Source organism: Pistacia vera, unplaced genomic scaffold (genome assembly GCF_008641045.1).
Source record: "Pistacia vera cultivar Batoury unplaced genomic scaffold, PisVer_v2 Contig160, whole genome shotgun sequence".
Classification (NCBI taxonomy): domain Eukaryota; kingdom Viridiplantae; phylum Streptophyta; class Magnoliopsida; order Sapindales; family Anacardiaceae; genus Pistacia; species Pistacia vera.
The window spans coordinates 832,386-893,333 of NW_022195685.1; the positions used below are offsets into that span (position 1 = coordinate 832,386).

Here is a 60,948-nt window from a genome sequence, read left to right on the forward strand (position 1 = left end):
ACTATTATAGATGGAGTTAAATAGGGAGATTATTCCAAGAAAGGGGGAGATCTATCTCTACTCTCTTTCTTCTTTTCTTTAGGAGTTCTTTTAATTATGAGTAGCTAAATACTTTTCTTCAACTGAAGGATAATTGAAGTTTTGATTCTTCAAGAATTGTGAGATCTAAATAATTTTCAGTGTTCTTTTATTCTTCATATTTATATATCTTCTATGTTTATTAACAATATTGTCTTGATTGATTGATGCAAAGGCCCGTGTTCAATTATCAGGTTGATAAATTGCCATTTAGAACTTTAAATGTAATTGTTTAAGTGTTCTAATATATGTGGTAAAATAACATAGTTGATTATAAAGGGATTTTCGATTTATTTTATGAAGATATATAATCTAGTCTAAATGAATCGAGCTGTGTATTTGTTGGCTAGAATTGGTAGTCTCTCTAATTATTAATGTTGTCGATAGATAGATCCTAAGAGTTTGTTTAGGGTTGTTTATTAACAGGGAAGTAATCAAAGAGCTTGTTTTGGTTATCGAGAAAGTAAGGAGAGATAGGTTGTTAGAGCTTATTATAACCATAACCAATTTAGTGAAGAATAGAAGATTTTATCCTTGTATCTGTGATCAATTCTCTGAACCAATTCCGAAATTATACCTTTGGTTGGATATTTGCTTGATATTGATTTCTCCTAATTTTTAGTTGATTATAATTGCTTTCTTTTATTCACTTCAAAATTTCAAAACCCCTCTTTTCTTTGCTTTAATTTTCATTAAATAAATCTACCCAATCTCTGTGGATATGACCTTACTCATCACTATTACCATTTATATTTTTTTGAGAGTGAGAATTTATTATTTGTGGATCGACACCCACCAGCAACATGGCTAAGTGATCTTGTAATTTTGTGTTGTACTTACTGCAATAAGTTTAATTTACAAATTCTATTGTAAATTACCATGGTTTTTGACATTCAACAATCTACAACTTGAAAAAAAATAAAGCAACTCTACAACACAAACATACAATCTAGAAAGCTATGAAAGATGTATAATAAAAACACCCATGTTATATGAAACTCTTGAGCATTGAGAGGATAGACAAATAATGCATTTGAAAGTTCGATACGTTCTCGCGATAATTTTTCAGGCGACCAAACTAGGATTGTGTAAAATATTGACTTCGTATGATGTCATGGAACCAACATGACAATGTCCTCTATATTGCATAAAAAAGGGCAGCAATTAGAAACTCCCTTTCTGTTAACAACTTGAATTTATGGACCCGTTATGTTCGTGGTCATGACATCGAATTTTCCTGGAAAATAAGCTCTACTTTATAGCTCGAAACCAACTTCATGCTCAAGATACTAGCAATCTTATCATCCTTGATTTGGATTTGCTGGAAATGTCCCTCGAACTCATCAATTCATAAGCTTTTGCTGTCATGTAGTATGTCTAAAGAAGGCTAGCACACTTAAACTTGTTTATGTTCTTGCCAAGGTGTCTCATATAGAATTTGTGATGTGTTAGGGGTAAATAGTGGCCATCCCTCTTTATAGAGTTGTGTCATTTAGATATTATGCACAACTCGTCACTGTTAGGCACATCGTAAGTAATTGCTTAAAAACCAAGTCACAACTTGGCGTTCTTAGAGTCAACCATATTGCATGTAACGGGATAATGATTTTTGCAGTCCTTCGCAATGGCCACCAACAATGTACCTCCAAACTTCCCATCAAAAAGCAACATCAATAGCCAACACCTTTCTCATATTCGAAAACCTCTTATAGTAGCTCTATAAGCAACAAAAATATATTTAAACCTATATTCTTGTCCACTTCAAAGTGTCTTGCTGCCTGGTTTGTCAACTCAAGCATATAATAATAGGCTTCTAGTATTGCGAACCCATGCTCTGGTATGCTTCTCACAAAATTTTGTGCATGTTCTCTCCCTTTGCAGCATTTCAGTAACTGACATCACTTCGAACTCTGTGCACACATATCTCTGAATGTCTAGTGAGATGGACCTTTCCTTTCAACAAACTAACTTTTCCAAATTGTCCAAACATTAGCAGAGGCTTGTCAATGTTGGCCTGAAATATGTCCCAACCCACATGTATACTCAGGGCATATGTGCTAAGAATAAATTTTTCAGATTCCATATACCTTTACAATAAACCCGCTAACATAATTTCAGTCACGATATGCAACTATCAATACAGATGAATTAGACTTTTTGGTGATGAACTCAAAATTACCTCTTACACAACAAGTTTTAGCTTCCTCATATGTTCCTCCTTGTTGTCAAATAAATACCACGTGCAAGTCTAATCCATCAGTAAAAACATGAGAGATTCACTACTAGTTACAATTGCCGCCTCTGAATCTACATAAAGGACTATAACGTTCTCTTCCTTGCAAACACACCTTATGCATCATCTGTATTTATAAGAATCTCTACAATGTAGGGAACATGCACGGTTGTAAGTTGCTAGTGGGGTTTACGCATCGGAAAACAAAATAAAAATCCCCAACAACAACATTGAACCCAAGAACCATACTCGATTTACGTTATTTACATATGAAATAATATTGAATATAAAATTTCGAATTTCATACCAACGTTTGGAGGCTTTTTCAATCGATGCGAATCGTCCCACTCTAAGATAAGAGTGAAATCTCGGTATCTGACAAAGACAAGATGTCAATCACCAAGCGATTTGATGTGCTAGCCAATCCCGCAAGGATCAAGAATGGGAATGCACTAGAATTTTTCTTTGAAAAATTCTCTTCTCCATAGAGAGAAAACGGGAGAGAGAGAGGAGGTGAGTGGCTAGGATTTAATTATGGTTTCATCATTATTTTAATTTAAGTTGCCTTTTATATGCAACAAAAATTAAAACTCTAATCTATATAGGAATAAATTTATTCCATGACTAGAATAGTAAATCCCCATTACCAAACAAGGTATAATCTACATGGCATCTTATTCAAATTCAAATATGAATTTCATATTATATATTATATTTATTATATCATCAAATATTAATATTGAGTAATATTTTATTCAAATATGAATTTCATATTTCATAATATTATCTTCACTAATATTAATATCATCAAATGTTATATCAAATAATATATATATATATATACATAATCCCACTAATTTAATTTCAATATAAAATTAAATATAGACAACGACCTCAACAAATTTAATTGCACTATGAGATACCAAAATGCTTTTCATCTCAAAAGACGAAAATCATTCCATCATAAATGACGAAATATCCTTTCCATCATAAATGATGAAAAACCCTTCTCACAAAGACGAAAATACCCTTTCTCACTAATTCATCCTTTAATCCGTCTTCTATGTGTATGACCCGAAGGCTCCTTATCATATCGACAATGAGTCGTCTCGCGATCGACACCAATCAATTGACTCACTAAACACAAACCAATATTGGCCTCTAGCAAGGCATCATGGCCACTCGATAGATTCGAATTTGGTGAAACAGCTTGCCAATCAACGATATGGTTACCTTGCAATTCGATCCTTTCATCATACATTATCTCATCAAGGCCGAGGTACAGTAGTAGTGTCAACTTCAGATATCCTTGATCTCTTGATATTCGATTATTGGACCAACAATCGGAAAAGATTGGATTGAGTGACAACACAATCCCACTATGACCACAGATTCAATGTCGTTGCCATTTACCAAATTACTCAGTGAGATAATTTCTCCCATACTCGAGAGTGATGAATCATTTGTCAGTCGACCATAGTCTTGATACACTCCTCGATGTAGCCAATCACTACCGTATTAATAGCTTTGAATAGAAATACGTTGGGCTAGTTTCAAACTACACCAATCAGTGCACAAGGCACTCCAGTGATCTCAAGTCTAAGAATCACATGTACCACCATTCGTTAGAGGATTTATTTCATAGACACTAGGGTTACCATCCATATAGAATCCTCTGGTGGGTCTTTCTAGTGAACTTGCCTCCAGTAAGCACCCATGCGTTACACCAGGTTGTCAGCAAACAACCTTGACAAGTGAGATCAGTCACTGTCTTTCAATAGGGTCGTTCAACACTATGATAGCCTTACCATATTATCTGTATCCTTGGTCAGAATAATACTAGGGCTACGGATATTTCTAGAATGACCATCATATATGATCATAGTGTTCTCACTATCAAGATTAGAAACACTTGATACCCTCGTCACGGTTCTACCATCCTAAGGACATATATCAATACATACAATTATGATTTACACAATATAGTAGAAATTGTCTTTTATTGATTAATAAACATTATTACAAAGAGTCAATTATACAATAATTGATTGGCTCTAGGGTACTTACTCTTACAACGGTATCCTTCTCATCCGCAGTTTCATTCTGCCCCCATGACCAACCTCTTCTACAATGTCCTCCTCACCACCCAAATCACCGCGTACTCTTGATTTTTCAACACAGAAATCAATGCCCTTGTAGTTAAAATTAAAACCAACATTCTCCACACCAATTTGCTTGTTCTCCCCATCCTTTGAACATTCCACAGGTTTATCCACAACAGAAACCCTTAAAATCAGCCTTAAACCATTATTGACCACATCAAGCATATATAACTTCACATCTTTATCCAACATTAATACAACAAGGGGTACTGTATAATGTTCAAGAACTCTGCTTAAAACATACACAACTATATCACTATATGAGTAACTCAACCCAACTCTTCTAATGACTTCATCAATCAACTCATCAAAACTAACTTTTGTACTCACAACAATTGCTATATCTTCTTTGCTCTTCCCAATCTACTTCCAACAACCTTCGTCCTCCACCCACTCACCAAAATATTCAACACCCAAACCAACTTGTCCAATGTCTAATAATAGTCAAGTACCTATAATGCAAGAAAAAAAATTACTAACCGATATATTAAGGGCTGATAGATTCTAAAGAGCATCTGCAAAGTTGCTTAAGTGATCTGGTGTATCGCATAAGCAATCTAGTATATCGCTTAAACGATCTAGTATAGATAAGTCTGATCGCTTAAGCGATTTGCTGCCACATACCTGATCACTTAAGTGATCTGCTACCATATACTAGATCGCTTAAGCAATCCATCAGCAATTGGTACCACCCCTAGCTACCCACAATGCAAGAAAATCATCAACAAATTTCACTCCTTTCAACTTGCATTACATTAAACACAACCCAAGAACCTAAATCACTTAATTGAAATCATAACCCAAACCCTATCAATTAAATTTTTGGGGATAGAAGTCTAAAATACAAAGAGGAGTAACACAAACCTAGACGAAATATCAGAAGGAGGAGGCGGATCTTCTAGCAAAAAATGCTAATGGCGGAGGAAGAAGAAGATGTAGAGGAAGAGCAGGAGGAGGAAGAGGAGGTGGGCTTCGGTTTTGCTAAGAAGAAACAACAATAGGTTGGGGAGTTCCGATGTTGATGGCGGGAGGGAGGGGATCAAATTCTTTGTTTTGGGTTTGGGTTTCTTTGCAACAATTTTGGGTTTTTAGGACAAAGTGAATTTTTTAAAAATTAGTCAATGCTTCATTAATCCTAATTAAAACATGATTAATGATTAATTGTCATTAATTTGTCTTAATAAAAAAAACAAGGCTATTTAGTAAAGACTGAAAAACTTGATGGTTTTTTAATTAAATCCAAGGCCAAAATGGCCTTTTAATCTTTTGCCCCCTTCCTATCTTTCCTTTGAAGAATTCTGTAACATCCAAAGAGATGTGGTTTGTGAACTTTGTTGATAATATTCTGCTTAAACATGACAAGTCAGGTATAATCAAACTTCGGCTCCGATATGCATATTCACATGACCATCACCGTACCAATAAATGGATCAGTATTGCAGCAAGAGCCGGAATTACAGAACCTTGATCTCTACATTATTGAACCTGCAAAATCTTTCTGTTCATTCTTCTTACCTTCCTCATCTCTTTGCAAGTCCTTGGTGACATTGAAACTGGAAATGGAATTAATATACCGGGTTCTGTTTCCTTCTTATTTTGCTTTCCCAAATCTGAAGAGAATTTTACTCCAGAGCTCTCCTGTTCTTGAATGGCCTGAGATAAAAATTTTGATCTATCACTTGGAACACTGGCTATATGAGAGAAAAGTGATGCAAGAACACTTTCATAATTTTTCTCTAGCGGAGCGTTTAAAACATATTAGAATGAATGATTTTCATGGAACCAATAGTCAAATTGAGCATCTGAGATTCTTCCTAGGAAATGCACAGGTGTTGGAAAAGTGATTGTCCAGCTGCGTAATTATGTAAAGGACCCAGATAATCTTTTGTCTCAAGAGTTATCTCAGCTTCCAAGACTATCAACCAATTGGGTCTTTGTATATAAAACTTCTAATAAAAATTATTCTTTCCTTTAAATTTTGAGCATTTCGTTAAGTTGATATTACCTCATTTCCCAATAAAGTTTCTCGTGCTAAGTGCCTTTTCGTATTGTAAGTCAAACAAATCCGACGCAATATCAGGTGCTACAGAGCCGATTCAGAATTGTGACAGGATAAGCTCTCTCCCCAGATCACTTCTTCAACATATCGTCGCTTTCCTCCCCACAAAATATGTTGCACAAACCAGCGTTCTGTCAAGTTATGGCTTCCTTTTGTACATATTGAGTTGAAAGAACGCTGGATGACTCACAAGGAAAGTTTCATGAATTGTGTAGACCATCTTCTTCTCCACCATGACAAGTCAAGTATAACCAAATTTCAGACTTTCGTGCCGAGATTCAAGTGATGATTCTCATATCAATGCATGGATTAAGGCTATAGTAAGGACTGGAGTTCAGGAGCTTGATATCCACACTCGACTCGTAATAAATTCTGCTTTATCCTCCTGATTTTTTGATTGCTATTCCCTAGTGACACTGAAACTGGATATTGGACCTTTACTGCGGTTCCCTGAATCATTTTGTTTCCCAAAGATGAAGAACATGCATCTAAAAATGGTTCTGTTGCTTGAGAACTTACTCATCAGCTCTCCGACAGCCCATATCTTGAAAATTTAATCTTAGAGTCTTGCCTAGTTTGCAAGATTTCTTATAGTATGTTGCATACTTTTCAAGATCGAATCGGAGATGATCATAGTTCAGGGAATCTCCCCAATTTGAATGATGTTCATATAGGCTTATCTTATTTTCGCCTTAGTGATTGTGCTTGTTGTCTTGGTAAATTCCTAAGGAAAAAGTATAATGTCAAGGCTTTGAACCTGCCTCAGACATCGGTTAAGGTATAATTTCTCTTTTATTTTCAGGTTGCATTGATTGATGCCGTAATTAACATATCACCTTTTTCATTTTTGCAGGTTTTGCAAGTTCAGAGGTGTTATATTGAATGACTTGCCTACCTTTTTCAATCTAAAGCTCCTGAAGATTACGATTAATACAGAGATGGACGAGGATGGAGTCGTGGCTTGTCTACTCCGGCATTAACTCATTCCCTTTAACATTTTGTAATTTATTCTGGAGCATTCAGGGAGAGCTGAAGCCAAATGAGTCTCCTCTTCGTGCCCCTGGAAGTTTAAAGAGGGTTTGGAAGTGCAAAATTCTTGGAGAAGTTTATCATTCAGGTGGATCACAAAGAAGTAAAAGTTACCAGAGTTTGCATTGATTTATTATTGTGGCTAAATAAGTTGCCCGATGGAGATGTAATAGATCCGAATTCCATCTGCCAAGAGTTATTGCATTTTCCAAGACTATCAACCAGTTGCTTTTTTTAAGTTCTGTAACAAAATCCTTCTACTTCAATACTATCAACAATCTTTTTTGGTTGGATGAATATTTAGAACTTAATCTAAACGGGGGTTGGGATGATCCACATTATTTTCTGCATTTGATATATTCTTCTTCTTGATCATTTTCTGATGATGGATTGAAATTTACAGAAAATATACCTGTAACTTTGGCTGCTTTTGATTTACACAAGAATGTCCATGGTTTAGCAAACCTGAATAAGGAAATGAAATTTTTTCAGAAATCACATCAGAGGCTAAACATAAATTTGCAAATTTCTGTGAATTCATTTTCGATTTTGTTCTCTGGACCCTTCTATATATTATCAACGATGTCTCCTTCGTTAACTCTTTCGCCTGGCTTGAATGATATAGCATGATGTTACTCCATATGAGACGCGAAGCTTTCATGCTTTGGTTTCCTGAAATTTCTGTTTATCAGCACTTTGCATCACAGTATTATTCTCTTGACAAATTGCATTAACATAAACAATTAAGTTGTTTGTTAAGTCTTCTGAACATAAAAACTTCAATCAAGGGTGTAAACTTTCAAGCTATTGTTTAATCTGTATCAGGCTCTTAGTCCATCTGCAATGGCAATCTCAGTGAGAAATTTAAAAGCACCTGAAAAGGTCTGATAAGTCTTCTGGACATAACAACCAATCAGGATCGAAAAGGTCTCTCAAGTCTTCTGTACATAACAGCCATTCGTGATCAACATCAGCAGGTGGAACATCAGGTCAGAAAAGAGAAGAATCAATAGTCAAGTCTTCATTCTCATCCCTGTGAGGGGGAGTGTTGAAGTCCCCATTCAATAAGACTTTATTAGGTAAGGAGTCAGGCTCACCTCAATTTCTATTAGTAACAAGTCAAAACTAGATACATTAAGAGTAAGTCAAATGTTCTGTCAATGACATAACCATTTGTGAGCTTTGCTCTTCTGGTTGATGCAGGAGGATCTGAGAACCTACGTCTAAAAGACGAATGCAATGTGCAAAGAGAAGGAAATTGAAGTGGAAAATGTTTTAAACTCAAGTGGATTCTCGATGGTCAAGCACTCAGCTCAACTGAACCTGAGCTCTGCTACCATGATAGAATTTGAGGTGAGTCTGACTCCTCATCCAATAAGGTCTTGTTGAATGGGAGGATACTCTCTCTTATAAACCAGAGGTTTGAGTGTGCTTAGTCAGTGTGGGACTTCAAGAGTTACCTCTTGGAAATACCCACTACTTAAGAAAATCTCCTTTATCATATTGGTCAGGATACATAAATGTGCAAACTGTGAGGAGGGCTGATGCTGCGATGACTAATGGCTTGAATTCGGTATAAGTGATGTCTGTGATAAACATGAGGAATACAATCAGATGTTTTAGGCTCCAATAAATTGCTCAGAAATGATGCAAAATATATATTTCTGTAGCTCAAACATTCACACAGATGTTATCAAAATCAACTAATGTTCTCTAAGCTATCTTACTGCCTTGTGTTTGAACTATGATCTCGTTTATCTTGCTGCGACTGAAGCCTTGTTTCAATGGAAGCTTGTCAGCTAGGTACTCCACAAAGCTGAAAGCCATGAGCGGACGTGTTCGTTTCTACTCCATCTTCCTTATATCATTTCTACTGCATTCCCTCAAATTCCTGCATTCTGACACGACAAGTAAGGCACAAAACTTACATCTCTTAACGTGAATATAAATACATTTACACTAGCTAGCTGATGGACAGGATTAACCAGAAAATCATTTAAATCAAAGGCCGGCATCTCTGTCTTACACCCAATAGTTAGACAAGGTAGAGCTAGAAGAACTATATCATTTCGCATTCGCCCTTTGAGAACCTGATTAACTAATTTCAAACTAATAAACGCAAGATTCTGAAAATCGAACTAGTATAACATTAGGGATTTGATCTTGTTGATGCGTGATTTTGACACCAACCAAACGCACATGTGAAATACTGAGCTGACCTAGAAAACACATGTGGATGAAAGAATGAGAGTAAAAGAAATGACTAGACAATGTTTAAAGTGGTTCAGATGCTTAAGGAAGCAAGTCCTACTTCCACTGATGTTGTATTAATGATAACGGTCAGGTCACATCCCGCAAGCTGATTTTACAAATGATTACAAGGAAGAGAGAGAGAGAGAGAGTATATGTTGTTTCTTAAAGAGATTAGCTAATCCCCTAAATTGAGAGAGGAACTCTCAATTTATAGTGGGATAGATTAAGGTTATGATTACTGAATCTGTGAGTTTGTAGGATTATCCGTACAAATCTTCATTTATGTCTCATTGCCCACCTTCCAGAGCGATTTACGTAATTTGGTGTAGGAATTGGACACGTGGAAGCTCTCCAGCTCCTGACTGGCCTGGCGCGCACCCACTGCACTGACAAAAGCGTGCTGCTCTTTTCATCACGTGACTCGGCTACGAGTGTACCCAAGTTCTGACTTTTTCATGCTGACCTGGGCTTACGTCAGCCCTGCTTTCTTCAGGCATAACAGATCTTATAGTATCGGGAGTTGATGCCTTGAAATGAAGCGATCCAAGTAATTCATAGCAAGATATGCAATGTACGGATCTATTTTCTACATCGATCATATTCTTGAGATTTTGAATTCTGCAGTAAGTTTCAGAAAGTTATCAAAGATTAAAACAGATAAGTATTTTGCAATACATGAAATAGCAATACATCAACTCAATCCAATTTTCTGTTTAAAACTTTTATCAATTTATCTATCAACAATCCTAAATTTATATGTAATAAACTGAACGACATTTTCTTAGCAACCAAACAGAATTTGGAAACTTCAGCTAAATTAAGCAATTGAACTCAAGAAACAACATCAATTCTTTTCTTCAACTCTGTTTTCTCAGCAACCAAACAAAATCATTTTCGGTTAATTGATTATTGAGCTAGAATTCATTTTCTTTGGAACTAAACAAGAACCAAAGTCTTCTCAGAATGGCTTCTTTGCTCTCTGAATAGCCCTCAGCGGCCATAAACTTCGTTTCCACAGTGAAGTACTTCTCAACCTCTAGTTTCTTAGCCTCCAGCATTCCACATTTTGGTAATAAATCCATTTTCAGAAACGATTTTCTAGCGCTTGTTTGTTAGCCGAGAAAGAAAAAGAAAAGAAAAGATTGAAAATTTCAGTTTAGGACTGAAAACGATTTTTGACAGTTAGATAGTTAGTTGATTAGTTCGTTAAGACTGTGCAGTGAATTTTTGGCGGTTCTCTTCAGAGTTGAGCTCAGTTTTCCCTGGTTCTTCCGATGCTTGCTGGTCAACTGAGTTATAAGTTTCGCCACGTCACTATTTACTATTGGGCCCCCGAACGCATCACGGATCTTTTACTGATGAACGAATAGATTCACATCCTGAAATGATGACATGGCTTGATAATTAAACGAGAGTCGATTTCAACTGAAACGCTGCGTTTCAATCCGTGAAAAACTGAAAATATACTATTTGATAAAGAAATGACAGTTGTCAAGCAAGCCGTCTTCCAATAGAAACCTGTAAGCCTCCCCCTCTCTTCGCTTTTTAGGGCTTTTTATTTTTCGTCTGAATTTAAAGTTTCAGTTCTTCTTAAAAGACCTAACAAATTCAATTAGAGCTTCAATATCAATATTTGAACAAGATTTGAATTTAATTTATTTTTTAGCCGTATTTGGCAGTATGAAATTAGAGCTTCAATATTAATATTTGAACAAGATTTGAATTACAGATTTATGGTGATAATGAACAGATTATGGAGAATAGAGCAAGAACTCAGTTAAAAGATACATGGAAGGAGATAGGAAACGAAGAGAGGGAAGCTGCAGTTCAAGAAGAATTGAAAAGAATGAATCAACTTCCCCCGAACAGCACTTATGTTACTCATCGCGTACGTGTTCTCAACAAGATTCTTCAACTGATATCGCTTCAGGTATGCAACAATGAGTAGGGTTATATTGTTTCATTAGCCTTGGATGCTTTTTGTTATTTGTTGTTTAAGTGAAAGAGAATTTGATGCATACTTGTCTTTATTTGTCAGAGAACTACTTCACAGGACAAGGAGTTGGAGTTGCTCTTTGCTGGGCTGTCTCTGTGAACTAGATTGGTAAAGTAAATTATAATCAAATTTATTCTGTGAAACTTGTATGTTATGTGAATGTTTGTCTCTGTGATCATTCCCATAATACGTGCAAAATCTTGCTAAATTATTTGACCCTGACTTCTTATTGTCATTGTCATGTTTTTGCCTATATCGAGTTTTATTGACATCATTTTAACAAGTAGAGTCTCTACTACATCATGCTGTTCTTCAGAATATCTATAATCGATCGATTTCATTGTTTTTTTTCCATGCGGCATTCCCACTTATTTGGTTTGTATCCTGTACTTGACTTGTAAACTTAGTAAACTTAGTAATCTTCCTATCTTGATTCAACCTTCTATATTGAACTATCTTTTTCATTAGTCTGAATTTGTGGTTGACTAGGTGACAATCTTTGCTCGTTGATTACTGCAATTAGCATTCATGTAGTTAAGAGGCAATGCTTGTTCATTCTACGCCTGGATGACTGCTCATTCTATATATAAAAATAAAAGTTCCAGCGGCAATGAGTTAAGTTTTATGCTGACTGAAAACTTATGGGGCTGCAACAGACAGGCAACTATGAAAGTGCTTTCTCAGAAGGCTTTAAATGCTTAATAAAGCATTTAAGCTCATCAAATTTTTGTATTAATGCCAACTCTTGCTATATGCGTCTTTAGTTAATTTCTTGATCTTAAGTCTGGTGAAAGTACTTCTTGATTTCTCTAAAGAAAATTGTGAACCACTGTGCTTGCAGGTCTATTAACATCAATGGAGAATGTCAAATTGTGAACTTGTGATTTCTCTGGACAAAGATGATCAAAAGTGACTTCAAACCTTGTGCACAATGTGAAATACGTTTCTAGCATGATCAAACATGATGCCGTATGAATATCTTTTTGCTGCTTAGCTTTTGTCTGCTCTTTATGTTTGGTTTCTGAGGGGCTATCTTCTGGTAGCTGTAATATAATCTTGCGGCAACAATATAATATAAGCAAATTATACTTTTGATCTTTGATCCTGAACTTTGATTCTGTTGTCATTTCCTTTTTGCCTTCTTTGTTGAGTATGAAAATGGCCTAGACTATCTTGAACTCTTCGTTATTCATCTAAGCTTAAATATTGTGTATGATCCGAAGTACTTTAGATGTTCACAATTTTATGATCATCCAATGTACAGTCTGTGTTGTACAATTGCTTACCATTATTTTGATAGATTGTACAGAATGTCTCATAGTTGTCTCTACAGAACAAGACAATGGGAACCGTACCAAAAGGACTAGAAACAACAGAAGAATAAAAACATGAAAAATATGGGAACTTGTAGAACTGATGTTAGATTCCAGCATTGATTATCTGAATACACAATTAATTTGCAAATACCCCAAGCGGAATTTGAGGATGCAATAACATTATAATAATAAATAATATAATTGACGAATGTTTGACCAAAGCGAATCTATGCTTCTCTTAAAACCATGTCAAATTGGCAAGTTTATGAGCATCCAAATCCTCAAGCATCCAATCGTAGTGAAAACTTGAGTGGAGTTTAAATTCAAAAGAAACTGGAAACAAGCATATCTTCTTCTATATACGCTCTCTGGCTTCCCATTGCACCCATTTCAGGTCGATTTCCGGTCCCCATCCCAGACCTGCCTGCTACCGCCCAATCTCTTCTCTTCCCCTCGGCAGGACCAAGAGAGATGGCAAGGCAGGATGCCAACCAAGCCTGTGGGATAATGCATACATAAATAATATACTTCGACATTCCTAGTAGACTTTGACAGGTGTCAGGACCGGGTTGTTAATACGTAATAGCCTTACAGATTTGACCTCCCTGGGCAACCCTTTCATCGCAGATAATAGATACCATCTCTAATAAGCGGGGGTGAACCTCTACTCCAAACGGCTGTAGATGCATTGATAGAAAGACAAGCAACCGAACCGAACACCCGAGAGAGGAATACAAGGGGGGACAAGTGATGGAACACTAGACCACTGCTCCACCTCCCTGGGAAGTCTATAGAGATCTTGACCCCTCTGTGCCTTTATCGCTCTCCTCAGAAATCATTCTTGAACTTCCAGGACTGTCCCAAGTTCAGAAAATTGTGCTTGACCAAAGACAGAGTATGTTGCCGACTTGAATATAACATAGAACATGATATTATCTTTCACCACGCACAAGGCAGGGTAATGCTATGTCTTTTCTCAGCAAAATACACATGCCATCCTCAGTTCAGCTGAGTTAAAGCATGAAAACAGGAGATTACATAGTTATTAGCATATAGCATCTGAAGCACAAGAAAACTTAATTATATAAGCATGGCATACAAGCAGTTGCGTAAAGACCATTTCAATGGTCATATTTCATATTTGGCTTCCTAGATCTAACCCCAGGAACTATTAGATTATCCAACAAATGCTTACTCAAATTCTGATCTCGTCTTCTGGTTTTTGATTCAAACCAAGGATGGTGTTCTTACAATTTTGACTTACGTATCTTGGTTTGCTCAAGTGATTTCCGACAATCACTGAGTTCTTTCTCCATTCTGCCTACCTTATCTTTCAGTTCCTGCACATCTTTTTTAAGTTCCTGCACATCTTTTTTATGTTCCTTGGACTTCTTGTCATCGCCGAGTGACCGATTGACAATTTTATATACTATCGGTCCACCTGAAATGCAGTAGAAATCCAATTTAGAAAATAAATTAAATGATAAGTAACACTTATCCTTATTGTTTGAAACTTCGTAATAGTCAAAAGACACTAGAACTTCGCAAAAAAAATCCTACTTATACAAACAGTACCCATATTCCATATAAGCTCTTCCTCAACATTAAGGGATTTCTTATTCTTCTTCAACATAAAGTGAATTTTTATTAAAACAAAAAGATGATAAAACAAATAACAAATAAAGTAGTAATACGAAAAGTACACCACACCAGGGACGAATTTAAGGCCCTCTTGAACAGCGGCGGCGGCAATCTTGGACCTGGTATCTTCATCTGGCAAGTGTTGATTGAGCTTTTCGATTGCAGCATTGTCGGTGAAAATATTATGGATCTTTGCAACGGCGGCACGGCAGTAATCGTAAGAGCTCCAATACAAGTGCTTCACTGAGCTTTGATTTGGTGCGTTCCGTTTTATTGAATCATATGTTGAAGATATGCAATCCAGAATCCCCATTTCCTTCTCGAGAAGAAAGTATGACCAGAGCACTGATCACTGTCTAGTTTCCACTACTGAAGCCAAACCTTTTGGAAAAGTCAAATAGTCAATGTTTTAATATTTAAAAACAATTTAAGGTAGCGTTTGGTTTTAATTTTTAAGATTCGAATAAAATAATGCATAATCTTTTATCGTAAATAATATTTATTGTTAGTAATATCAGGATAACTAAATTATCTTTTAAATGGGTGTTAATATAATATTATTGAGATAATTTTAGTTTTGTCTTTATTTTACCCATAATTTTTTATCATTTTGGATACATTTATCTTCATATGTCTATCAAATAACAATTATTCAAACCTCTTATATTTTAGAATTTAACAAAAACAGTCGTCACAAAAAAGTTTAAAAGTTAATAAAATATCTTTTAACTATCCAAGATCATCATCGGCCGCTAGCTACACCGCTGGCCAACGGAGAAAGTCAGTCATATCTTTTGGGAAAGTCAATGTTTCAATATTTAAAAACCATTTACAAGAGTAAACAACATACTACCACCCAAGGTTTGGTGAATCTACGGCTCCCTCCCCTAGTTTAATAAATTCTAGATTCCCACCCTTGGTCATTTACACTACATTAAAGTTGAAATAAAAATAAACATTTAAATAACCCTCCACATCTCAAATTTCTCTCACAAGCACCCTCCACAATCCACATCTCAAGTTTGAAATCTGATGATCGCACCCCTGCAACAGAAACACTACTTGATCTCAAGTCTGGTGAAAGTACTTGTTGATTTCTCTAAAAAAAAAAAAAAAAATTGTGAACCATTTTACTTGCAAGTCTACTAATATCAATGGAGAATGTCAAATTGTGAACTTGTGCTTCACTGGACAAAGATGATCCAAAGTGACCTCAAACCTTGTACACAATGTGAACTACGTCTCTAGCATGATGAAACATAATGCCCTATGAATATCTTTTTGCTGCTTAGCTTTTGTCTGCTCTTTATGTTTGGTTTCTGAGGGGCTCTTGTGTCCAGGTTTGTTTAAGTGACTGTCTTCTGGTGGTTGTAATATAATCTTGTGGCAACAATATAATATATGCAAATTATACTTTTAATCTTTGATTCTGTTGTCATTTCCTTTCTGCCTTCTTTGTTGAGTATGAAAATGGCCTTAGACTATCCTGAACTCTTCGTTATTCATCTAAGCTTAACTATTGAATATTGTGTATTATCCGAAGTACTTTAGATGCTCACAGTTTTATGATCATCCAATGTACAGTTTGTACTGTACAATTGCTTACCATTATTTTAATAGATCATTAGATCATACATAATGTCTCATAGTTGTATTTACAGAATAAGACAATGGGAACCGTACCAAAAGGACGAGAAGAATAAAAACATGAAAAATATGGAAATTTGTAGAACTGATGTTAGATTCCAGGATTGACTATCTGAATACACAATTAATTTGCAAATACTTCAAGTGGTATCAACAGTTGTGAGAGAATGTCGTGAAATTGAGTTATAAACCTACATTACTGTAAATAATACAAGGGACAAATGTTTGGCCAAAGAAAACCTATGCTTCTCTTAAAACCATGTCAAATTGGTTAGTTTATAAGCATCAAATCGTAGTGAAAACTTGAGTGGAGTTAAACTCGAAAGAAACTGGGAACAAGCAACAAAGATGAACCATATCTTCTTCTATATTCGCTGTGGCTCTGTTGAGCTCATTCTTCTGCCCTGATCAGAATGATAACAGAAACCATTCTTGAACTTCCAGGACTCTCCTAAGTTCAGAAAATTGTGCTTGACCAAACATAGAATATGTTGTTGACTTGAATATAACATAGAACATGATATGATCATTTACAACACACAAGGTAGGGTATTACTATGTCTTTTCTCAACAAAATACATACCATCCTTAGTTCAGCTGAGTTAAAGCATGAACACGGGAGATTACAAATTATTAGCATATAGCATCTGAAGCACAAGAAAACTTAATTACATAAGCATGGCATCCAAACACTTGCTTAGAGACCATTTCATTGGTCGTATTTCATATTTGGCTTCCAAGATTTAACCCCAGGAACTATTAGATTATCCAACAAATGCTTACCCACAAATTCTGTCATCATGAAAATTCTGATCACGTCTTCTGGTTTTTGATTCAAACCAAGGGTGGTGTTCCTACAATCCAGTTCCCTGATTGGCTTACGTATCTCGGTTTGCTCAAGTAATTTTCGATAATCACTGAGTTCTTTGTCCATTCTGCCTAGCTTATCTTCCAGTTCCTGCAGAATTTTTGTATCGTCGTTGGACTTCTTGTCATACCTAAGTGATCGATTGACAATGTCATATAATATTGGTCCACCTGAAATGCAGTAGAAATCCAATTTAGAATATAAATTAAATGATAAGTAACACTTATCCTTGTTTGAAACTTCCCACAGATAACTTTTGACATTATGGCATTTTGCACTTATCATTATGACATTATGGCATTCACCTAACAAAATTGCCTTGAGCCCTCATCGCGTACAAGTTTTCTTATGATATCTTATAAATTTCATAATATCCTTCCTTGAAGAATCATACCACCGATATATCTATTAATAATCAAGCACCAACAGAACTTCGTAACAGCCAAAAGACACTAGAACTTCGTAACAGCCAAAAGACACTAGAACTTCGTGAAAAAAATCCTTACTTATAAAAACAGTACCCATATTCCATAAAAGCTCTTCTTCAACATCAAGTGATTTCTTATTCTTCTTCAACATAAACTGAATTTTTATTAAAACAAAAAGATAATAAAACAAATAACAAATAAAGTAGTAATACGAAAAGTACACCATACCAGGGACGAATTTAAGGCCCCCTAGAACAGCGGCGGCGGCGGAGTTTTTGGCCAAATTTTCGGCGATCTTGTACCTGGTATCTTCATCTGGCAAGTGCTGGTTGAGCTTTTCGATTACAGCTTTGCTGGGGAAAACATTATGGATCTTTGTAACGGCGGCACGGCTGTAATCGTAAGAGCTCCAATACAAGTGCTTCACTGAGCTTGGATTTGGTGCGTTCCTTTTTATTGAATCACATGTCGAAGATATGTAATCCAGAATCCCCATTTCCTTCTCGAGAAGAAAGTATGACCAGAGCACTGATCAGTGATCACTGTCTAGTGTCTACTACTGAAGCCAAACCCTTTGGGAAAGTCAATGTTTTAATATTTAAAAACAATTTAAGGTAGCGTTTGGTTTAATTTGTTAAGATTCCTCGTTACATAATCTTTTATTATAATAGTATTTACTATTAAAGTGTGATTGGATTATATAATATTTTTTTATCTTAATAATAAAGTTATTGGAAAGAAAGATTATATTGTAGATTATCGGATTTAAATTATTATTGTACTTGGTTCAATTGGGATGTATTAATAATTAATATGTTTGGTTAATAGTAATAATAAATGTCCTGAAATACTCTTTTACTATAATGCCCTTTAGATGATTACTAGATATAAATAATTAAGGGCTTGTTTGTTTTATTATTTCAAGCCCTATTCTTTATCCTATTCCCAAAATACTTGTTTGTTTAATTATTTGGGAAATACTATTCTATTTTTTTAATTACTTTAGACCCCTTAAGTTTATTAACTTAAAAAACACCCCCAAAAAAGTTTAAAATTAAACAAAAACAACCCCACCCACCTATAGTTGCCAGATTCCGGCAACCACCATCTGTGGTGCCCGGAATCTGTCACAACAGCCTAAAAACGATAGGAAATGGCCATTTATTCACCGATCTGGCCTTTTGCAGCCGTTGATGGCCAAATCTGGCTGTAGATCGGAAAAGGCCAGATCGACATACCATCGGCCAGATTCAACCAGTCTTAGTCGTAACGGCAGATTCCGACCAGATTCCAGTGGTGGTGGTCGGAATCTGGCATTGTGGTGATGGGGGTGTTTTTGTCATTTTACAAATTGGGTGTTTTGTAATTATTAACAAAGCCAAGGATATTTTGGTCCACATTGTCCACTGTTTTGGGGCAAAATTGGACCGAAATTTGGATTACCGAAGTAATATTTTAATGCCACCCTCCCCCCAGGTAATATTATTCTCGGTGATTTATCCCCTTTTTGGCACTGTTTGTCATCTTATTTTCCTGTAATATTTTTGTACAAAAATCTCAAACACGATAATCTGCTCACTTAAACAAATATTACCTTGTTAATAAATTTCAACCCAATCCAAACGGGCCCTCAGTAATATTAGAGGTAATTAGATTACCTTCCCAAGGGATGTTAATATAAGATTATCAGGGTAATCTTAATTTTGTCTCTATTTTGCCCTTAATTTTTTATCATTTCGAACACATTTTCCCTTATATGTCTACCAAATAACAATTCCCGGACCCCCTATATTTGAGAATTTAGCTAAAACACCCTCGTCAAAAAAAAGTTTAAAAGTTAACAAAATACCCTCAACTACCCAAGACTATCACTGGTCGCTAGCCACCACTGTTGGCCGCCAGAGAAAGTCATCATATCGGCACAAGACCGGTAGGATCTTGCCGGTCATGTGCTGGTAAGGACGTGTCTAGCCGTTTCACGACCAAAGATGTGGCCGTGAAATGCCACAGATTTTGGCTGTGAAATGGCTGCCGACCAGATCTGGCCGAATTAGGCCTTACCAGAGCACGATCAACCAGATCCGCTCGGTCATGCTCCATTACGGCGGCTGCCGATGGTGATGGTTGACTGTCGGCGGTGGCTTGGGGTGGGTAGGGGTGATTTTGCTACAAATTAAAGTTTTATATAGTTGGGGTGTTTTAGCAAAATTTCAAATATAGAGGGTTAACAAATATAATATAAAAAATAATAGAATAAAATAATAATAAAAATAATATTATATTATAATTTACAAAGAAGGACAATTTAGTAATCTACATAACATACTCACTCATTTATCCTATCAACCAAACATATTATTATAATATACCCACCAATTTATTTCAACCAACCAAACATATTTCTCTAAAGATTCCCTAGTAATCTATCTTTCCAGTAATATAACATTCCTCAATAATGTAACATTCCTTGAACCAAACGCACCCTAAGAGTAAAGATATATTCCCACCCAAGGTTTGGTGAATCTACAGTTCCCACCCTGGTTTCATACATTCTAAATGCTTGCCCTTAAATTAACAAAATGGTTTAATGGAATGGTTAAAGGTAAAGGCATCATTTATACGGCATTAAAGTTGAAATAAAAATAAAAATTTTAAAATAACCCTTCACATCTCAAATTTCTCTCACAAGCACTGTCTGCATCTCAAGTTTGAAATCAGACGATCGTACCCCTACAACAGAAACGCGACTTGGCAGCTCGTGGACGGCAAACGACAAGTGGGGGAGGGTGGTGGAGGTGTGGGTTTTGTTGAGTAGAGGATGAGGATTCGAATGGTTGTGAAAGAGGTATTTTCGATGTCAAAATCAATTGGAATTTGATCGTAAACTTGGAGAATCACGCGAGATTGTAGGGGCTCTCGATCAGCGATTTGTGGATGCATTGGGGTGGGAGTGTGAGGTGTTTTGGTGATTGTGGCGTGGGGGTTCTGATGGTGGTGACAGGGGAGCTTGGTGATGTCGGAATCGGCTGGAAACGACCTAGGAGTGGTAGTGGTTAAGAGGAAAAGTCGCGGAACTGGTGCAATCCAACCATCCTGGTGGGCGGCAGTTAGGCAAGGATGGAGGGTGTCGATCCCAGTCTCCTTCGCATCGTTGCTGCCATTGGCTTTATGGTGCCGATTGTGGTGGCTGGGGTTTGCCCAGCTCGTAGGGGTGCGATGGACAAGCTTCCATCTTTCAGGGAGGTTTTTGATATTTAGTTGCCATAATTAAAAGTAAAAGTTAAAGGGTAGTTTGGTAATAATACATTCTATATTATATCAAAACCTACAAATCACTAATGGTGTTAATTTAAGAGTGTGAATCTAGAATTTATGAAACCATAGGTAGAAACTTGTAGATTCGCCAAACATTGGGTGGGAAAATGTCGTTTACCCAACAATTTAATGTTGAACTTGAAAAATACAAATATGGAGAGCTAATTGTATTATTCCCTTGGGTTTGGGTCACGGGAATTCGGACACTTTTATCTATTTCAATATGAGAATGCGTCACTAATAGGCGAAGGATATATGGTAAATTTCATTTAGGCCGAAAAGGAATCCTAAAACTAGGGTTTTCACTAATATTTAAGAAAAACTGGTGGATGACAAATATTTATGAATACAACGTGTTGTTTGACGACAAAAAATACGATGTCGGTTTTACAATCGAATGACATGTCATTGAGAAGGAACACAACATCGTTTCGGATATGAGTACGACTTGTCATCCATCTTGAAACGACATAATTTAATCAGTAATACTATATTCACAAACCATTTTCACTAACTTTCTCTCATAAACGCGACGTGTCAGCTCATAATCGGTCAGCTTGCAATAGATCCTGCTTGCCTAACAATGGGTTCTGTCTGACCAAATGCGAGCTATCACGTCAGCATTAGTGAAAGAAGTTTATGAGAAGTATTTGTTAGCGTATCTTTATTCTAATTTAATTCAAAAGACGTGTCGATTTCCTAGTATGACACGATGTTGTTTGATAATTGGATGGCTTGTTGTTCATATTAGGAATAACATGTCGTATTTATACGGAACGACGTCTTCTGGAATATTTTTAACCCCTTAATCTTTTGGGTAATGTTATGCGTACTAACGAATTTTACTAATTAGCATACTAACCTTTGTTAAAATTAAATATGGTACCCGTACTATGCTTTAGGTTAGTACGCTGGTTAGTAAAATTCGTTAGTATGCATGGTATTATTGTAATCTTTCACTAAATATCTATAAAGTAATTTTAGGTTTCTTATTGGACCTAAATGATATTTACCATCGAGAATTTTAAGATTAAAACCTCAAAAAAATATCTATGTTAGTAGTCTCCGGTTTGAAGTTTCGTTTTGGTTGGTAGCTAAATCTGCCGCTAAATTACAAAGCACGAGCTGCAGCCGTTACAATTCCCGTTTCTTCTCCGTTTCCGGGATGGCGAACGTTGTTAAATTTGACAGAGATTATCACGTCCCCGACCCATACCGCCGCGGGAAGATCGGATGGTTCCTCACGAATTTCACCAAGTTTACCGTCGATTCCGCCGTCAACGTCTCTTTCAAAGGCGTCGTTGGTAATAGAACTTAAGTTCTTTTATAGTTATCTATTTTTTACTTATATACCGGAAAAAATTACCTTGAATTAATGGTGGAGTAGGACGCAGCAGACGTTTAATTTATAATTTGATATGGATTTTTGTGATGTATAGCTCTGATTCTGTTGCAATTCTATTAATGATTGTATGGGTATGATTGTGATTGAAATGGGTTTCTTTCTTTGACATTGAATCAGTAAAGCTTTTAACTTTTTGTAACAAGTTGAGCTTTTGTAAGTGTACTGTGTATAAAAAGGATCTTTGCTTTGTAAGTGAGCCGGGGAAGTTCATTTTAACACTGAATGAAAGAAATCAATTATGTTTTTAAAATTTATAGGTTACATAGAACTACAACGACTTGTCTGATGGTTCTCGTAATGATAATTTTCATGTTTCAAACACCCGAGGATATGATGCTCTGTTATATTTGTTTCTGTATTCATAGGGGAAGTTATTAGGATAGACCTTTACTGAACAAACGGACGGAAAACTTTATAAAACAATGTCTTGTTATTCAAAAATATGTTTAACATTTTCGGATGATACAAATTTTGTGTTGAAACTTTCACATGCTAATGAAGCCAATATTTGTATCGTTGTTGTTTTAAAGCAATTAAATAAAAATGATTACTGGTTATATATATATGTGTGTTTAATGCTGTAAATGAGCAAAATATATGTCACGTGTATAACCAATTCTTAGAGTTGTCATACTTGACACCTTGTAGTCTTTTTTGTCTCTAGAATTATAGCATAAACATAATTTTTGTTCCTGTTGGTTTATTTTTAACATCTGAGGTTGTTTGTGAAATGTTATGTAAATTGCATATGTGAGAGTGCGACCACTTCTTAATACAAGAAGCTGCATCTAACTTAAGCAGAGCTATTTTTTTTTGATGTGCTAGAGAGATGAAGAATAACACCACTTTCATTAACCTAGAAATTTATATTTTCCCCCCCTCTTGTGTTATCATATTTAATTGTTACAAAGTTTACATTTGTGAATTAAAGACTAGGCTTAACTCTTACAGAATTTAGATGGGCGAGTCAGAGACTAGGCTTGGTCAACTTAGATATACCATAATCTGTAGTAGCTCAAACTTGAGTCCGGATAATCTTTTGGATTTTGTGTCATTCTACAGCACAATTATGAATTTAAATAACTGTGGTCTTGTGTTTAGTCTCTTGAAAGTTTTTTGTTTGTTGCACTACTTACCCTGATTCCTTTCTTTTGTAGAAAGATCTCTTTGGTATCCTCTTTGTTCACATCATCTCTGTAATGGACTTTTTATTTTTTGAGGTATACATATGCACTCATAGATACAGCGCTGTCTGAATGTGTTTAACATATTTCTCATTTGGATCATGCAGGCGGAAGGAAAGTATGACCAGAGCACTGATCACTGTCTAGTAGTAGACAGTGTCTACTACTGAAGCCAAACCTTTTGGGAAAGCCAATGTTTTAATATTTAAAAACAATTTAAGGTAGCGTTTGGTTTTAATTTTTAAGATTCTTTTGCTTGTCAATAATAAAACATTACATAATCTTTTATTGTAAATAATGTTTATTGTTAGTAATATTAGGGATAATTAAATTACCTTTTCAATGGATGTTAATATAAGACTACCGAGATAATCTTAATTTTGTCCATATTTTGCCCTTAATCTTTTTTCGTTTTGGACACATTTGCCCTCATATATCTATCAAATAACAATTATTCAGACCCCTTATATTTGAGAATTTAACTAAAACACCCTGTCACAAAAAAGTTTAAAAGTTAACAAAATACCTTTAACTACCCAAGATCATCACCGGCGAATAGCCACCACCGCTGGCCGTCGGAGAAAGTCGTCATATCTTTTGGGAAAGTCAATGTTTCAATATTTAAAAACCATTTACAAGAGTAAACATGTTATCACCCAAGGTTTGGCGAATTTGCAGTTCCCACCCCTAGTTTCATAATTTCTAGATTCCCACCCTTGGTCATTTACACTACATTAAAGTTGAAATAAAAATTTGAAAATAACCCTCCACATCTCAAATTTCTCTCACAAGCACTCTCCACAATCCACATCTCAAGTTTGAAATCTGACAATCGCACCCCTGCAATAGAAACACGACTTGATCTCAAGTCTGGTGAAAGTACTTGTTGATTTCTCTAAAAAAAAAAAAAAAAAAAATTGTGAACCATTGTACTTGCAAGTCTACTAACGTCAATGGAGAATGTCAAATTGTGAACTTGTGCTTCACTGGAAAAAGATGATCCAAAGTGACCTCAAACCTTGTACACAATGTGAACTACATCTCTAGCATGATGGAACATAATGCCCTATGAATATCTTTTTGCTGCTTAGCTTTTGTCTGCTCTTTATGTTTGGTTTCTGAGGGGCTCTTGTGTCCAGGTTTGTTTAAGTGACTGTCTTCTGGTGGTTGTAATATAATCTTGTGGCAACAATATAATATATGCAAATTATACTTTTAATCTTTGATTCTGTTGTCATTTCCTTTCTGCCTTCTTTCTTGAGTATGAAAATGGTCTTAAGACTATCCTGAACTCTTCGTTATTCATCTAAGCTTAAATATTGAATATTGTGTATGATCCGAAGTACTTAAGATGCTCACAGTTTTATGATCATCAAATGTACAGTCTGTACTGTACAATTGCTTACCATTATTTTAATAGATCATTAGATCGTACAGAATGTCTCATAGTTGTATTTACAAAGTAAGACAATGGGAACCGTACCAAAAGGACCAGAAACAAGAGAAGAATAAAAACATGAAAAATAAGACAATGGGAACCGTACCAAAAGGACCAGAAACAAGAGAAGAATAAAAACATGAAAAATATGGAAATTTGTAGAACCGATGTTAGACTCCAGGATTGACTATCTGAATACACAATTAATTTGCAAATACTTCAAACTGTATCAACAGTTGTGAAAGAAGATTGTGAGATTGAATTGCAAACCTACGTTACTGTAAATAATACAAGGGATGAATGTTTGGCCAAAGCAAACCTATGCTTCTCTTAAAACCATGTCAAATTGGTTAGTTTATAAGCATCCAAATCCTCATGCATCCAATCGTGGTGAAAACTTGAATGGAGTTAAACTCAATAGAAACTGGGAACAAGCAACAAAGATGAACCATATCTTCTTCTATATTTGCCGCGGCTCTGTTGAGCTCATTCTTCTGCCCCGATCAGAATGATAACAGAAACCATTCTTGAACTTCCAGGACTGTCCCAAGTTCAGAAAATTGTGCTTGACCAAACATAGAATATGTTGTTGAATATAACATAGAACATGATATGATCATTTACAACACACAAGGTATGGTATTACTATGTCTTTTCTCAACAAAATACATACCATCCTCAGTTCAGCTGAGTTAAAAGCCATGAACACGGGAGATTACAAATTATTAGCATATAGCATCTGAAGCACAGAAAACTTAATTACATAAGCATGGCATCCAAACACTTGCTTAGAGACCATTTCATTGGTCGTTTCATATTTGGCTTCCTAGATCTAACCCCAGGAACTATTAGATTATCCAACAAATGTCACCACAAATTCTGTCATCATGAAAATTCTGATCACGTCTTCTGGTTTTTGATTCAACAAGGGTGGTGTTCCTACAATCCAGTTCCTGATTGGCTTACGTATCTCGGTTTGCTCAAGTAATTTTCGATAATCACTGAGTTCTTGTCCATTCTGCCTGCTTATCTTCCAGTTCCTGCAGAATTTTGTATCGCGTTGGACTTCTTGTCATACCTAAGTGATCGATTGACAATGTCATATAATATTGGTCCACCTGAAATGCAGTAGAATCCAATTTAGAATATAAATTAAATGATAAGTAACACTTATCCTTGTTTGAAACTTCCCACAGATAACTTTTGACATTATGGCATTTGCACTTATCATTATGACATTATGGCATTCACCTAACAAAATTGCCTTGAGCCCTCATCGCGTACAAGTTTTCTTATGATATCTTATAAATTTCATAAATCTTCCTTGAAGAATCATACCACCGATAATCTATTAATAATCAAGCACCAACAGAACTTCGTAACAGCCAAAAGACACTAGAACTTCGTGAAAAAAATCCTTACTATAAAAACAGTACCCATATTCCATAAAAGCTCTTCTTCAACATCAAGTGATTTCTTATTCTTCTTCACATAAACTGAATTTTTATTAAAACAAAAGATAATAAACAAATAACAAATAAAGTAGTAATACGAAAAGTACACCATACCAGGGACGATTTAAGGCCCCTTGAACAGCGGCGGCGGCGGAGTTTTTGGCCAAATTTTCGGCGATCTTGTACCTGGTATCTTCATCTGGCAGTGCTGGTGAGCTTTTCGATTACAGCTTTGCTGGGGAAAACATTATGGATCTTTGTAACGGCGGCACGGCTGTAATCGTAAGAGCTCCAATAAGTGCTTCACTGAGCTTGGATTTGGTGCGTTCTTTTTATTGAATCACATGTCGAAGATATGTAATCCAGAATCCCCATTTCCTTCTCGAGAAGAAAGTGTGACCAGAGACACTGATCAGTGATCACTGTCTAGTGTCTACTACTGAAGCCAAACCCTTTGGGAAAGTCAATGTTTTAATATTTAAAAACAATTTAAGGTAGCGTTTGGTTTATTTGTTAAGATTCCTCGTTACATAATCTTTATTATATAGTATTTACTATTAAGGGTGTTTGATTATATAATTTTTTTATCTTAGTAATAGATTATTGGAAAGAAAGATTAGTATAGATTACAGATTTAAATTTATTGTACTTGGTTCAATGGGATGTATTATAATTAATATGTTTGGTTAATAGTAATAACAGATATCCTGAAATACTCTTTTACTAGAATGCCCTTTAGATGATTCTAGATATAATAATTAAGGGCTTGTTTTTTTATTATTTCAAGCCCTTTCTCTATCCTATTCCAAAATATTGTTTGTTAATTTTTTGGGAAATACTATTCTATTTTTTAATTACATTTAGACCCCTTAAGTTTATAACTTAAAAACACCCCCAAAAAAGTTTAAAAATTAACAAAACAACCCACCCACTCATAGTTGCCAGATTCCGGCAACCACTCAGTGGTGCCGAATCTGTCACAACAGCCTAAAAACGATAGGAAATGGCCATTTATTCACCGATCTGGCCTTTTGCAGCCGTCGATGGCCAGATCTGGCCGTAGATCGAAAAGGCCAGATCGACACACCATCGCCAGATTCAACCATCTGGTGTAACGGCAGATTCCGACCAGATTCCAGCGGTGGTGGTCAGAATCTGGCACTGTGGTGATAGGGGTGTTTTGTCATTTTAAATGGGTGTTTGTAATTATTACAAAGCCAAGGATATTTCGTCCACATTGTCCTTGTTTTGGGGCAAAATTGGACAGAAATTTGATTACCGAAGTAATATTTTAATGCCACCCTCCCCCCAGGTAATATTATTCTCGTTGATTTACCCCCTTTTGGCACTGTTTGTCATTCTTATTTTCTGTAATATTTTTGTACAAAAATCTCAAACACGATAATCTGCTCACTTAAACAAATATTACCCTTGTTAATAAATTTCAACCCAATCCAAACGGGCCCAGTAATATTAGAGGTAATTAGATTACCTTCCCAAGGGATGTTAATATAAGATTATCAAGGTAATCTTAATTTTGTCTCTATTTTGCCCTTAATTTTTTATCATTTTGAACACATTTCCCTTATATGTCTACCAAATAACAATTCCCAGACCCCTATATTGAGAATTTAGCTAAAACACCCTCGTCAAAAAAAAGTTTAAAAGTAACAAAATACCCTCAACTACCCAAGACCATCACTGGTCGCTAGCCACCACTGTGGCCGCCAAAGAAAGTCATATTCGGCACAAGACCGGTAGGATCTTGCCGGTCATGTGCTGGTAAGGACGTTTCTAGCTTTCACGACCAAAGATGTGGCCGTGAAATGCCACAGATTTTGGCGTGAAATGGCGACCGAAATCTGCCGATTAGGCCTTACCAGAGCACGATCAACCAGATTCAGTCGGCGGCCCATTACGGCGTTGCCGATGGTAGTGGTTGACTGTCGGCGGTGGCTTGGGGTGGGTAGGGTGATTTTGCTATAAATTAAAGTTTATATAGTTGGGTGTTTTACGAAATTTCAAATATAGAGGGTTAAAGATATAATTTAAAATATAGAATAAAATAATATTATATTATATTATAATTTAAAAAGAAAGGTAATTTAGTATATCACATAACATACTCACTCATTTATCCATTAACCAAACATATTATTATAATATACCCACCAATTTATTTCAACCAACTAAACACATTTCTCTAAAGATTCCCTAGTAATCTATTTTCCAGTAATACAACATTCCTCAATAATATAACATTCCTTGAACCAAAACACCCTAAGAGTAAAGATATATTCCCACCCAAGGTTTGGTGAATCTACAGTTCCACCCTGGTTTCATACATTCTAAATGCCTGCCCTTAAATTAACAAAATGGTTTAGGAATGGTTAAGGTAAAGGCATTATTATACTGCATTAAAGTTGAAATAAAAATAAAAATTTAAAATAACCCTTCACATCTCAAATTTCTCTCACAAGCATCGTGCATCTCAAGTTTGAAATAGACGATCGTACCCCTACAACAGAAACGCGACTTGCAGCTCGTGGATAGCAAACGACGAGGGGGGAGGGTGGTGGAGGTGTGGGTTTTGTTGAGTAGAGGATGAGGATTCGAATGGTTGTGAAAAGGTTTTTCGATGTCAAAATCAATTGGAATTTGATCGTAAACTTGGAGAATCATGCGAGATTGTAGGGGCTTCGTCGGCGATTTGTGGGTGCATTGGGGTGGAGGTGTGAGGTGTTTTGGTGATTGTGCGTGGGGGTTCTGATGGTGGTGACAGGGGAGCTTGGTGATGTCAGAATCGGCTGGAAACGACCTAGGAGTGGTAGTGGTTAAGAGGAAAAGTCGCGGAACTGGTGCAATCCAACCATCCTGGTGGGGGCAGTTAGGCAAGGATGGAGGTGTCGATCCCAGTCTCCTTCGCACCGTTGCTGCCATTGGCTTTATGGTGCCGATTGTGGTGGCTGGGGTTTGCCCAGCTCGTAGGGTGCGATGGAAACTTCCATTTTAGGGAGGTTTTTGATATTTAGCTGCCATAATTAAGTAAAGTTAAAGGGTAGTTTGGAATAATACATTCTATATTATATCAAAACCTACAAATCACTAATGGTGTTAATTTAAGAGTGTGAATCTAGAATTTATGAAACCATAGGTAGAAACTTGTAGATTCACCAAACATTGGGTGGGAAAATGTCGTTTACCCACAATTTAATGTTGAACTTGACAAATACAAATATGGAGAGCTAATTGATTATTCCCTTGGTTTGGGTCACGGGAATTCGGACACTTTTATCTATTTAGTATGAGAAGCGTCACTAATAGGCGAAGGATATATGGTAAATTTCATTTAGGCAAAAGGAATCCTAAAACTAGGGTTTTCACTTATATTAAGAAAAACTGGTGGATGACAAATATTTATGAATACGACGTGTTGTTTGACGACATAAAATAGATGTCGGTTGATGGGAATGCAAAATGTCATATTTAACCCCTTAATGTTTAGTCTTTTATATGTATTTGTTTTCTATTGTACTCATTATTACTTTATTTTGGTTTAGGAAGCAAATGGAGGTGGTAATTGAAAAACGGAATAATTAGGGGAATTCGGACAGTTTCGCCACTGCTTCGTATTCTGGCATAATTCTCTCATTCGAGCTCCGATTGAGATGATTCAAAATGTTGTGGAACGCTAAGAAAGAGATCTACAACTTTTATGTTTTGAGTTTTTAGAGATGATGGCTGAATAAAGGTTGTAATCGAGCTTGAAGTTGAAGCACCTGCATTGCTGACGTCCTGGAGCGTTCTGACTTGTTATGCAAGTCAGTCTATTATGCACGTTTTGAAGACGTACATGCTGCACGAAAATTACAGCTGGAACACACCACCTTCCTATTTTATTAGGACTCTATTTTATTTATTTCAATTAAATAAATAGGATTAATGTTATTTTAATATAGGAGAATATTTCTTTTAGGAGATTGAGTGGGATTTGAATTCTTAAATAGATTTTAAAAGGGAGATCAAATGAGGTTTTGAGGGACCACGCCTCTCTCTCTTCTCTTCGCGGAATTTTTCTTTCTTTTTGGAGTTTTTGGTTGATGGCCATGAACAGCTAAAAATTTTGTAACTTGGTCGTCGGAAACGGAGACCCCCGGAATCACCAACTGTGAGATCTAATCTATGTTATTTTAGTGTTCAATTTTTGTGTTGAGTATGAATGTTCTGTGCATATTCTATGATTGATGCATTAATACTAAGAGGCCTACTAGTGTATTATTTGTTGAAATCTACCGCTAAGTTTGATATCAAATCCGTAATTGTTTGATCCCTCCAACTTGTGAAGCAATCAGGAATTAATAACCTTATGAAGAACATTCAACTAAATTAAATACAACCGCTTGTGTTTGTGTTGTTTAGCTTCATCGATCTCTCAATTCTTAAGGTGCATAGATTAAATCTTGAGCGCTTGTCTAGGGTTGTTTAGTGGTAAGATTAATTAAGAGCGCTTGTTTCCTAATTAATTAAAATTAAGGAGAGATAGGAAAATAGTTCCAACGGGGAATATTCAATGTATGAATTGATTATTTTTGCATCAATGATCAGTTGTGAGATCGATGGTGGATGTTGACGGAGACCAAGTTTCGTTATATTAATTGATTTCGAAGAACTTTTTGTTTTTGGTCTTTGTTAAGAACATTTTCTGTTTACACAAAACCCCCCAGCTTTGTTCACATAACATCAAACTGACTAGCACTCTCGTGGGATCGACCCTTGCTTACCCTATTTACAGTCAGTAGTTAGGTTCGGAAGTTTTAATTCTGGGTGCCTACGACAGCACGCCATCGGTTTTACAATCGAATGCATGTCATTGAGAAGGAACACAACGTCGTTTCGGATATGAGTACAACTTGTCATCCATCTTGAAACGACATAATTTAATCAGTAATACTATTCACAAACCATTTCACTAACTTTCTCTCATAAACGCGACGTGTCAGTCATAATCGGTCAGCTGCAATAGATCCTGCTTGCCTAACAATGGGTCTGTCTGACCAAATGCGAGCTATCACGTCAGCATTAGTGAAAGAAGTTTATGAGAAGTATTTGTTGCGTATCTTATTCTAATTTAATTCAAACGAAGTGTCGATCCTAGTATGACACGATGTTGTTTGATAATTGGATGGCTTGTTGTTCATATAGGAATAACAGTCGTATTTATACGGAACGAAGTTTTCTGGAATATTTTTAACCCCTTAATCTTTCGAGTAATGTTAGGTACTAATGAATTTACGAATTAAATTATATATGGTACCCGTACTATGCTTTAGGTTAGTACGCTGGTTAGTAAAATCGTTAGTAGCATGGTATTGTAATCTTTCACTAAATATCTAAAAGTAATTTTAGGTTTCTTATTGGACCTAAATGATATTTACCACGAGAATTTTAGATTAAAACCTCAAAAAAAAATCTATGTTAGTAGTCTCCGGTTTGAAGTTTCGTTTTGGTTGGTAGCTAAATCTGCCGCTAAATTACAAAGCACGAGCTGCAGCCGTTACAATTCCCGTTTCTCTCGTTTCCGGGATGGCGAACGTTGTTAAATTTGACAGAGAGTTATCACGTCCCCGACCCATACCGCCGCGGGAAGATCGGATGGTTCCTCACGAATTTCCAAGTTTACCGTCGATTCCGCCGTCAACGTCTCTTTCAAAGGCGTCGTTGGTAATAGAACTTAAGTTCTTTTATGTTACTATTTTTTACTTATATACCGGAAAAAATTACCTTGAATTAATGGTGGAGTAGGACGCAGCAGACGTTTAATTTATAATTTGTATGGATTTTTGTGATGTATAGCTCGATTCGTTGCAATCTATAATGATTGTATGGGTATGATTGTGATTGAAATGGGTTTCTTTTTTGACATTGAATCAGTAAAGCTTTAACTTTTTGTAACAAGTTGAGCTTTTGTAAGTGTACTGTGTATAAAAGGATCTTTGCTTTGTAAGTGAGCCGGGGAAGTTCATTTTAACACTGAATGAAAGAAATCAATTATGTTTTTAAAATTTATAGGTTACATAGAACTACAACGACTTGTCTGATGGTTCTCGTAATGATAATTCATGTTTCAAACACCCGAGGATATGATGCTCTGTTATATTGTTTCTGTATTCATAGGGAAGTTATTAGGATAGACCTTTACTGAACAAACGGACGGAAAACTTTATAAAACAATGTCTTGTTATTCAAAAATATGTTTAACATTTTCGGATGATACAAATTTTGTGTTGAAACTTTCACATGCTGATGAAGCCAATTTGTATCGTTGTTGTTTGGTTCTTTTAAAGCAATTAATAAAAAATGATTACTGGTTATATTATAGTGTGTGGTTTAATGCTGTAAATGCGTAAAATATATGTCACGTGTATAAACAATTCTTAGAGTTGTCATACTTGACACCTGTAGTCTTTTTTGTCTTAGAATTATAGCAGAAACATAATTTTTGTTCCTGTTGGTTTATTTTTACATCTGAGGTTGTATGTGAAATGTTATGTAAATTGCACATGTGAGAGTGCGACCACTTCTTAATACGAAGCTGCATCTAACTGAAGCAGCTATTTTTTTGCTGCTAGGAGATGAAGAAAAACACACTTTCATTAACTAGAAATTTATATCCCCCCCCCCCCCCCCCCCCCCCCCTCACCTCCCCCCCCCCTCTTGTTACAAGTTTACGTTGTGAATTAAAAACTAGGCTTAACTCTTTCAGAATTTAGATGGGCGAGTCAGAGACTAGGCTTGGTCAATGATATACATAATCTGTATTGCTCAAACTTGAGTCGGATAATCTTTGGATTTTGTCATTCTACAGCACAATTATGAATTTAAATAACTGTGGTTGTGTTTAGTCTCTTGAAAGTTTTTTGTTTGTTGCACTACTACCCTGATTCCTTTCTTTTGTAGAAAGATCTCTTTGGTATCCTCTTTGTTAACATCATCTCTGTAATGGACTTTTATTTTTTGAGGTATACATATGCACTCATAGATACAGCGCTGTTTTGAATGTGTTTAACATATTTCTCATTTGGATCATGCAGGCGGAAGGAAATTGTATAAGATTTTGCAGGAAGGGTTCAAGAATCAACCCCCTCCATGCTCACTAAATGAGAGAACAAACTTGCACGATATCGAATCAGTGGAGGAGATGCAAGCAAAGATGGAAGAAATGCAGGAAGACATGAATATTGTGAAGCAACAAAATAAGGCATCAGCCAAACTTTCAGAACCTCCAAAGCCTCAGAAGAAGATACCTAATGAAGACATCAAGGGATCAGATCTTTTGAGAACCAAAGAGAAAAGAGTCTTCATTCGCTCCAGGCTTTAGAAATAAATGTTCATTTCACAAACCTTAGCTCCCACGAAATATGAAATATTACTATCTTAATTAGAAATTTAGTTGTGTAGTTGGAGTTTTAAGCGTAAATAAATGATAATATTTGAACAATGGCTTTCGATGAAGCCCTACTTGTATCCTGCTTAGCTATCTTTCTTCAGCTTGCTTATTTTGCTCTGATTTCTTGCTCTTATTGAAGTTTAAGCTATGGATTAGAACTGCAAATTACCCTAAATTGATTTTGTTTATATTTGACTACTTGTAATTTAGGAAAGAAAATTAGGAAAAGTGAAATTTCATCAACAAAAACAGTAAGGCTCCAATCTCCGCTCTCCAGGCCTTCAAAACTGAAATCAGTTTAAAATGGCCTCAAAGTAATAACAATAACAATTGGAGGGCATTATTGGCAATCAATTTTCTTATTTTACTCTCGGTTCTCTCTCAACCGTTGTCATTGCTTTCACTCTCGTAGTTTCTCTCAACTTCTACGGACACCCTGTAGGTCTCTCTCAAACACTCACAACCATGTCGGCGTTGACAGCCACGGCTCGCCAGGCTGCTAATTTGGTTCGGCTCTCCTCCGCAAAGTCGGCTTCGGCCTCTCAAGCTGCTTCTGTTATCCACCGGCGCGGTCTGGCCGGCGGCGGCGGTAACTAGAATCTTAAATTGTGTCATGATCATATATGTTTCTTATCAATAAATCTTGAAATACTTCTTTTTTTAGTTTGTTTGATTAAATTAGAGAATGTATATATTCAATTTAATTTATTATCAGTTTGCACCAAAAAAAAAAAAAAGTGAATTCTTGATTGATCACCTTATATCCCCTTTTTAAATTTCTTTGTTAACACTAAAAAGTACTTTCTGGAAACGAAGTATGATGAATCAGAGACCCTAAACCTTACCACACACCACCACCAGCAGCACTTCTGCTGGTGCGCGCGTGATTTTTAAGAAGTATAGAGTAATAAGTGTGGTTAAGAAATGAACCTATTTTATGTCTTAGTAGTAGAAATGTTACTTAACTCTTATTTGAAGAAGCAATAAGTAGAAAGGCGAATCGGAGTAGCTTATTGTGTATTTTTAGAGTTTCATGTGTTTTAATACATATAAAATGGCAATATTGACGATGGAAAAGGAATATATATATATATATATTATTTTTTTTTTTTTTAAATTTCTATTGCATATTTTGATTGAATTGCAGACCATCATGGACCACCGAAGGTGAACTTTTGGGAGGACCCATTGAGCCCATCCAAATGGAAAGAAGAACATGTGAGTCTTTTTGCATTTTTTGCAAGTAATGGGAGAGCTGTTATTGATTGATGATATTAGGAAAAACTTTATATGTGATAAGCTTGTCCTAGTCGTTTGTTATTTATTTAAGTTGGGAGAAACTTGTGATGACCTATGATGGTGTTACGTAATCTTGAGTCCATCTTCACAGAATGTCAATTTGATTCTGTTTGGTCCATGTTGGCCCGAGTATGCCATTTCTTTCTAAGATAACTATGAAAATTAGGTTGGTCCTCTTGAGAAAAGAGAAAAATTTATAATTCAGGCTGCTTTATTTGTTATGGTCCAAGTTTGCTATAATAGTTTATCTCGTTGCACAAATAGCTAGTTTCACACATGATATTAAAAATTCAACATTTTCACTTTAAGATGTGGCTTGATTATGAAATGGTTGATAATGTAAATTGTGAAGTGATATGGCGTGATTTGATATGATTTTTATCTTGGTGCAGTTTGTGATTGTCTCTTTAGCTGGCTGGGGCTTAATTTTTTATGGTGGTTACAAGTACTTCACTAAAGGGAAGAACGACAAGCAAGAAGAGGTAATTACATTATCCTTTTTCGTCTAATTTGTCATTGAGTAATGTGATGATAAGTGTTACGAGCTTTGATTTTAAGCAAGAGGTCAAGGGTTGTCATCCTGTTGGGCCAACTACTTGATATTAGATCCCACAAGTTCTCTAGCTATCAAGGTTGTAAGATCTTAAAAAAGCCTTTAGAGTAAGTCAATGAAATAGGCATGACATGATTGAACTATAGCATTTTAATATTATATTTCCATAAATGATATTTAGTGTGAAATTGAATGAAGGTTACATAGCATTGTCCTTTTTGCCTATGATAACTCAGCCAGGTTTTTTTTTTTTTTTTTTTTTTAATAATTAACAGCAGAAGGTTGGAGAGGCATCTCACTAGGCTTCTGGCAGTCCCTGAATATAGATGGAGTAAAAGTGGATGTTTTGTGTTATGAGATTCCCTTGTTGATGGCAGTTTTAGCTGTAGATGACCGGATGATGATGATCGGCACATCTTTTTTAACTTGTTTCTTGTGGTCCTGTTGACAATACAATTTACCATTTAAACTTTTTGTCAAGTTATAATAATGGATGGAACGATGAGGTTCAGGATGTTTAAACTTTTCAATCCTTCAATTTAGAAGGGTTTTGCATACCAAGATCTAATATCCTCAGTTGGTACCAGAACTGTGTGTGTGATGGTTCACTTTAAACGGTTTCTGAGATACTTCTGTGTGCAGTCATTTTATCCAACCTAACTAGAAAGCTATAAAGTAAACATCAATGCAGATAGTGCAAAGGGTGAACAGAAGAAAATATGCAGAAATACAAAAGTATCAAACAAATGACAGGAAATTTTGTAAATTAACCAAAATTCCAGGAACATCGTCATTGTGTTAGTCAATTCTGTATCTTTTCTATGTTAAGATTTCATGGCTCTGAGTAACTAGGCATTACCTTTAAATTTTTATTTATTTTTCGTGCCAATACTTGAACTTTCAAGTAGCTGATCATCCAAGTTCAAGGATTTTTACCAAAGAAAAATACCAACTAATTATGGCCCTCACACTGCCCTCAGTCTGCGTCGTTTATTTCTGCTTCTACATCAACAACTGCTTTAGAAGGGTCCTTTCCTGCTCAATCATGGTGATTGGTGACAAAATCAAGACTAAATAATAATTTCGCACCAGAAAAAAGGCAAAAGTGACAATTTAATTAGCAATTCTGGGCAGTAGAGGAATATAACTACTGTGGTTCAACCTATCCGTTTGTCATGCACTTTGTACGCTAGCAATGGTTTCTGATGAGGCATTGCAGATAAATGGATTCTTCAAGGGTCTCTATAAAGTCAGAACGTTCCAGCCTTTCTAAAACTTCTATTGAGCTTTTGATTACAGCTTTGCATGTGGAAACATTATGGATCTTTGTAATCACAGCTAGGGCTGTAATCGTAAGAGCTCGTTGCAATTCCTTAATTGAGCTTTGATTTGGTGCTTTTCTCTTTGTTGAATCCAAATCGAAAGTTGAAGAAATGCAATTCTGAATTCCCTTCTCCTTCTCAAGAAGAAATACAACCAATCACGCCTGAAAAACCTAAAGGGTGCGTTTGGTTCAGAAAATAATGCATTACTAGAAATGTTATATTAACAGAAAGTTAGATTACCGTAAAGATTATTTAGAATCTTTAAAAAAATGTATTTGATTAATTGGAATAAATTAGTGGGTATATTATATTAATATGTTTGATTGAAAAGAATAAATTAGTGAGTATGTTATTTAAATTACTAAATTGTCTTTTTTTAAATATTAATATAATATTATTTTTATTATTAATTTTTTAATATTCTTTTAACCAAACATTTCAGTTTTAGCTAAAACACCTCCACTTATATAAAACTTTAATTTATAACAAAATCACCCTCACCACCCTAAGCCATTGCCTGCCACTGCCATTCTCCTGCCACTGCCATTCGCCGTCGAAAGTCGTTGAAAATCGCTAAACATTGTCATGAGTACTCGAGAGCCACCACGAGGCTCCGATATGACCGTTTCTGGTCATATTGATGGCCGAAAAATGCCATATTGAAGTAGATCTAGCTGGAAATAGCTAGATCTATTCTGGCCATTTTCGACCAAATCGATGGATCTAGCCGTTAACGAGCAGATCCATGGCCTTTAATAGCCATGGATTTGAGAGCGTTTGGTTGGGGATTATATAAGATTATTGGGGTTATATCATCTTATATTATTTGATTATCATGTTTGGTTGTCAAGTAATATAAGATTTCGGTAATCTTTCAATATAAATAGTAGTTACCGTTTGTAATATTGGAGGTAAGTTAATAACCTTCATTTTCTTAAGTATTTAAAGATTACCAAGGTAATCTTATTTTTGTTATAATTCTATCCTGTATTAATAAAATTTTAGGACAATAATACTCTTATTTTTAAATTAATTTACATGAATCTGGTTTTTACTATTTCACCCCAATTAATTAACTTAATTAACTTTTTGGACAAAATTACTCTTGAATTTAAAACAAATTGCAGTCCACCCAAGCCACCACCCCCACCCACCCACCTACCGTAGCCTACTGCCAGCCAAAACACTGTCGAAGAGGCTCATTTTCAAGGTATGACAATTTTTCACTAAATCGAAAGGGCCAAAACTAAATGGGTGAGGGGAAGAGCCATGCAGGATATGTAATTTTTGTTAGACTAGGATTGGCGCTGAGAACAAGACTTTTACGATAAGGTTACACTTAGAGAGAAGCACCTCCAATTAACAACGCAGCATGGTTTACGCTTCCTCTCCAAGTGCCGCCAGAATTAGAATTATATATATATATATATGATGTTGGTAAACCTAAACCTAAACCTAAATTAATCCCAAGTTTTTTTCCCAAAACCATATATGATCATTCATTTCCCACATTTTTTTGGGTAATTCAATGTGGAGTCATAATATCAACCAAACTAGAAAAATAGCAACAATAAGCAGACACTGCAAAGGGGTGAACACAAGAACCAAATTATCCAACAGATTAACCAAAACTCTTTTGACCAGCCTTTTTCCAGTGAATTCTATTATTGTATATCAAGCCCTTATTACATTTCAAATTGTATATCAAGCCCTTATTACAGAAAAATTATGATTAACGAGACACAAAAGAAAGCTATCAACTCATGATATACAACTAACTGTCAAAATTTTAGACTACATTTGCAGCGTCACTTCGCTCACCCATCATCTTTGCAAAGTTGTTCACCATCTCCAGTTCACTATAACAAACCATGTATGAGCACTTAAAGACACTTCAACCCCCAAGACTAAAGCCTTTATCAGATACATCTATACCATGACGGAAAAATGCCACTGGCTAAGAAACGAAGATGATCATGTTTCTCATTCAAAGATCATTACAAAGTATAAAATACAAAAGGACTATAGACATCAGCCGTTATTCTGCATCTTTGATTTCTGCTTCAACATCAACAATGGCTTTCGAAGACTCCTTTCCTGCAGAACCGTGGTGATAAAATCAAGAGTGAAAAATGATTTGCACCGAAACAAGTGTATAAGCAATAACAAGTTGTACGCTTTTATGCCAGCAATGGTTATAAGTCTGTAAAATGTTGTAAATGGTCTCCATAAATTCAAAATGTTTGTAAAACTTCTTTTGCTGGTTACGATACATAATGATAATATAAGCTCATCAAGCACAGAAAATAGAAACACAGTAAAAGAAGCTGGAAATCAATAGCCAAGTTTGTTAATGATTCAACTTCGAAGGTCGGTAATTAATGACCTAGATCCCACCTTTTAATAAACCATCAAACAAGAAACTAATTTTGAATTATCTGAATTACATCGCATTATAAACAAGAGCTGCAGGAAAAACCTTTGTTAGAACCAGGAAAGAATTCACTGAATGCTTGTCCGAACGTTGTAGATTCGTTGGAGAAACTCACAGATTCCTTAACAAACTTGTCATCCACAACTGAAATTCACAGAAGACATAGTTAAACATTAGAAGATATGGAATCTAACTTCTTTCTAAAATTCAACAACAAATGCTTTGCAACACAAGAGAAATAAAAATAATAATGATAGATATTACAAGTTCAAGAAAAATTCAACTATGATCAACCATCATGCCATGCATAAAGATGATAAAAAAACATGGACATGTTTATTAATCAATCAAAGGGTATACCCTAAGAATATATAAAATTTGGTTTATACCATTCCATGATGGGCAACGTCATTTGTTATGTATAAAGTAATAAGTGAATCCACACCATTAGACTACCCCGAAGGTTGAAAATGGAAAAAGAATAATTTAAATGTCTATGCTTAACATAATAGACACACAAAAAAACACTAGTAGCATGTACTGAATTCAAAAATGAAAAAATCAGCACCATAAAAAATCGGCAAAACTAATTCTAGGATATAGATAAGTTCATGCATTCTTCTGAATTCCAATTTTCCACAAATATAACGAACCCAAGAATCAAATTTCACCTGAGAAGGGTTGACTGCAGTAGGGGCACAACTGCAATTCATCGCTCAGAGCAGATCTGCAACAGAACAACATAAATTTCAAGGTCAGACAACTTACAGCACAAAAAAAGCCCACAAAACTCCTCACATATTGGCATGGAGCAAATAGATTTTCTTACTTGAATATCTGAAAGTCATTTCCACAGTTTGGGCACTTCACATAAGCCATACAGTGAAATTTTGAGGGAAAAAAAACGCAATTAGTCATACATCAGTAAAATTCTAGAGGAAAATGTTTCTAATGATCCATAAAGTCAGTGGACACAAACAAAAAGGTGACAAGGAACCTAAAGTTCAAGAAGCCTTACAGTGCCCTGCACCATATCTCGACCTGCCCACCAAAGAAAAGCTCCCAAGCCCACAATAGGAACAAGCACAACAATTAGCTGGGGCAGAAAAGGCATCATAACATTAGATCAAATTACATGTATTGGTGTCATTTTCAACAGGTTAATATCAGAGACAGGGGCAATAGGTTACAAGTGCTCTCTGCTAGAGACCTAAACCCTAATTCAAAAATCAAATGGTAGCAAAGCTGGACTAATGATTAATGCTGCTCAACCCAAAAAGTCAGGCAAAAACCACAACCATATCAAGTAAAATACAAGAGTATTCTAAAACAAGTAATACAGTTCGGCTAAAGTCACCCTTCTATCAATTGACTAAGAGGTGCTTTAGCTAGAAAGTTACAGTTTGGGCGAACACAGGAATTCAAAGGAAAACAGACCAAGTTTTCAACAGGATTATCAACATATCAACAAATATGGGTTAACACAACTGTTGTGGCACATAATAGAATCACCTTCCGAACCAGCTGACACATCTTACAATCATAAAATCGTTCTTCATAATAGCAAGTAATTTTAAGTTTATCAAAGACCAATCGGACCATCAGAATTCAGAAAATCGAGCAAGTCACAACAAAAGATAATAACACCTTATTAGCAATCCAACAATGTCTAAATTGTTTGCCAATTAACAACTACACAAAAAGGTAAGAAAGAAACAAAAGCTCCAATTTTTTGAAGTAAAAGAAGAGAATATAAAAACTATGCTGAAACTACATATGCTCGGCAATTGGGAGCTAATTTTGCATCTATAAATTGACACAAACAAGTATACATACACTGATAATCATATGTATACATACACATAGAAGGTTAATAGGATGAAAAGGGCGTACCCAAATAGAGACGATAGCATCCACAACCCAACCAAGTTGTCCAGTCATCGAAAGATAAGTTAACAAAATAGCCAAAGCAAGATTACCCAAAACCCTTGCATTTGCATTGTTGTCTCCCCCACCCCCACCACCACCACCACCATTAAACCCAAAACCTTGATTAAACCTCACCAGAACCACTCTTTTCTTCCTCTTCAAGCCCTCCTCTTTCACCAATGTTCCATCTTTGGCCCTTCCCAATCCCAAGTAACACCAAAATCTCTCCTCCCCTAAAGCTCTCAACTTGTAGTTGCTTTGATGAAAAGAACCAAACTTTGGCCTTGATAGAGAGCAACAAGAAATGGTGGGTTCCTTGCAGAAATGATTATGCAATTGTGAAGTGTTAAAGGTTGAGAGGTTTATGGAGAACAGCAGAAGTGTTGTCATGGGAAAGTTGAAGAATTAACAAAAGATAAAATCTAAAGCAAGGGTTTTGGATTTGTTTTGTTCATCGAGTGTTTCATAGCTTAATGACAGATTTTTCAGTCTTCATTTATGAAGTTCTAGCTCTCACTTTCTCGTTTTAGATAATATGAGTCCGTAGTAGCTGGTGGGAATGTGCCACGTGTTTTTGAAGTACACTTACTAGTTGCTTCTGGCGGTTAGAGCTGCTCTTGAGACCAGTGGCTCATGGGCCTGGGATCGGCCCCAAACCCATGAGCAATATTAGAACCCAGACCGATCATTAAGACTGGTCCTATAGGCCCAAGACCAGTCTGATAGGTTTGGAAAAAAAAATTCCCTCCATGATTTTTTTTTTTTTAATATTTTAGGGGCGAAATAAAATTTTGTAGAGAGTTTTTAGTATTTTTTAAGGGTAGATTAGTAACTTTCTAAAAATTTAATTAATTTTTAAAAATAATTAATTAATTAATAGTTAATTTTAATTTTAATTTTTAATATAAATGTAATATTTACATTTCACACATTCAAGCTTCACAAATAAACAATTAAATAATTTTTTTTATTAAATTATTCATCTTCATCATCAATAATATTTACATCATTCAAATCTGTATTCCTAAAGAGTTCAAGTAGTTCAGGATCTTCAGGGTCCTGTTGTAGTCATCTTTCTGCATGAGTCCAATCCCGTAAACACGTTATTACTTCAATCATCTCATCGGTTAAAGAACATCTTTTGTCTTCAACAATCCGACCACTCGTTGAAAATGTTGACTTGAATGCAATTGTAGAAACCGGCAAAGATAAAATGTCATGTGTCATTTGGGCTACAATGGGGAATCGACTTTTATGTTGGTTCCACCATTGAAAAATATTCATTTCATGTTGTTCCTTCATCATCATAAAGGACAAGTCCACTTGTAGGTAGCGATTAAGCTCATTTGGTCCATGTATGTACGAGCTAGAGTTACTACTTCCGCCACGTTCCATATATTTCCACTTGCTCGATCCTTGATGGAGGGTTGCATCAAGGTCTTGATCCTCTCTCCTGAATGTTCTACTTCCACTTCCATTGTACCTATTCTCATATAAAGAAAAAATGCTATCCAATTTTTGTTTAAAGTTAGTCAAATAAGATGTATAATCATGTCCTAAATGTTGGCCTAACTCAGTAATTATACAGTTAACTATGTGTAATTTAAACCTACGATCTAGAACAAGGCCTAATCCATATAAGAATAGAATATCTAACCATTATTTCTCATATTTTTCTTCCATCTTTAAAACAATTTCCCTTAAAACGTTATTATATCTATATTTAGCAATTTAAAGTAAAATATCTAACACTAAATTAGTAGTCGGATAATAAATATCATTTAATGTATTAGTAGCATCATAAAAACTTTTAAGAAATGAATAAAAAAGTTCACAAACCACCCAATCATCATAGTTGACAACTTCCTCTGGATAGTGCTTCCGGTTGACGAAATCTGCAATTTGTTTCGCGGTTGGCAAAGCTTTTTTTCAATGTCAAGTAGGTGGAGTTCCAACAGATAGCATGTCCGTACATAACTTTAAAAGTCTAATCGGTAGGTCTTCTTGCTTACAATATTTGACGTACTTCTACCATATTTTATTGCTACCACCAACGATAAATCCGATAGTCGCGCGCACCCTTTCCATCTTCGAATTTATAGCATATAAACCTACTTTAACTATCAAATTGATGATAGGGCAAGCACATCTCTGATGAAAAAATTTGCCTTCACCACGCGGATCTAATATCTTTTCAAATAAAGAGATTGTCGCGGTGTTAGCAGCTGCATTATCAAGCGTTAGTGCTACAACTCTATCAGTTAATAAATATTCTTGCAAAACTTCAAGAATTGTAAAATAAATAGTTTCAACACTATGTTTTTCATATAACGGTTTAAAACCCATCAATTTTTGTTGTAAACCCCAATTATGATCTAAGAAATGTACTGTGACAGTTAAAAATCAGTTTTTGATCTACAAGTCCATATGTCTGATGTAAGTGCAATAGATATATTCCTAAAATTTTGAAATTTTTTTTAAGTTTATTATTTATTTTGTTATAAAGTTTTAGTATATCTCTTCTACTTGTACTTCTACTAACAGGGGTATATGTTGGACAAAATGCAGTTTTAATCATGTGAATAAAATAAGGATTTTCAGATAAACAAATGGGAGAGTCCGTAGCAACTATGAATCTTGTTATTTCCTCTCGTGCAACATGTGCATTATATTACCATGTTGAGAGAGTTGAGGATTGTGGATTAAAATTAAGTTGAGTTTGAATTTGTCTACCTGATCCGGTTGAAGATGTATCAGGCAACTGCATTATTTGGGGTGCTTCTTCTCCACATGTCGTCGTATCGTCGAAGTCTCATTCTCAGCGCCAATAATGGTTCCACAGAAACTACATATCTCACACGATTATTCCCCCTCCTCGTTTGTCTTTGGTCGTTTTGATTTGGTGAAGTGTCGCCATACATCGGACACGACCCTCTTTGATAGTCGGGGGTGTTGGGCTATGTCAGTGCTCGTTGACTCGTAGCTCGCATGTGTTTGGTTACACCTCGTCCTGACCGAATGTGGTTGTGGAATTGCAGCTGCTACTTCTAGAGGAAATGGTGAAAATGGATTGAACCCTTCTATTTCTTCGGTGGATGGAACGTCAAACCCATTTGGGGATGATTCTCCGAATACATCATTTCGGGAATCCATTATGAATTTATGATAAAATAATAAATAATTAAAATGAAAAGAAATTAAATAATAATATGAATAAGAGATGATATAGAAAAATATAAATAAATAAATAAATTATATGAATAAATTATAAATACAAATTGAATGAGAATTTAATTGGAGATTTGGAGTAGAGAGATTAAAAGAATGAGAGAATGAAAGATTGAGTAGTGTGGAAAAAATGAAAGATTTTAGGGTTATTATAGTGAAATTGTGGGGCCCCCTACCAACGGTTATAAAGAAAGCAAAAATATATATATATTATAAATTTTGTAAAAAAATTTTAACCCCTATAATTTATGTTTATTTCAAAATTTATAGAGGGTTTTAGTAATTATATAAAGGACTAAAAAGAAAAAAATGCAAAAAAAATTTTGCTCGGGCCTTGGAGGAGGGCCCAATGGAGGGACTGGACCCTCCTCCTTAGGCCTAGTCCCGTTTTGGGACTAGGCCGCCTAAGATTTGGTTTTTGGGCTGAGTTTTTGGACCTAGTCCCAAATACCTACCGCTGGGCGGTTGCTTAGACAACTGTTTTGAATGATTGATTTTGGTACCATATACAACATTATTTTCAATAATGTTGGGTCAAATTTTTTTTTTTACAATTTTCGATTTGGTAATTTATCATTAGTTAGCTCATAAATACGGAGACAAAATCCATACAAGCACGTGAGACTCATGAGCTGACCAATGACAACTGTGAGAAAAGGTTATGAGCTAGCATTGCTCATTATTTTTTATCTTATTTAATTCTGGGCCATTTGAGGAAAGAATGTTGTATTTAATAACTTGGGGTCTAACTGTCAAAATTTGAGACCCTTCTAAGGTCTTAAAGTTTATCCACTGAGAAGTTAGAAGTCGGACAGAACCCTAAAAATCAAAGCAGTATTAATGAAACATAGGAAGGACAGGTTCTGAAAGGAGAAAATGAAACCACATTTGGCATGAGAAAATCTTGGTCAAATACTCAAGGTGGAGTACTAAATAGTTTGTTAAACTCCTCTGGAGCACTGCTTTGCAATATCAAAATGCAAAAGAACCTATAATGGTGTTTGCATCGGTTTGGCGCAATTAGCATAAATTCCATCAAGAGACACCCAACAAATAAGGTGGTGGAGGAGGGTTCATGGATGGGAAATAGTCACAATTTAGAAGCAAAAGCATCAGCAGATAGGTATGCACACAAGTAGGAGAAAGTGGAACCATAGAGGCCTCTTAAGTTTTTGTATGCCATAATTTTATGGAGCTATATCTGAATTCCTGATACAATAATACAAGTAGACGCTGCAAATGAGCATCTAAGTTCAGTGGATTGATGCATAAACAAGTGCACTGTTTCATGAATTGCGAATCACTGATATCTTCAATATAGTACATTAAAGTTGTAGTTTGTATTGATGTCCGGTGGCTTTAAAATCATTCTTGCTTGTAAGGTTTATCACTGTATGCATATTATTGAAAAGCAGAAAAGAAAACCACTCACACCAACGCGTTTTGGAGTGCTTCCTCAATATGCTTCACGTCTAGCCAGAAATGATGATATCTGATTGTGCCCAATGCTACAAAATGTCAAGCGCAACACCCTGCAAAACAATCATTATTAATAATAGTTATGGCCAATTGCTTTAAACTTGGTATCCTGAAAGCAAGAAAGCTTGTGCGTGAGAAATGACCTGCCGAAAGCAGAAGGACGCAATTCCTTTAATGTAGAGAAACTTAGAAAGTTTTTATTTTATTATATATAAGTATAAGAAAAAGTAATGCCAAGCGGGGATAGCTCAGTTGGGAGAGCGTCAGACTGAAGATCTGAAGGTCGCGTGTTCGATCCACGCTCACCGCAATTATCTCATTTTCTATTTCTTTCATACGACGTCGTTTACCTAATAATACGATGTTAGTGCATTTTCTATTTCTCCACCCTACGGCGTTTGCCTCCAGTCTTTTGTCAATGAATACAATGGCGTTTAATTAGTGCATCTCTCGTTCAAAGTGATGCCTTTATGAAGAAACAATCAAACAAATACTTGTATATTTTCTTATTTTCCAAAAAAAAAAAACCAATATCTAATATCTTGTTGATTGGTTGGGATTGCATTTTTTTTTCTAGCAGAAAATTAACCCGACTGCTTTCAAAAATGCTTTTAAATATGAAATAAACATATAAGCACTTTAGTTTTCCTAGAAGATTAGCTTAATGGGGAAGAAAGAAATACAAATACGGTATAGAGCCCAGTGTGAAATTTCTTCGCATCGGAAGAAGAATCAAACTAGAAGGATTCAAAATTGTTGAAAAATAATATGGAGAAAATACAATCACTATAACAGATGATAATATTTCAAAGAATCTGAGGACCAATAATCTCTGTTCAGATTCTTTTATCACTTGTTCACTTCACCAAATCAATCTTTGGACTCATTTCACTAATATCAAACCTGATTAAAGAAATTTTTTTTTGTTAAAAGAATGTCTTTGTATAGATATTAAAACTTCCCCAGGGTCTCCACGAATTCAAGTAGCGCCTGCCCGAAAAGCTTAGTCATAAATCTTCCTGAAACTAGACCAAATAATCAATCAAAATCAACCGAGGCACAACGATCTCCTCTTCTAAAATGTAAAACAGGCTCAATAAAGTGCAAGATATTCTGGTACACCGCAAAATGAGGGGCGAAAAGTATGATGAGTTCAGTTACTACTACCTTAAATTATAGTTGGAATGACTTCTTCAGTTTGTTCTAAGTAATTCTGGCAAGGATTGAAACTACCAATACTGTATGGTTAATCTGAATGCCATTGTGATGAGCAGAAAATGGTTGTCTTCGGAAAAATATATCACACAACACCTTGTGTCTCTTATAAACCAAAATCTGTTTTAGATTATATGGTTTTCAAAACCTCTCCAAGAACAAGTCCCCACTGAATCCAATGGGTGCCACCCTGCATTTGAGATTCCAAGAAAAACAGTATTCAGGATATGCAATGAGCTTATTATCTGATGACCTATTCTGTGTAGCATCAAGATTTAAATGCTTCTTTTTTGAATATTCTATATCAAGAACAAGCAATTATATGACAAGCAGCAAGAAAAAAGGAACAAAGTAACAAACATAAACCTGGCAAAACACAGTAAAAGGTTCTCGTAGAGGTCCATCACATGAGAGCTCACTTGTACTCCCATCAATGAAGGTTCCATCAGCAAATATTACCTAATAAATAATATACAGGAATTTCTATATAAGGTTAGCAACAAAAAGAATTTAAAGAAAAACAAATACTTAACTGCAATTTGAGTAACTTTGTTTTAATTAAAATGTTACTTACGGCTATTAACATATGAGTGCGAGATCTGATTAATCTGAATCTAAATTTTGAATAAAAGTTATGTAGCTCAGAGAGAAGAAAACATCATCAGCAGGTGCATCACCTATGCATGAGGCACTTAAACTCACATCGTATTTGAACCTCATTAGAACACAAATTTTTCAGGCAAGCTCTTGTAGCTAAAGAAACTCATAAGCAATATCTTGCAAAGAAGGAAAGACTTAACAATGACCAGACCTCAGATGCATATCCAGGAGTTGTACCAGCAATAGGTTTAGTGAATGAACCTACTGGGGAGCTTCTCTGTACAGCCTCACAGAAGGCAAGGAGATGCTCACGGCTTCCTAACTGTACTGCCTGAAAAGCACCACAGAAAAAATTAGATATTTCCCTAGTTAATTTCTTCACCTCTTCTTGCAAACTAAATTATTAACGAGCTTACCAAAATTGCTGTGCCAACAAAATGTTCATCTAACATTTTATCTAAATGAAAGCAATCTCTTTACCAAGTAGATGCACTCAGTTAAAAAGGGCGAGTAAGCCCAGCTCATATGACTTTTAGTCAAAGCAAACACATTAATCATCTGAGTTCAGATGAAAACAATATAAATTAGCCAAAGCAAAACGTGCCTGCACTGTATCATGACGAGGAACACGAGGAAGCGGTTGCACCTTATACCCTTTAGATGCCATGACTTCAGCCATCAGAAGGGTTCCCTTAAATTACAGAATACAACATTTCACCGCCAAGTAAGTAACAAAATATGCAAACTCCAAACAAGCAGAAGCCAATACCTTGACTGCCTCACCAACCATTTGAGGCGAAAGGAACAAACCCTGGAAAAAAGCTCGCATAATATCACCAGGGATTGAACCACAATCAATTCCTAGTCCTGGTGCAGAGAGACGAGCAGCCGCTGCTTCTACCCATTTTTTCCTCCCGGCAACATATCCACCACATGGTGCAATAGTTCCACCAGGATTTTTTATCAAACTGCCTGCAATCAAATCTGCACCCTGCCCCACCATTAACAAAAATATGTTACCTGTCTTCAGACAAAAGGAATGCCAAATATATTACATACCACCATAGGAGGTTCAATCATTTCCACAAATTCTCCATAGCAATTATCCACCATGATGAAGCAGTTAGGATTTTGCATCTGTATACATATAATAGGCATGATTTAGTGAAAGGAAAATACTGTACCAGAGTTCAAAGAAAAAAATTAAGTAATTACACCAATGTGTTAAAAAGAACTTAAGACATTTATATGTTTTTAGACATTTTATCTTTTCATTTTTAAAACCATACCTTTATAATCTTTATGGCCTTCCCTATCTCATCTACACTTAAACTCTGTCGCCATGAATAACCACATGATCTTTGTATCAGTGCACATTTTGTATGAGGTCTCAAAGCACTCCCAAGTGCATCCCAGTCAAGACCCCCATCTTCAGCAAGCTGAAAATTTTGAATGTGAGGGACAAAACAAAATTTTGAATGTGAGGGAAAAAACAATCACAAACAGAAACTCATATCTTGTTTTGCATGGTTACTGGTAACATACAGGAACTTCTCGATACTCAATTCCAAAATCTTTAATAGAACCCATCCCAGAAGAGTCCCTCTTTCCAATAACTTCCTCCAAGGTATCATAGGGAGCACCAGCGACTGCCAAAAGCTGATGATCACGTTAGTCTAAACCATATTTTACTCACAAGTGAGCACAGTACATTGTATATCTACCAAGAGAAGATGCAGCAGAGGAAACACACACAGGATTTTAAATGATAGCTCACCTCATCCCCTGGCCTTAAGAAAGCAAACAACGCACAAGTGATTGCGTGGGTACCTGAAAAAAACTGATGGCAAAGGAGCAGCAGATAAACAACTATTATAAACAATAAAGATTCCAAATAACTATTATAATAAGCAACACTAATTACCTGTGACCTAACAATTGCAGATTCTGCTCCTACAATTTCTGCAAAAACTTGATCAAGTGCTTCACGTCCCCCAGCTTCATCATGACCATAGCCAGTACTTCCGCCAAAGTGCTGATTATAAACAACAAGAACCATTGAAAATACCAACTAGAAAAGTTTTACTATAAAATCTGTCCATATATTAATATCAGTTTTGTATCTACAAGAAAAATATATAATTACATGAGATCCAACCCTAGCATTCTGAAAAGCTTTCAGAACACGGGAGGTATTGCAAGCCACCAAATTATCAACAGCTCTGAACTCAGGATACAAGGAATCCACAGCCTTCACAACCTGGATTGTAGAAAGGAAAAGAAGCAACTCTGAGTGTCAACCATATATGAACACAACACAGATACTAGGATCTGAATTCACAAGAAACCAAAACTAGGATCTGAATTCACAAGAAACCAAAACTAGAATTTAACTATGAACTGAAAAGTTTACAAATTTATTTTATAACTAACAAGAACATGTGCGTAAGAATTATAGCAATAAATGCCAAAGCTTTTCTCTTCAGTCTTCATTTCCGCACACTTATACGAATAGAAGCCTAACCAGATAACTGTTCTGAGTTTCAAGAGACTAGAAAAGCTTTAATATCTATGTCGCATTTTCTCAGCAACCAAACAGAACTATCATAATTCCAAATTTTAGTTTTTAAGATTTTTCTACCAATGAAATGGGTTTTCAGTTCAAATTCAACCAAAGAAAACCCAGCCAAAAAGCTACTTTTATCATCTCATACTTAAAATTTCTCTCTCTATCTCTTTTATATTTCTCAGAAACCAAACAGAAAATAAACCGTAACAGAGAATTGGGGTATGTTTGTTTTACCTCAGGAACAAAGGGGTGGTCTAGAGTTGGAACTGAGACTAGAGAGCTTGACCGAACAGTCGTTAATGTGGATAGTGAAGCTTTTGGGAGGTGAGCAGGATAAGCAGAAGGGATGGCACAGGATAAGACACACATCTCTTCTTCAATGCAATTCAAAGACTTGACAAAATAAAGAGAGAATGAAAATGAAATTTCCTCTGGGCGAAATTGTTCATATGGGCAATGTTGAAACTTTGGTCAGAATTAATACAATTAAACATTTCATATTTTTGTTCGTAAAATTTAAAATTATTACGATTCTAAAGCTTTTAATTTATTAGCTTCATACAGGTTCATGGTAAAAGTTATTTATATTGCTATCATTAGATTTTCCTTTTTTTAATTTAATAGACGACACAATTTAACTCGATTAAATTTTGATTTGGTTTGATTCAAATTTAAAATAATTTTCTTAAAACCCAATCCAAACAATTTATTTTTTCATATAATATATTTTTGGGCATAAATTTGCTATATGTACTTGAAATCCTTGAGAATTTTTTGGTTTGGAAAAGTGTTCATATTTGGTTTTTTTAAATAAAAATTATAGTGAAAGTTTTTTTTTTTTTTTAATTGTCCAGTCAAGTGAGGTAATATTAGGTCGCCAAAAGTCAAGTAGACAACATATTTCCATCCAAGGTCTAGCAAAAAAAATGGTAGGCTTTTTCGACAAATAGTGAGTAATCAGATGGCAGTGTGACATGGGTTTTGAAGAAGAGATGATGAAAGATCGAATTGTGGTGATGGTGTAGATTTCTGATGACAGAAACGCTCGAAAACTAGTCGAGAAGAAGGGAAGTCGCCTAAAAATGCAAGTCACAAATTTGAGACATGAAGGTTATTTTGACGTTTTAATTTAATTAGAAATGACCAATTTAACCTTTAACTCTTATAAAAAAAAAAAGTATCTCTTTGAAAATGAGAATCTGGAACTTATGAAACCAAGGGTATCAACCAAAGATTTCACTAAACCTTGGACGGAAATATGTCGTTTGCTCCAAAAAGTCCTCATGTTTTGTATTTTTTTTTTTTTTAATAAATTTGGAGTAAATTATAACACTTTGGAGACTAAATCTTTGTCACGCATAGATTAGGTGACAAAAATTTTTGTGGCAAGAAATTCACATTTTATGTTTTCAAGTTCTCTATACTAGTATTAGATCTCTTATACTTATGCTGACACTTTCAAACTTGAACTTTAAAATTTGAGTTCAATTGAGTTAAAAATTATTCAAAACTCTTTTGTTCGTCCGTAATATTTTTTTGTTGAACTCAGTTTACGTTACTTTATTTTAACATTTTAACATTTGGATTACAATTTATAATGATATGTCTACAAACAAATCTTATATTATCTTATGACATACCTTTTACTTAACAAATAATTTATTCTCTTAAAAATATCACTGAATATGATCGTCTTCAACCTTCATAAAAGTCTTACGATAGACTTTAATAGTATTTATACCAGTATAAACCAATATTGATTCTTGCAAATGAAATAGAGGAAGCAAAGTCAGGTGATGTGTAAAAATGAAAATGTACTTGGGTTACCACGTTGTGAATTCTTTGACAACAATCATCAAAGTTTAGTAGAACACTTTTGAAAGTCTTCAAATAACAAGTTTTGTATTTTAAAAAACGAATAGTTTTTTTTTTTTTTTTTTTTAATTAAAAAAATTTATGAACGGGATAGAACTCAAACTTTTAATGTAGAACATGGATGCTTGAAGAAACCCATGGATATACTAACTAGTGTGCTAATGTTGGACCATTGATTAAGTTTTGTGACAAACTGAGTGACCGACACTCAAGAACCTTGAGAACCAAGTTAGTCAATCTGCCATTGGAAGACTAGAGGCGCAAAGATCCGGTAAACTTTCTTCTCAAACCGTGGTCAACCCTAGAGAGAATGCTAGTGTCATACTTGAAGAAGCTCACAAGAAACCAATAAACAAAGAAGAAACTAAGGATGAACCGATTCAAGATGGAGTAAACAAGTTCAATAATGTGGGAGATTGAGCAACCGTCTTTAAAGAAGTAAAACAACCACTTAGGGTTCCCATTTCTACTTATAAACCTCCTTTATCCTTTCCTAGTAGGTTCGCAAAATTCAAAGAATGAGGAGCACGAACAAGAAATTAATTTTAGATACCTTTCAGAAAGTGCAAGTCGACATACCACTATTGGATGCCATCAAACTTTTTTTAATTCTAGATAAATTATAACACATTTGGTGACAAAATATTTGTCGTAGAAAATGTTTGATTTTGAAATGGTGTTTTTTCTTTTTTTTTTCTTGCCTCTAAAATCAGCTTTTGGGGACATAGATTATCTACAGAAGTCAGCTTTTTAGTAATACTCACAATAATATAATAATATTTTTATCATTGTAAAATATACTCAACCACATCTTAATAAGAAGGAATACCATATGCAAAGAAAAATTTATACCATAAAGACCATTATTATGTGTTCTTTATATATAAATACTAAGATCAACAAATATAATATCAACACGTATTACATAAAAGTTATCTTACGATACATCTGAATACACGCTTCACTTTTTTAAGTGAATTTTTTTTTATATAATTAAAACACTTAGATGTCATGCTGACGTTTGAGTAATTAATTACAGTATCCAGCCAGTTCATAAAAGGTGGTTCTGACCTATTATGATTCATTTGTTAGGTAAAGAATTTAATACTTATTCTATTTATGAAAAAAAAAATTAACTCTTCTCAATTCATATATTTAGGTTTCTAATAACATAACATAATAACTGTGATGGGGGAGTGAAAAAAATCATAGGATTTCACTAAGATTTGTTAGTAGAAGAGTATTGGGTTTAGGCATTCTATACAAGGAGCTCCTCCACAATCAAACCTCTTCTTTCGCTAAGTGAATGCTCTTAGGTAATTTTCCTTTACTCCATTGTACTTTACTTATGTTTGGATGTGAAGATCACAAGAAAATCAACATAGATGGTCAATTTTATATATCATGTATATATTACTTTTGTTATTATTAGTTTCTAATTCTTTTTTGTATATGTAAAGTATTTTTTTTTTTTTTTTAAGATTACACTATATAATTTGTTGATGGGAGCAGTATTGGCGCCGATAATGATCGGAGAAATATCAGCACCGACGATGATCAGAAATAATTTTTCCTTGTATTTTCTTTGAAAGCAAATGCATATATTTAAGCATGTGTTTTTGAAAATTATTTTTAATTTTACTCCATCATTAAATGTTTTCTTTTTTTGATGATGGTGTTGTGTGGGTACAAATTAATTATTTTTCTTTTATATTTTATTTCTATCCTATGTGTAGAACATCATAAATAAAGACTAAATGGAGATTCCTTATGTGTATCTGTAACTAATTTAATCTTCTCATTAATATCTAGAGTTGATGATAGTGTAGAAATCAATGCATGTCAATTTTGAATGTCTAATTGAGTTGAGCATAAATATAATTAGTGGCTTTTCATCAAAATATTATCTAGATCTAGTCGATACATATTTTTTTTTTCTTCTTTTATTCTAAATTTTTTTTTCAGAGGGTCTTCAATCTTCATGTTAAAGTAAGATCAAGACACTTTAGACAAAAAAATTGACTAGATCGATCCAATTTTATTTTATGCCTTAACCTTTTTTTTTTTTTTTTTAAATTTCTAACGGATCCCTCCTTTTAGTATTCTAATTTACGAAATGTTGATAAATGTCGGATCCAGACACATAGTAGGTGGATTCTTAGCGGTATTGTCCTCTTGGGGCCCTAGATCTGTACGATGTTGTCCCAAAAAGGCGTCTCTAGGTGGTGAGGTGTCTTTGTGCTACATAAGATATCAAGGCCCTCGTCTCCTAACCGATGTGAGACTTTGGCACCAACACAACCTCATAAAGGGTGAGGGGCTTGGGAGATAACCTAGGTCCTTCTTTTAGCACCAACTATTGATGCATGTCAGATCCAAACATATGATAGGTGGGTTTTTAGAGGTATAGTTGGTTTTGGGCACTAGAGCCCTTACACAGTTTTGTCTTAAAAAGACGTCTCTAAGTGATAAGGGTGTCATTATGCTATATAAAAGACCAAGACTCTCGTGTGCTAACCGAAGTGGGACTTTGGCACCAACATGAACTAATTCTTGTTATTTGATAAATATTTGTTATACTTATAATCTCGTATATCAAAAATTTAGTTTAAGGAATAGTTTATCATATATGGATGCACATATTGTTATTTGGAAAATAGTTTAATGCTGCAAATATACTTGATTTTCCTGCTTTATATTTTCTTCTCAGATTAATGCACAGGTTAGATGTATGCATAATTAACAAGGAGATTCATGCATGCATGTATTTATCTAATGCATCATAATTAGAGCACTGTAATTAGTTCTTAATTACTCGCTAATGATACAATATAATAGCAGAATTAATAAAACATAGAAAAAAATATTTATATTTCTATGTTTAATTTCACGTCATGCAACTGCCTGTTTGTAGTGTTGTTATATATATTTTCTTCTCCGGAATTAAAGCCTTTGTATTTATACCCGAAACCCTGAAGCCTAGACATTTGTCTATCTTCTTTCAGTCGCCTATCTCTCTCATCGTCTTCGATCTCACGTTTTGGCCACCACTCTCAATGCATGCTTTTTGACATATTTATCTTTGAAGAATGTGTTTCGGTTTCATTGTATTCGTCTTTGTACAGAGATTGGATTCCCCTATATATACATTGTTTGCATTTAATTTTCAGGACATACAAAACGTTAAGTGTTCTTGACGGATCCCCATCTGTGATTAATCTGCTTGCGTTTTTTTGTCCAACTTGAAGATTTTGAATTGTGGTTTGTGTGTGTTTTCTTGTCACAGATTGGTAGAGAAGAAAGGAGATTCATTAGTTCTGCTAAGTGTTGAGTCTGCAATTCCGAGAATGTTTAACGAAGAAGAGTTGAACTTGATGAAGGCTCTGAGGAGAGGAGCCGACTTCATCGAGGTTGAGTGTGGCTGCACTAGCAAAAAGTATGGAGATAGCATTGGGAAACTAAAGGTTTTCGCCAATGGCCAATTTGTTATTGACTGTGAATGCACCAAATATTGCTCTGAACGTACGTTAATCTCTCTCCCTCTCTCCAGTCTTTTAAAATTCCTATGTCTTTTTTATTACTACTAAAATTCAGCTCTGTGCCTGATGATTAAGACTACTTTTCCTAATCTGAATAGTGTTTCTTGTACTATATCCAAGCTTTAGAAAATGCAGCATTGTAACAGTTTTCTGTGCATTGTTCTGAAAATTAGAGAAACTGACGCCATATGATTTTGAGAAGCACTCTGGGAGAGACGGGAACAGAAAGTGGACACACCACATCTGGGTGTACATCGATGGGACTAGGGTGCCATTGCACAAAACCGTGCTGCTCAAGTACTATAAGCATGCAGCAAATGAAGTGTCAAAAAGCTGCCGTGGGAAACGAACTTTTCATCGCGATGAGTTCATTCGCTGCGCAAGATGCAAGAAGGAGCGCAGGTTTCGTCTTCGAACCAAAGAAGAATGCAGGATTTATCACGATGCTTTGGTTGCTAGGCGGTGGAAATGTGTTGACTGGCCTTATGACAAGTAAGTTTTTAACTGAATACTTATCTACATAAGCATTTCAACTGTTTATTTCTTTCAAAACATTCTGTAATTGAAATGAACTCATCTAGCTTGCCGGCTCCAAACTGTCTGACATTAACACAGCTGGTTGAAAATGCATTTATCTTTGCTAATAAAGGAAACATTTTGTTAATTTTCAGAATAACATGTGCTGATGATGAGGAGAGGGCCAGTCGCAAAAGCAGCAGGGGTTGCCCTCGGTTTCCGAACTGTGAAGGATGCACATCTTGCGTGTGTGTTGGGTGCCTCAAGTGCCGCTTCAAGGACTGCAGCTGCCGCGCTTGTGTTGATTTCATGCAGAATGCTGAGCCTTAGGTGCCCATCATCATCACCAATTCTGCTGGATTGCTTTCAAAAAAGCAGTTGCTCTAAAACAGTAGGAAATTTACTTTCTGTTATGGACTGGTTGTAATAAACTTATCAAACTTTCGCTTTTACTTTCATTCCCAGAGACCAAATGGACATGGTGGGCACTGGGCAACTGCTCTTTTTAGCCTACCTCAACTTCAGAAACTTTATGAAAGTAGTTTTCATGGTTGCTTTCAAATAATTTTGTTATGTTTATTTGTATTGCCCTTAGTATGATACAGTTTTTCCAGGAGGGTTCTGGGTGATTGGTTCATTAAACCAATCCGTACTAGTTATGGTTGAATTCCCCTAATTTGATTGGCTTATAGGTTGTACTTGGGGAACAATTTACTGTAGAAATTCTCAAATTCTGGAGTTCTCTTCATTTTGATTTCTGAGCTGTGGTAGATTGTGGGCAAGTGAAGCATTGTGGAAACAGATTGAAAATACAGAAAAATGTAGTATGAATTTGCAGGGTCACGAAGTATAAAAAATTACAATACATTTCCTGCAATGAAATTTGAGCTACAACCAGTCTTTCACTACAAAGGGTCAAGTAAGTCCCAAAAATTACAATACATTTCCTACAATGAAGTTTGAGCTACAGCCAGTCTTTCACTACACAGCTACATTATGGACCATTTGACAAATTGGTCACTGTCGACGCCTAAAATTTTCTACAACAAACATACGAATGAGCTTTCCCAGTTGAACTCCAAGGAACTTATCTCTCTTGAAGTTAATGAATAACCTAACTGGATCAGTTATATACAAAAAATTTGCACCTGAGAAGGGAAAGGCACACCAACTTTCAGAATCCTTTTCATGGAACCCATGTATACATCATTAGACTCCATAATAAAGCGAGGAGTACATGAATTACCTAAAATCGTGTCTAAATGGTAAGTTGTTGTACAGCAGAAATGCGGTTCCGGCCCCTGCCTCTACGTGCACTAGCAATATTAGCAAGTAAAGAATTATACGTGCTTACTAAGGCGCTAGTTCCCATTAGCTTCAACCCAAGATTATTAATCAGATAGGACAGCTGACTTTCATTCCCCCCAGTCACCTGTTGCAGCTCATATGCCTGCTCATGGGATAACACTGTGTACAGCTGCAACGGCTGGCAGATGTTCTCCACAACCTTTCTTGAATCACCTTTCCCATTCTCAAACGTAACTCTCATTAGCCCCATGGATTTTGGGTCTTCTGTTAAAGGATTGAATACAAACATATAATTTCCAAAAGCCAAATCAGGTCTCCTGAATAGATCTACCAGTATGTCATTGCTTGATCCAACATTCCTCTGAACAGACTTCCTAAAACTATGACTTCTTGTGACTCGCAGAATGCGTGAAGCTTCTCTTAAGCCACTCAAATAGGCTCCATGCATGGTGGCTGGATATTGCCTAGTTGTGGCCTCTCCAGCAAAGAACAGCCGGCTTCCCACACTTTCAGCAAGTATATCATAATCACTACCAGATGACCGTACCCTAATATGAGAGTATGAACCATAGGCAAAGGGGTCACTTCCCCATCTTGTGCATATTGTTTGTATGGGATTAGGCACATCAATGCCTTTGGGTTTATATATACCTGCAAAAAAGAGATTAACTTTCTCAGAAGCTAGATTTAAGGAAGCTTTTTATATGAAAGATGCAGAAAGTGTAAGGGACAAGTGTTAAAGAAAAGCAAGAAAATTGCAAGGTGCATAATCACCAGTCCTTGATGATAATATGATATGTAGTACCTCTGAGTACACTTAAAACACGATGGAGCAAAGTGGATGGATCCGTGCATTCAAAACTTTGTGCAGCTTCTCCAGCCACCAGCGCAGTTAATACTGGACCTCCAGAAACAGTATGGTAACTATAGAACAAAAAGAATTCTCCACGTCTATTGCTATGTTCATTCAGACATCCAAACGTGTCCAGGTCTTCCCCCCAAAATACATGTGGGAAAACCATGGCAACTTTATTTAGGAGTCCAAAACCCAATCGCTCAATAGCTGCAAGCTTTCTCTGAGGTAATTCTGGTTCAAATTTTATTGTCCCTTTCTTCAGAACTCCCAGAGGCACAGTACATAAGACCATATCTGCTTGAAACACTTGGTCACCTGCAATCACCTCAACCCCTTCATTTCCATGTCTTATGGTATTGACAGTCTTCTCATAGAATATGGGAACTCCTTCACATAATGCTTTTATCAGTCTCCCATTCCCTCCAGCAAGAAAACAGTGGTCTCCCCCCATTTCATAAGGATCATCCTGATCCCAATAGGCAGCTGACAGATCTGAAAGACATCCGGCATTTGCATATTCCAAATTAGCAAGGTGCCAATCAAGAAGTTTCCTTTCATCAGTACTTCTAGCCACGGTATATAGTTGCCTGAGTGTGTCCAAAAGTGAACCCAGAGAAACATCATTTGCCAATCCACCCATTATTTTTCTCAGTTCCATGACTTTGTCAAGCAACTTGTTGAAGATAAATTCAATCTCAGTATCAATTTCCTCAGCAACAGGTTCTCCATCTGGATTGTACAAAGGACACTTATCCCTGACTTTATGAAGGGGAATAAAAAGTTGCCTGGCCAAAACCCCAAGAGGGTTAGCATGAAGTCCAGTTATAACACTACCACCAAGATCTGCAGCAGCATATTTACCCTTCTTACCCATCTTCTGAGTATAAACTCTACCCCCAGGCCGTCTCCTACCCTCTAAAACAACAACCCTGAAACCAAATGACATAAGCTGCCTAGCTGCTGCTAAACCAGCTAGTCCCGCACCAATGATTATCACAGTTCCTTCATTTACTTCCTCAGGCATATATGCTGTAAATGACGGTGAAACCCCAAAATTTATATACCCATTATAGAGAAGAAAATCATAAGCCGAGCTTATCAAATGTTCATACTCATTACTAACGGTTTCTTTAATCTGTCCTTTTGTAAGCCACAATCCTACATTACTCCTCCATCTAGCAAGAATATGATTCCTCACAACAATGTAATCATTCTGCTCTTTCCCACCCAATACTCGTACTACCCCAGCTAAAATTTCCTCTTCAAGCAAAGCATCAATTGGAAACCCCAAAGATAATGCTATCATAGCCTCAGTTTCAGTCTCCTTCTCCAAATCCTCTTTAGTTCTATTCTTTTTCTTAGATACACCACCTAAATGCTTCTCTATCAACTCATCCATTAAATTTTCGTCATAACTTCGCGGACCCACTTTCTTCCTCAATGCCCTCTTTGAAACTGAACCATCTGACATAGGGGTTTCCATTATCATACAACACCCACAGGCCCCAACTCTCTCACCAAATTTTTTTTAAATTCTTTCCACAAGCATCAATCTCACAAACCCACCAGAAAAAAACTACACATTCTCTCCCAAATCTACTCATACTTAAGCTCAAAACTAAACATAGCCAAATAGGTATTTATTTTCTTGAAAATTCTACTAAAATTCCACAAATAATCTACACATATTCTTGACGGTACAGTCCATCTTCACCACAAAAAGAAAAGATAATTACGTATAAGAAACAAAAACTATTTGTCTTTCTCACTCAAAATTGAGCTTGCATCAAAGACTAGAAAGTTAAACAAACTAACAAGTCAACTAAAACTAAAAACAGCAATCAAGTTACACCTAAAATTGAATTGAAGATAGCATTAAAAAACACCGAATAGAAAAAGGAAGTGCAATAGAAGCGTTGAATCACCTTGAAGCGTCGGATTTTGGAAATAAATTGGTTAGAAGCAGTAATTAGAGATTTAGGGTTTTGCTCTAGTGTGCCTCGAAAGGCGTGGAAACAAGTCGACGCGCGGAATTAGAAATTGGGTTGGAGGGAACTTTTTGTGGATTTGGGCTTTTTTTGGTAGGCCGAGAAGTGCTGAGTATTATTAACTGAAGTCCACCGATTTCTAAGTGTACTATTTTTTGCTTTGAAATTTGAAATTAATTACACATCTAACTACACCATTTTTGTGCACAATAATTTCTCATTTAGGTTTTTGGAATTTTCACTTAGCTTTACAAATGAAAGGGTCTTAATCTTATAAGCCTA

The 60,948-nt window shown here is 35.6% G+C and overlaps 9 protein-coding genes and 1 non-coding gene across 23 annotated transcripts; 5 read left to right on the plus strand and 5 right to left on the minus strand.

The window, feature by feature from the left end:
- The first annotated feature begins 11,256 nt into the window (after positions 1 to 11,256).
- Positions 11,257 to 12,912, plus strand: LOC116125062. Of its 2 annotated transcripts, none has more exons than XM_031410796.1 (4): positions 11,257 to 11,334; positions 11,565 to 11,744; positions 11,853 to 11,918; positions 12,652 to 12,912. In XM_031410796.1, the coding sequence occupies exons 2-3, from the start codon at positions 11,568 to 11,570 to the stop codon at positions 11,907 to 11,909; spliced, it is 234 nt and encodes a 77-aa protein (XP_031266656.1). In that variant the 5' UTR covers positions 11,257 to 11,334; positions 11,565 to 11,567; the 3' UTR covers positions 11,910 to 11,918; positions 12,652 to 12,912. The 2 variants fall into 2 exon arrangements, with proteins under 2 accessions (XP_031266656.1, XP_031266655.1); XM_031410795.1 differs by having other exon boundaries at positions 11,322 to 11,425; positions 11,500 to 11,744.
- A 1,156-nt stretch (positions 12,913 to 14,068) lies between these two features.
- Positions 14,069 to 15,205, minus strand: LOC116125058. 2 transcript variants are annotated; one of them, XR_004127282.1, is made up of 3 exons: positions 14,837 to 15,205; positions 14,322 to 14,567; positions 14,071 to 14,134 (listed from the first exon to the last, which is right to left on the minus strand). XR_004127282.1 is itself a non-coding variant. In XM_031410791.1 (2 exons), the coding sequence occupies exons 1-2, from the start codon at positions 15,078 to 15,080 to the stop codon at positions 14,374 to 14,376; spliced, it is 438 nt and encodes a 145-aa protein (XP_031266651.1). In that variant the 5' UTR covers positions 15,081 to 15,205; the 3' UTR covers positions 14,069 to 14,373. The 2 variants fall into 2 exon arrangements, 1 of the variants encoding a protein (XP_031266651.1); XM_031410791.1 differs by having other exon boundaries at positions 14,069 to 14,567.
- Positions 15,206 to 16,937: 1,732 nt separating this feature from the next.
- Positions 16,938 to 18,315, minus strand: LOC116125057. Its single transcript, XM_031410790.1, has 2 exons — positions 17,939 to 18,315; positions 16,938 to 17,452 (listed from the first exon to the last, which is right to left on the minus strand). The coding sequence occupies exons 1-2, from the start codon at positions 18,204 to 18,206 to the stop codon at positions 17,124 to 17,126; spliced, it is 597 nt and encodes a 198-aa protein (XP_031266650.1). The 5' UTR covers positions 18,207 to 18,315; the 3' UTR covers positions 16,938 to 17,123.
- Positions 18,316 to 22,012: 3,697 nt separating this feature from the next.
- Positions 22,013 to 34,060, plus strand: LOC116125059. Of its 3 annotated transcripts, XR_004127284.1 has the most exons (3): positions 22,013 to 22,329; positions 23,588 to 23,650; positions 23,722 to 23,977. XR_004127284.1 is itself a non-coding variant. In XM_031410792.1 (2 exons), exons 1-2 carry the CDS (start codon positions 22,191 to 22,193, stop codon positions 33,882 to 33,884), a joined length of 426 nt encoding a protein of 141 aa, XP_031266652.1. In that variant the 5' UTR covers positions 22,013 to 22,190; the 3' UTR covers positions 33,885 to 34,060. The 3 variants fall into 3 exon arrangements, 1 of the variants encoding a protein (XP_031266652.1); XR_004127283.1 differs by lacking the exon at positions 23,588 to 23,650; XM_031410792.1 differs by lacking the exons at positions 23,588 to 23,650; positions 23,722 to 23,977 and adding an exon at positions 33,598 to 34,060.
- A 252-nt stretch (positions 34,061 to 34,312) lies between these two features.
- Positions 34,313 to 36,362, plus strand: LOC116125061. 2 transcript variants are annotated; one of them, XM_031410794.1, is made up of 4 exons: positions 34,313 to 34,542; positions 35,101 to 35,171; positions 35,645 to 35,734; positions 36,084 to 36,362. In XM_031410794.1, exons 1-4 carry the CDS (start codon positions 34,419 to 34,421, stop codon positions 36,105 to 36,107), a joined length of 309 nt encoding a protein of 102 aa, XP_031266654.1. In that variant the 5' UTR covers positions 34,313 to 34,418; the 3' UTR covers positions 36,108 to 36,362. The 2 variants fall into 2 exon arrangements, with proteins under 2 accessions (XP_031266654.1, XP_031266653.1); XM_031410793.1 differs by having other exon boundaries at positions 34,317 to 34,542; positions 36,081 to 36,362.
- Positions 36,363 to 38,722: 2,360 nt separating this feature from the next.
- LOC116125152 lies at positions 38,723 to 42,021 on the minus strand. Its single transcript, XM_031410875.1, has 6 exons — positions 41,458 to 42,021; positions 40,583 to 40,660; positions 40,394 to 40,428; positions 40,236 to 40,291; positions 39,610 to 39,708; positions 38,723 to 39,227 (listed from the first exon to the last, which is right to left on the minus strand). The coding sequence occupies exons 1-6, from the start codon at positions 41,881 to 41,883 to the stop codon at positions 39,169 to 39,171; spliced, it is 753 nt and encodes a 250-aa protein (XP_031266735.1). The 5' UTR covers positions 41,884 to 42,021; the 3' UTR covers positions 38,723 to 39,168.
- Positions 42,022 to 46,437: 4,416 nt separating this feature from the next.
- Positions 46,438 to 46,510, plus strand: TRNAF-GAA. Its single transcript has one exon. It is a non-coding gene; the product is annotated as a tRNA-Phe (tRNA).
- A 363-nt stretch (positions 46,511 to 46,873) lies between these two features.
- On the minus strand, positions 46,874 to 51,025 carry LOC116125180 (uncharacterized protein YnbB-like). 7 transcript variants are annotated; one of them, XM_031410916.1, is made up of 13 exons: positions 50,819 to 51,025; positions 50,162 to 50,275; positions 49,940 to 50,050; positions 49,793 to 49,855; positions 49,561 to 49,674; positions 49,305 to 49,454; positions 49,075 to 49,152; positions 48,785 to 49,006; positions 48,620 to 48,706; positions 48,227 to 48,346; positions 47,782 to 47,874; positions 47,368 to 47,605; positions 46,874 to 47,225 (listed from the first exon to the last, which is right to left on the minus strand). In XM_031410916.1, the coding sequence occupies exons 1-12, from the start codon at positions 50,951 to 50,953 to the stop codon at positions 47,546 to 47,548; spliced, it is 1,347 nt and encodes a 448-aa protein (XP_031266776.1). In that variant the 5' UTR covers positions 50,954 to 51,025; the 3' UTR covers positions 46,874 to 47,225; positions 47,368 to 47,545. The 7 variants fall into 7 exon arrangements, with proteins under 7 accessions (XP_031266776.1, XP_031266778.1, XP_031266777.1 ...); XM_031410918.1 differs by lacking the exon at positions 50,162 to 50,275; XM_031410917.1 differs by having other exon boundaries at positions 48,253 to 48,346; positions 49,793 to 50,050.
- A 4,781-nt stretch (positions 51,026 to 55,806) lies between these two features.
- LOC116125067 (protein ULTRAPETALA 2-like) lies at positions 55,807 to 56,844 on the plus strand. Its single transcript, XM_031410800.1, has 3 exons — positions 55,807 to 55,981; positions 56,172 to 56,490; positions 56,670 to 56,844. The coding sequence occupies exons 1-3, from the start codon at positions 55,807 to 55,809 to the stop codon at positions 56,842 to 56,844; spliced, it is 669 nt and encodes a 222-aa protein (XP_031266660.1).
- A 518-nt stretch (positions 56,845 to 57,362) lies between these two features.
- Positions 57,363 to 60,698, minus strand: LOC116125168 (lysine-specific histone demethylase 1 homolog 2). 3 transcript variants are annotated; one of them, XM_031410898.1, is made up of 3 exons: positions 60,604 to 60,698; positions 58,628 to 60,386; positions 57,363 to 58,473 (listed from the first exon to the last, which is right to left on the minus strand). In XM_031410898.1, the coding sequence occupies exons 2-3, from the start codon at positions 60,165 to 60,167 to the stop codon at positions 57,773 to 57,775; spliced, it is 2,241 nt and encodes a 746-aa protein (XP_031266758.1). In that variant the 5' UTR covers positions 60,168 to 60,386; positions 60,604 to 60,698; the 3' UTR covers positions 57,363 to 57,772. The 3 variants fall into 3 exon arrangements, with proteins under 3 accessions (XP_031266758.1, XP_031266759.1, XP_031266757.1); XM_031410899.1 differs by having other exon boundaries at positions 57,363 to 57,662; positions 57,761 to 58,473; positions 58,628 to 60,692; XM_031410897.1 differs by having other exon boundaries at positions 58,628 to 60,692.
- Positions 60,699 to 60,948: the final 250 nt, after the last annotated feature.

What these genes read in the sequence shown, in the direction of transcription:
- LOC116125062 (XM_031410796.1), top strand. Translation starts at nt 11,568, where the DNA reads ATGGAGAATAGAGCAAGAACTCAGTTAAAAGATACATGGAAGGAGATA. An exon ending in TTCAACTGATATCGCTTCAG is followed by an intron (nt 11,745 to 11,852) that starts GTATGCAACAAT and finishes TTTATTTGTCAG; the next exon opens with AGAACTACTTCACAGGACAA.
- LOC116125058 (XM_031410791.1), bottom strand. Translation starts at nt 15,080, where the DNA reads ATGGGGATTCTGGATTGCATATCTTCAACATATGATTCAATAAAACGG. An exon ending in GGGCCTTAAATTCGTCCCTG is followed by an intron (nt 14,568 to 14,836) that starts GTGTGGTGTACT and finishes ACTGCATTTCAG; the next exon opens with GTGGACCGATAGTATATAAA.
- LOC116125057 (XM_031410790.1), bottom strand. Translation starts at nt 18,206, where the DNA reads ATGGGGATTCTGGATTACATATCTTCGACATGTGATTCAATAAAAAGG. An exon ending in GGGCCTTAAATTCGTCCCTG is followed by an intron (nt 17,453 to 17,938) that starts GTATGGTGTACT and finishes ACTGCATTTCAG; the next exon opens with GTGGACCAATATTATATGAC.
- LOC116125059 (XM_031410792.1), top strand. Translation starts at nt 22,191, where the DNA reads ATGGCGAACGTTGTTAAATTTGACAGAGATTATCACGTCCCCGACCCA. An exon ending in CTCTTTCAAAGGCGTCGTTG is followed by an intron (nt 22,330 to 33,597) that starts GTAATAGAACTT and finishes TGGATCATGCAG; the next exon opens with GCGGAAGGAAATTGTATAAG.
- LOC116125061 (XM_031410793.1), top strand. Translation starts at nt 34,419, where the DNA reads ATGTCGGCGTTGACAGCCACGGCTCGCCAGGCTGCTAATTTGGTTCGG. An exon ending in CCAAATGGAAAGAAGAACAT is followed by an intron (nt 35,172 to 35,644) that starts GTGAGTCTTTTT and finishes ATCTTGGTGCAG; the next exon opens with TTTGTGATTGTCTCTTTAGC. An exon ending in AGAACGACAAGCAAGAAGAG is followed by an intron (nt 35,735 to 36,080) that starts GTAATTACATTA and finishes AATAATTAACAG; the next exon opens with CAGAAGGTTGGAGAGGCATC.
- LOC116125152 (XM_031410875.1), bottom strand. Translation starts at nt 41,883, where the DNA reads ATGACAACACTTCTGCTGTTCTCCATAAACCTCTCAACCTTTAACACT. An exon ending in ATGCTATCGTCTCTATTTGG is followed by an intron (nt 40,661 to 41,457) that starts GTACGCCCTTTT and finishes TTTCTGCCCCAG; the next exon opens with CTAATTGTTGTGCTTGTTCC. An exon ending in GAGATATGGTGCAGGGCACT is followed by an intron (nt 40,429 to 40,582) that starts GTAAGGCTTCTT and finishes GCTTATGTGAAG; the next exon opens with TGCCCAAACTGTGGAAATGA.
- LOC116125180 (XM_031410912.1), bottom strand. Translation starts at nt 50,953, where the DNA reads ATGTGTGTCTTATCCTGTGCCATCCCTTCTGCTTATCCTGCTCACCTC. An exon ending in ATGCTAGGGTTGGATCTCAT is followed by an intron (nt 50,051 to 50,161) that starts GTAATTATATAT and finishes GTTTATAATCAG; the next exon opens with CACTTTGGCGGAAGTACTGG. An exon ending in TGATTGAACCTCCTATGGTG is followed by an intron (nt 49,007 to 49,074) that starts GTATGTAATATA and finishes ATGGTGGGGCAG; the next exon opens with GGTGCAGATTTGATTGCAGG.
- LOC116125067 (XM_031410800.1), top strand. Translation starts at nt 55,807, where the DNA reads ATGTTTAACGAAGAAGAGTTGAACTTGATGAAGGCTCTGAGGAGAGGA. An exon ending in CACCAAATATTGCTCTGAAC is followed by an intron (nt 55,982 to 56,171) that starts GTACGTTAATCT and finishes TCTGAAAATTAG; the next exon opens with AGAAACTGACGCCATATGAT. An exon ending in GTTGACTGGCCTTATGACAA is followed by an intron (nt 56,491 to 56,669) that starts GTAAGTTTTTAA and finishes GTTAATTTTCAG; the next exon opens with AATAACATGTGCTGATGATG.
- LOC116125168 (XM_031410898.1), bottom strand. Translation starts at nt 60,167, where the DNA reads ATGATAATGGAAACCCCTATGTCAGATGGTTCAGTTTCAAAGAGGGCA. An exon ending in TGTTTTAAGTGTACTCAGAG is followed by an intron (nt 58,474 to 58,627) that starts GTACTACATATC and finishes TCTTTTTTGCAG; the next exon opens with GTATATATAAACCCAAAGGC.